The sequence below is a fragment of the Sciurus vulgaris genome (genome assembly GCF_902686455.1).
Source record: "Sciurus vulgaris genome assembly, chromosome: 11".
Lineage (NCBI taxonomy): Eukaryota > Metazoa > Chordata > Mammalia > Rodentia > Sciuridae > Sciurus > Sciurus vulgaris.
In genome coordinates, this window is record NC_136472.1 from 35,541,820 (window position 1) to 35,613,908 (window position 72,089).

The following is a 72,089-nucleotide window of genomic DNA, read 5'->3' on the forward strand; positions in this document are numbered from 1 at the left end:
ATAATTAACAAGAAAAGGACTTTTAACTTGCCAGGATATTTGGTTCTGCCTACAAGTGTGCATGTTCCTCACAGGAAAACAAAATAAAACAAAACCTTTGGTGGGAACAAGGCGGAGACCAGGAACCGTTTTTTCTAGATCTCTAAACTGTCTTCATAGACAGGTTAAATGATTTTATTTTTATTTTTAGACTTAAAAATCAGAAACCTTATACAGCATAATGATCCTTGTTGCCTAAGATCCTTAAGGTATCATTGCTATATCCACTGAGATTTGCCATGCCCCAGCTCCCCCAAATGACCTTGAATTATTCATTTCAGTGCATCATAATTTTATGAAGCCTAAGGACTTTTTTCTGTGTGCTAAAGTGGTGATGAAAACGGGTTTTTGTGTCACAAAGACTTGTGTTTCTATTATTTATAGAAGTTTGACCTTAGTCAAGTCACACGTTTCAATCTCTATTTCCTCACTGCTAAAATGTAGATAGTAGGGCCTGATTTCATGGCTGTTTCACAGTTAAATGAAGTGCTTAACAACTATTAGTTTCCTCCTCTTCTTCCTACCTTAGTATCTTCATCAAGGTTGTTTTATGTCATCACACAGAAACTCACTTCAGACAAGTTTAAACATAAAATGAAAGTTATTGGAAAGACATTGTACAAACTCAGAAATTCAAGTAAAGCTATCAGCCAAGTCTGAAGACAGTCAAGGAAGAGTCACAGCAAGCTATCAGGAACCCAAGTAAAGATTTTTAAACTCACTCTCTCTACTACCAAATAGGTTCCCCACACTTTTCTCTGTATACTGCATTTTTATCTGTAAATATGACTTATCTTTAATGCGTATGTCACTGGCTCAAAATTCGTAATTAATTTCATTATGAATCTATACATTGACTCCACTTTGTCAGGAAGAGAACCTGATTGGCTTTAGTTGGATCAATTGCCTGGCATTGAACCAGTTGGCCAACCGGGGGAATATAATTTCATTTGAAGCATTCGAAATGCTACAAGACTATCTATGTTTACCAATGCAAAATTGGTAAAATAGTTTAAAGCAGAAACCGTGTTTGATACTATGTTTTATAAATAAATGGTTACCATCTTTTATTTTTATATTCACTATTTCACTGATTACAGAACTAGATAGATAATGAACATATTCTAATTCTATTCGACAAAACTAGAAGTCAATGACTATTAATTGAGCACATATAATTCATGCACTGCCATTTAATCTGTAGAAAATGCTCATGTATTATGAACATTCTAATATTTTTGCATTTTTAAATATTGCAACACAGGATGACTAAGTGACTTACTCACAGCCAAGTTACTCCAAAAATAGGTATTAGAGAGTCCTCCTGTCTTACCTTCAAATACATGTAACCAGCTCAAACTATCACATTGCTTGTGCTGCTACTAACTCACGAACGGTCCTGGAAAAAGTAGGGATAGATTGAAGAAATCCTAGTTTCCTTTAGCTCTACGTTCAGTGTAGTAGCTAAGTATATAGAAACCACAGTAGTATGGACTATGTGATTTCAAACTGGTGACCTAACCTCTCTGTTTTTCAATTTCTTCATTTGAACAAATGAAATAATAATTTCTCTCTCATGAAATTGTGATGATCCAATGACATTATCAAGCAGATGACACAAGGCCAACAATCGGGGAACATTTGCTCTGTGATCGATATGGCTTAATTGTTCTATTGGCGAACACCAAATACTCACAATGAGTGTATGTCACCAGTTTTACATACACAAGAAAATAAAGCCATTCTCACTGAGCTAGAAAGTTAGGGGCCAGAACACAAACCTATAAAATCTTATTCTCCAAAACTGGAACTCTTAATTATAGCACTATACAGACAGTCAATAAACAGACAGCAGTAAGGCCTCAATAACATTAACGGGTCTGATTTGTTCCTTTCATTCACACCTTTAAGGATCTTTCACCAAATAATTCTGTAGTGTAGAAGATAGTATTACAATGTGAATTATTATTTTACAACTGTACTTTATAAAGTGTACCTTCACCTTTACTTTTTTTTTTTCCTTAGGGGAGTTACTGAGAATTGAAGCCAGCAGATACACTCTACCATCACTGAGCTACATCCCCAGTTCTTTTTATTTTTTATTTTGAGACAGGGTCTCACTAAGTTGCTGTGGCTGGCCTCGAACTTGCGATCCTCATGCCTCAGTCTTGCCAGTCATTGGGGTTATAGACATGCGTGAGTGTGCAGGGCTCTTTTCATTTGATTTTAATCACAGATGCCTATGCCAACTGAGTCTTGTGATTGTACAAGACTGATTGAGTGCAAACAGGCATGGTTTCTGGAAGCCCCATGGTCAACTTCATATTTAAGAACCCATTGTAGGTTCTTGTTCACTGTTCACGACAGAGGAGCCCACTTAACTGTCTCCATGGGACTCAACTTTAGTGCCTATCAATTGGAATGCCCAGGGGTAGGACCTAGAAAATTCAACAAATTCCCCAGAATAATTTGAGACTCATTATCCTGGAGTTAAGAATTATAAGATCAGAAAAATTTCCTCCCCAAGGAGGATACAACTTCACTCAAAGTTGTATTTCTGCCGCAGGAAAATCAGAGCAGAGATGCTGGTAAAGTTTCCCTCATTCACTTGCCACACCATGAGGTGGAGCTACCTGGACTTCCTATTACCCACATAGCAGGTCAGTCACTTGGTAACAGGCAGCTTAGATGAAAGACAGCCCAAGCACAATAATTATGCATTTGGATTGTCTTTCAGCATGACAGCCCATTCATTGTTTCCTCAATCGAATAATAGAAAACTTAGGCTAGGGAGTATTAACGAATGCTTCTAAGTCAGTCACAAGACTTGCAGATTTAATTTGATGTGATTTATAAATTGCTACTCTTATTGATTCCGTTGTTGCTGGTGAACCCTGCTGCTATCGAGAGCAGCTGCCTTCTGTAGTGGAGATGCGTCTGCATCCATTAATGGATGTCTTGGGCACTGACACAATTTCATAACAGATGTCATTTACCTAGACTGACACTGCATATGGAAATCCCTGCTGTTTCCCCTTTGCACACCGTGGAGAGGAAGCTGTTTCCTTTCTTCACTCAAAGTTGTATTTCTGTCAGGTAATGATTCAGAACGCAATAGCTACCTTTTTAAAAAATTCCACCAGGAGACATTTCTCAGTATGGCAAAAATAACCATCTTTGTATCACATTTCTTATGAAGCAAAGAAACTTGGTATACTAACACAAAGCAAAAGAGGGTTTGAACACAAATACTTATGAGTTTGAAGTCCTAATCCTGTATAGGTTTATCATTTCATGGGAATCATCGTGAGGAAAGATTTTCCACTTCTTTTAGTATTGTATTTATTTTAATTCATCTTTTTCTTAATTATAACACTAAAACTTTTAAGATATGCCAGACATCCATAGCACTTTTCTGACATCATTTTTAAGTGAAGAAAGGTATATCATATTTATACATGATAATAAAGTACTTGTAAAAGAGATAGGTATAAAATGTTAAAATTAAAAAGCGTCTTTAATCAACCAAATACAATACACAGTATGATATTCTTCAGGCTTTTTTTTTACAAACTCTGTCCTCAGGTGCCAAGAATTGATTTATGATGCTGTTAATTCACCTGGGAATAATTCCTCCAATCAAATATGAAATTTGATTTACATGGGCTCCAACTTGACATGCTGTGTGCAGTGTGTGCTATTATATTTTTCCTCTTTAAGAAAAAAATTCTTGTGAGAAAATAAGACAGCTTATTATCATCATTAATAGTTAACACTCACTCTGTGACGGGTGCTTTCTATGGAACAGATATTATCATTATCCCCTGAGGTAGTGATTAATGCTATTAACCAAATGTTACCTGTATCCACCTCCTGGGCAATTGGTATGATTAAACCCCCCAGATACAAGCCCCTTTGAAATTAGGTGTGTGTGTGTGTCAGTGGCTACAGTGAGCAGAGCTCCCTGGAGACCCACATTGGACCTGACGGACAACTTCTGCTTTGTTCAGCCCCTGAGATGTGGGCATTGTGTTACCGGCACATAACCTGCAAAGCCTCATGGATGTGTCACGATTTTCTATTAAGAGAGCAAAACTTTAGGAGAGTAAAAGTCTCTGAACCTGGAGTCTTTCCTCCAACTTTCATTACAGACCGCTATCTTCCATTTCCTTTAAGAACTCAGTTCCTGACCACCCTGTGTATTTAAAATATGTGAAAATTTCTACTCGCCTCCTTAATTTCATGGCATAATTTTCTCAACTCCTCTAAATACCTCCTTTGACTTAAGTCTTTCATGTTGCAGGGGAATTATCACCTTAAAATGGGGACAGGTTGGGAAGAAGGTAGAAGTTTCAAAGAAAATCTATTCTATTACCCATCTACTGAGAAATAAATTGCAGTGACCAATGACAGGACCTATCTTCAGTCTTGTGCAGCCTCTTCACTACCTGGCTTACGGAGATTGAGTAGGCTCACTGCCCTCAGATATTACAGACAATTTTTATTGTTTATTAAGTTTTTAACTTTAAGTAAAATCACTTTAAATGGCCCTAAAGGACTCCTTAACTAACATCTCAGTCATTATAGTCATCGGAGTTTAAGAGAGAACACAATAAATTGCCCCTAGCCTTTGGTTAGAATTAAAAATCTAAACATTGCCATTATTTCTGCTTCTTGATCTTGGGCAATTTAGATAATCACTGTGTATCAGATTCTTCATAGGCAAAGTGGGAATAATAATAAAGCACACGTTTTAAGATCATTTAAATATTCAATCATTTGATACCTCTAAACAGCTTAGGACAGTTAGTTCCTGAGAATATCCTAAAAGCACAATAAAAGTTATATGGCTAATTGCCCAACATGGAGTCGACTGGGCAGAAGCTCACAGAGCAGGAAAGAATAGCCTTTGCTCTCAGATACTCACAGAGGAGGAAGATGGTACAGAACATGGCAATTTGGTGTGCTAATTTTTATAACAGCTATGGATAGAAAGGCATGAGTATAAAGGAAGGATTATTTCATCTTGCCTAGGAAGAGACTAGAAAAATTAGAAAATTGAAGATTTAACAGGTGGACAAGGAAATTCCCATCAGGAGGAACAAGCCAAGACATGGAGATATGAGAATGGACTTCAAGGGTAAGGAAGGAAACAGGAGAAGCTGAGATATCAGCCACCAGGGGTCTGACTTGTGTTGGTGCAAATGTACACATGCGTGTGTGCATTTTGCTTCAGATACTTCAGAACTGTATATTTTGTTTTCATTAAAGAAGTCACTCCAAATTATTTTTGCAAGAATGTAAAGAATAAAACCAGATACTTTTAGACAATAATGTTTACTTGCCCAGCTAAGATGCTCAGAGATTAGTTGGCCCTGGCAAAGGGTGAAGGAATCAAGAAAAGAGGAAAAAGGAAGATTGGTCAAAACCTTAAGTTATGCCTTTCCCACTTTTTAACATTATCTTATTACACCTACATGTGTTTTACAATGTCTTTGTACTATTTGTACAAATATTACTTAAGCATTCCCTTCATCCTTTTTAAATCATATTTTCTCCCTTCTTAAGTAATAATATCAGTGCATTTGAAAAGCATACAGTGGTTATAATTTTCTAATTATATTAAAACAAATACAAAAATGAATTTAAGAAATAATCCATTGCCACTAAAATTACATGTGCCACATTTCAAAGAAAATTTTCTTAACTCATCATGTGTGAAGATCCTGGCTAGAAGACAATGATGTGTCCACCAGTCTAGCTCTTTCTGTTTACAATGCTTTTCAGAACCAGTGGTTTTTTTCTTGTTTTGTTGTTTTGCCATCTGGGTGCCAGGGATTGAACCCAGGGCCCTGAGCATGCTAAGCAAGCACTCCACCACTGAGCCACATCCCCAGTCCCAGATTCAATAAATAGATTTTTAAACACAGCTAAGCATATTGAGGAAATTGTGACAAAGGGAGAAAGGAATAAATGATAATAAAAGGGAAAGAACAACTGGCCTTGTACTTTGTCTAAACCTGTATTTACCAAGGAACTGGGAGATTTACCTACAATATGGTGGAAGGAGAAGGGGAAGTGAGTGGGCACAAGTGAGTGGGCACCAGTGAATGAGCACCTGCGCTGGAGAGTCAGGGCACTTGCTTTAGCAGAAGTTCAGAGAGTGCTGTACTGGATAAAAAGGGGAGAAAATCATACTTTGTTGGGGACATCAGAGAACAAGTGCCTTAGGGCACTGCCATTTCAGTTGGATGTTAAAGGGCAGTTGGATTTTACATGAATAAAATAAGGAAAAAATTAGGAAGACTCCATGTATCACCACAGGAAGTTGAATATCTGTTTGTATATGCAAGAAATGTCTTTGGTATTAGGAAAACCCAGCTTTCAGAGACATTAGATATCTTCTATTTGCACTTTCAGATCCATGTTCTCTCTTTCTATGCCCACTGTGCTCAGAATCCATATTCTGTGCCCACCAATCCATATGGCTGCCAAATGGGCTGTCTTGGTCTTTGATATCCATTTGGGCTTGGCCATTGGTAGTGACTGTTAAGTGATTAGAAAATGGGAAGACGCTAATTCCTGATTCCTACCCCGTCCTTCTGCATTCCTCTGCAGAGGTCTGAACTCATGAGAGGCAGCTTTCTTCATATGATTACCCTCTCCTGAGAACTGCTTTTCCATTTTCTGGATCCTTCAGAAAGATGTGGTAGCTACTGATAGCCTCAAGATTTCTCTAATCTCCTCTAGTTCATTTGCAAACTCTCCTCATTGACCCTGTTGAAGAACACAACTCTTTTCTTCTGGGACTGTGACCAACATAATGAACACCCCCAAATGTGATATTCTAAATTTATATAAAGTATCATGTGCCCAGAAAGAAGTACATTATTTGAGTGACATCTTAAAGGGATTAAAGGAGGGGAGAAAATACTTGTTTGATTTTGTCCCCTTGGAGCATCTGAGACCATGAGAGGGAGCTGATCTATCTCAAATCTTCTACACACCTGAGAGGCACAATGATGGAGTTTAAAACAATAACCTCTTATGACCACTGCCTACATTTAAATTCTTTCTCTTCTACTTGCTAACTCTATGCTTTGGAGAGAATTTCTTAAATTCCTTGTGCCTCTGTTTTGCCATTTTTAAAATGAGGCCAATTATAAGTTCCACAGGGTTTTTGAGAGGATGAAATGAGTTGATAATTGTGAAGTGTCAGAAATAATACCAAATAAATGCATAAACATTAGCCAACATTATTAGTATTAGATAGAATATAGTACCTTAACAAATTTTTAAATTAGGGGATGTTTTAATTTTTTTTTTTTAACTACCCAATTCAATAAAATAAAACAAGTGTGCAGTTTGGTCTATGCGCGAATGTATCCCAAACTGTGCTGCAATGCAAAGGGTTCAGGAAGGTGGAAGGAAAACTCCATCCTCTGAAATCCTCTTCTTCCCACATTGATTGCCTCCATGTCCCACACCAGGACACCTACACATGGATGATGCTAGACGGTCTATGTCCTGTGGTATCAGTGCTGCATTTCATCACTTCCTTATTTCATAGTAATATTCCATCTGCAGGAAATTTTCTCTTCACCTTTGGGTTGTCTCAAACTTAACTTTAAGTACTACTTTAATTCTTTTCTTTCAGACGTCTACAATCTTTTCTCGGCCTCTCTCATTTTGTGATTAAGAATCAGTACCTTTAATTTATCTGGACTTAAAAGTTCCAGACAATATTTACACTTTGCCTCAGGCCCCCCTTTTCCACCACAATCAGTATTTTTGATTCTTGACATTTTAATATGTACCTTTTCTCGCAGCACATTCATCTGATTTGAGGGAATCAACTCCCCGATGTGAAACACCACCAACAAAAGATATTCAAATTGAAGAAAATCATAGAAGCCATTACAAGGCCCAAGGTGGATAACCCATGTATGCTTTAGCTTCCACCTAGGAATTTCTACCTGTCCCTTTTATGTCCTAGATGATGGCACTAAGAGAACTTTCCACTTTAAACTTATTTTTCCATCATATGAAATGTGGCTGGAAATGATCAAAGAGCCTGGTCCACTGTTTAAATGGAAGATCACCACCCAGGATGACCAGGAAAATGTCTTAGAGAATTGCAGATTGTATGTTTTCCACCTGAGTCATGCTGGAATATCTGGGTCACCCCAGAGCTCATATGCTAAGCTCCTAATCTCCTTCACGATGTGTTATATCAGGACATGGGACTTTGAGAGGTGATGAGGTCATGGAGCTACAACCCTCAAAAATGGCATCAGTTATTAATTATTAAAGTGGCCCAAGAAAGACCCTTCATTCCTGCATTCGCATGTGTGAATACAGTTAAAAAAGGTCCTTGGGACCAGAAAACAGACTCGCCAGACACTGATCTGCCAGCACTTTCATCTTGGACTGCCAGGGTTCCAGAATCGTGAGAAAGAAATGTCTGTTGTTCATAGCTGCTCAGTTTAGGGAATGTTCTATTGCTGCCTAAATGGACTAAATGGCTGGGAACCTAATAAGCCAGTGACCATTCTGAAAATGGAGTGCAGTCCTTTATAGATGCAAGGATGGCACTTTAATAAGTAGTGGGAGAATGTCAAGGAAACCAATCAATCCAAGGTGACAGGGCCAACATGGAATTCTTGGTTAATACAGATAAAATCTAGAGTTAAGAACAATTTTACCAAACTCAGAAGGATTATATAGTAAAATGAATCACAAATCTTCATTCCAGGAAATGTGAATTATCCAATTATCCACTTTTAACTTCCTGTTGTGTTTTTCCCAGGGTCAGTTCTCAGGTTTCTTTTTGGCATTAATTTTTCTATCTTCAGATTCTGAGAGACAGAATTAAAACCTCCTACCAAATAGGAGAAATCATTTTTTTCCCAAATCCAACAAGAATATGTTTCCCATTAAAGGGATAAATAAATTACACATTACTTCCTAAGGAAAGACCTAGAGAAATGTCACCACATCTTTCCAAAACTAACGTGTTCTACCATACTGTTGCTTTTTATAAACTCAAGGAGAAATTTCACACTGTACATCTAATAGAGAGCACATCCTTCTCAATTTTTTCAACTCTGTTGCTGTCATTTCCTAGGACTCACATCAAAACAGCTCTATTTTCCATATCTGCTTTCTGGCTTTTCTCGTCTTTACTCTGCTGTAGACTCTAGTCACCGACAATTTTGATGAGGGTTCTTACTGCACAGAAATGTCTTTGTATCATTGTTTTCAAAGGCTTTTATAACTGAAACCATCTGCTCTTTTCCCTCCCTCTTCCTGTTGTGTAAAACAATTTTGAAATACAGTGAAGGAAAGAAATGCAATCCTAAACTGCTGTCCTGTGTCGTGCCACGCATTAATTTTCAAGCTGTTTTGCTAGGCAGCATCCATTTCTCCAGCAAAATGGCAAAGTGTTGGTGCCTTTAGGGCCTGACTTTGCTTTTTTCTTAATCATAAGTAATTAGAGAAACTGCCACATGTTGTTTTGGATACTGTTTAAGTTCAGAAATGCTTTGAAAGGGTATATATACAGCCAGATTAAAGATATCCAAAGGCAAATTAGTATCTTCAAAAGCTCAAATGGGTTGATTTGTTACTTCAATCCACTTTACAACACCTGGCTCTGCATAAAATTGAAGACTCAGCCTAAGAAAAAAATACCTAATGAGGTACCAAAAAGGAAATCGTGGTTCAGTCTCATTCTCTGCTGTGCAATTAACCTTCTACACAGGGAGAGGGCTGCCTGTGGAATGAGGTACACCATCAAGGCCTCTTGGGAAAATCTCCCGTCCCCCTCCACCGTACCCAAAGTGCCCCTGTAGAAATTATTCCTCAGGGTCTTGGAAACTTTGCAGTCCCTGATGCTCCACTTTTAAATTATAAATATCTTTCAGAGATGATACTTTTTCAGGGTTAACTTACATTTAATTGTCTAAACATGCCTGCTAGCCAAGAGGGAATCTGTGCTGAAAAATAGACTAAACAGGTTTCTAGGCTGAAGGATCAGGGACAGGCAGGTAAAGGAAAGCAGAAGGAGCTGCAGGGCTTATTGTGAGTCACCAAAAACCTAAGGTAGAGGCTTAGGAGCTCAGTGAGGGATGGGAATTAAGAATGACCTAATAGCCACCTGCATTCTTTATCTAGGTACCTCTTCACTTATGTTTCCCAAATACAATTAACTGTGGTGATTCTATTGACAGTAACTTTTTTTTCTCCCTCCCAGCACAAATCACTATTAAATTCCATGAACCTAATGAGAGGAGCCTTTTAGGATTTTCCAAGATTAAAGGATGCCTTTGCTGCCCTCCCAAGTGAGCACTAGACCACTTGCCCAGGGGTTCCAATCACCATCCCACCTGGGCAAAATGGCTAGAGGGAGGGGAACCAGAGTGGAAAGGCAGATGAGGTAATCGTTGGAAAACTGGGAGTATCCCTGGCTATTCCAGTCCTTGCCAAATGTCCCTGACCTAGAGGCAGGATCCTGCAGCAGCACTGCCGGGACTACAGAAGCTGTGACTTTGTGGATTTGTTAATGAAGGAAACCATTTGCCTTTGGTTTTGAAGAAGAGAATTCAGCACGTCTACAAAGCTACAATGTGATGTGATTTGTCATTCATCTCGGAAATCAGCAGGATAATACCGTGGACTTCATCCTAAAAAGAGTTGTTAAGAACCAAGTGTTTCCTCAACTATACGATTCCAAAAGAATCAAATGCCAAGACACTTTGTGATTCTAATATTGCACAGAACCTCCATGATCCTGGTGGCAGTGCATGTGATAACGATCCAGGATATATGTATGCCACAACAGAAAACCTGCTAGTGTCCCTGCCCGTGAATTCTGAGCTTCCTGAGAAACCAGTAATGCCATGAAAAACCAAGAATATTTCCAGAAAGAGCAGATCACTAACATGTGAAGTAAACCAGAGAAAATGTCTTGGAGCCACTTCCAGCCACCAACCTATAGCTCAGGGGTCATGGAGCAAAAAGACCAGGAAGGGATTATTGTACAATCTTTCTAAAGTTATTCATGAACTTCAACCTTCACTTCCTTCAGTTGTGAAATGTGAGTGATGGGCGCCACAAAGTGCTTTCAATCCTGTCTGTGACTCTTCTGGTTTCTGTAAAGTCACTCCAAAAATCACAGCAGGGTGGTGAGGAGACAGCAATAGGTGAGGAGGCAGTGTCACATGCCATGGCCCCATGGCTGCTTCTGTTCCACTGACCTCCCAGGGAAAGGCCCCTCCGGTGACTGAGACACAGCACTCACTGCCAGTGTCCTTCCCAAATTGGACCTTCACTGTCCTTATAACAAAGGGCACTTTAAGCCAATAGTATTGTGGCCCTGATTTCTTTTCCAAAATATTTTCACATTTTTAAGGTCCTGTCTTTGCTCATAGTATTCTCATGCCAAGAATGACTTCTTCTGAAATTTTTGATTTGAAGTATTTTCCCTATCCATATTTCCCTGCCCTTTCCCACACTTTTCCCTCTACTCATTATATCCTCCCTTGTCTACTTTTAAATTCATGGAGTGTCATGGGGTGTGTGTGGACAGAGGGAGGGAGAGGGAGAAAGAGTGAGAGAGAGAGAGAAAGAGAGAGAGAGAGAGGAGAGAGAGAGAGAAAGAAACTTGATTTTAAAGTCATTTCTGAGACAAACACTTTATCTTATTCTTGTCTATATTTACACATGCATATATGCTTGAATAAATATATATTGCATAGAAAAGCACTTTTACAAAATGTTTAAAAGCCAAAAATCTGTGTGAAAATCACCTCGATTGGTTTATCTGAAGGTTCTTTCTCTCTGTTAGTTTTTAGAGTGCATGTGAAAGTTAGTTCCCTATGAACTTGTACATTTATGAAGATGTGCCTTAATGATCCACCAGAATGAGTCTCCTTGAAGAGACTGTCTGACATGGCACTTGTTGGTGATGATTTTTGATGATGGTCCCGGGGTAAAACAAGCCACAGAAAATGTGTTCTCATCCCTGGAGGTGACTTCTAAGGATTCATGTAGCTAGAAGGTCCTCAGAAATTTATCCTGGCTCTACTCAGGCCCACATCTTCTCACCTGAAATGGCTGACTGCAAAACCATTCCCTGCTCTCAATTATCACCCAGAGTCCCCAGGGGATGTTGCAGATGTGGTCATGAGGAATCTGTGCCGTCTGGGCACTGTGCTGCTGTGCTAGATCCACTGGAAGTCTGCTGTGTGCACCAGGCACCTTGGCGCTCACTGAAAGCTGTGGCTTTCTTGTTGGCTCTGCTGAGTCTGCCACAGAAATTAATTGCCTGGGAAAGCAGGGTTGTGTCTGGGGGATGGGGGAGGGGGCCCTGGTGCTTCCTCAGGTACTAAATAGCACTCCGTTTCTTTCAGTTCTCACAAAATCCTTTATTACACCAATTTCTTTGGTTTCTGCTTTATTTTTTCTTGGAAGGACTGAACAAATTAATTCTTAGGCTCTTAATCTCTAAAAATAAACAAAAACAAAAACAAAAAAATCTTGCACAAGAACATCTTTCCTTAAATGAATAAAAAATTAAAAATTAAATAACTACACAATACAAAAAAAAAATCATGGTTACTTATCCATGCTCTTAGATAGACGCTCAGAAGATCAACAATTTATCAGGAAACCCAAATTCTGAATTCCAGGTTTCACAAGTAGGGACTCCTATCTACACATACTACCTCCATTTCTATGTATTACACACATTCTTAACCATTTTTATTTGTTCTAATTAGTTATACATGACAGTAGAATGCATTTTGACACATTGTACATAAATGGAGTGTAACTTCTCATTTTTCTGGTTGTACATGATGTATCACATTGGTCATGTAATCATGTATGCACGTCGGGTAATAAAATTCTACTATCCTCCCTACTCCCAAACCCCTCCCCTCCCTTCACTCCCCTCTGCCTAATACAAAGTACCTCTATTCCTCCCTAGCCCTTCCCCCTATTATGAATTAGCATCTGCATAGCAAAGAAAACATTTAGCCTTTAATTTTTTGGGATTGGCTTATTTCGCTTAGCATGATATTCTCCAGCTCCATCCATTTACCAGCAAATGCCATAATTTCATTTTTCTTTAAGGTTGAGTAGTAGTCCATTGTGTGTGTGTGTGATATATATATATATATATATATATCACATTTTCTTTATCCATTCATCTGTTGAAGGGCATCTAGGTTGGTTCCATAAGTTTGGCTATTGTGCATTGTGGTGCTATTAACAATGATTTGGCTGTGTCACTGAAGTATGCTGATTTTAAGTCCTTCACATTCTCAATCTTTGTGGTTGGATTTCTTTTACTTCTTCTTGTTGAAAAATCATTTTAGTCCAGATAGCTTCATGTAACACCCAAAACAATCCTGTAAGGTTGGTAATATTTTCCTGATACATTTTTCTTTTAAAATTGACTCTGAGAGTAAACTTAGCATGATTTTGCATATTTCAGTTGTAAACAAAAAGCAGATCTCTCCCATGTGCACGCAGGGGAGTCTGATACTTCCACAGAAGTAAATTCTCATGTGCCTTTACATCGTCACTGCACTGTAACTTCCAAATTCAAAATTAGAAGGAAGAGAACTTAAGCTGTGAATTTTTCCCACTCTTTTCATGTTGCTCAACTTGACCTGATTTTTGACTCTGGAAGAGGAAGGGGAAAATGTGTTATTTGTGTGTGTGATGAATAATGTAAGTGACAAGGACAGAATTAGAAACAGAGTGACTGATGAAACTATTGATTACCTCCTCTACTTAAACTAACACGTGAGACAGTTGAAACCACAGATACCACATTCAGATAATTAAGTCAAGAGTCTGATCTACACCCAGAGGGATATAAATGTCTAAACAAAGTGCTGGAATCCACTGCAGTGGCCTGCACAGGGAAGGTTATTGAATCTGATGAAATTCTCCTAGGAGGCAGCTGAAGAATTGGGCACAGATGAGGCCAAGTGCATTCACATTATGAGCATCTTTTTTTTTTTTTTTCTGAATTAGTTCCTGAGTTCATGTAAGTATGTTTTATTAGAATAAATTATGGGGAGAGACAAATTTTATTAAACCAGCTCAGAAACTCCACTCACCAAATAAATCTAGGTCAGATAAGAAAAGATTAAAAAAAAAAAAAAAAAAAAAAAAAAAAACTGATTCCATCCAAAGGAGCAATGAAAAAAAAAAAAAAGTACCTGCAGAAGACAGAAGACAGGAGTACTGGCTGACTAGCCAGGATGATAAATGAAGCAGGGCTAGCTCCAGAGCAGGGTAGAGCTCCAGAGAAGGAAAGAGACTGGACCAGACTGGCTGGAATGTAGCTGCCAAGGTGAGCAGTGTTCTCCAGACACTGGGAGGAAGGAACCCTGGTATGCTCACTGGAGGTCTCCTGCATTACTTCTGCCCTGTTCTCCTTCCCACGTTCTCTGCACTCATCACACTGTCAGTAAGTTCATCTCTTCAAAACAACAACAACTCTAACTTTCTCCCCATGCCTCTGAAATTCACCTTCTCACTTCCTCTCACCTGTGAGTTCTCTGTTGGTAAATTCCCCGTTCAGAGTTAAATGTCAGATCAAGTAGTTGGTGAGCGCTCTTGCTCTTTCTTGACTCTAACCCCAACTGACACCCCCATCACCGTTGAGATAACCCCCCCTCTTGTATCATGATGGAAATAAATCTCTACCTTATTCCCTATTGATCAATGAAGCAGGGTACTTTTTCCTTGCTGATTAAATTTGTTCCAATCTCTCTAGCTTAAAAGTAACAGAAAAAGACAACTGTTAGCTCTGGTTTCTTCTCCATGCTAGACAATTTCTCCTCATGTTAACTCCAATTTATGACAAAAAGAGAAAATGTAATAAATTCCATCTTTCCCCAGAGATCTCCATTCCTTATGGTGCATCTTATTTATCATAAATTCTGCTGAAGCATCCCATCCTTTTACATTCAATGACAAAAATTAAACTTCATTGCAAAACATTAGATACACAAAACACCTAGTATTGCCATGATTGAGTAGCATTCATTCATTTTAGCAAATATTATAGAACACAGTGTCAGGTACTCTTTTACAGTGCCCAAAACAAAGAGATTTCCCTCTAGGAGTTTAAATTTTTCTGTAATCCCCAACTGAAGTAATTAAAGAATGTGTTCCAGAGAAGTGAAATTTCGAAAATAAATAGCAAACTTCTGCTGAAGTTTGAAATAAATAGCAAAACAAGTTTGCATACTCCTGATGTCTTCATTTACTTATATCTCTCTGATTTTTTTCTTCTGCAAATGTTTTTTTTAAGAGTTGGCAAACATATTAATGCATTTAATTTAAAAATGCTACCTTTGTCTATACACCTGAAAGATCCCGAATATTCAAGGCAGACTGTAGTCCCACTAATGGTGATTGCCATGATGGCAATGCCACTTATCCTGTCTCTATTTGCTAAGTTCTGAAAGTTTGTACCCGCTAATATTTACGGGTTAAAATCTAATCTCCAAGTAATAGTTGGAGAAGTGATTAATTTAAGAGGGTAGAGTCCTCATGAATGAGATTAGTGCCCTTAAAAAGAGACCTGAGGTGGAGGTGGCTTGAGCAGCCCTTCCACTATGTGAGGGTGTAGGAAGATGGCATCATCTAGGAACCAGACAGGGAGCCCTGAAGAGACACCTGCCAGCCCCGATCTTGGACTGCCCAGCCACCAGAACCATGAGATATAGAGTTCTGTTATTTTCAAACCACCCAGTGGATGGTATTGTGTGATACTATCCTCAGTGGACTAAAGATATTATTCCAGTCATGCACTGAAACTTATTTTCTGGATAATGAAGTTAAATTGAATCAAGCAACTAGTAAGAGTGCTTGTCATCCTGGATTATGTTTTTAGGCAGTTTACTGTGAAAAGTGGTTTTAAGGTAATCACTGACAATGGGGACGAGGAATTGTGGAGCTCTGATGAGGACACACTTGCACACTGTCACTTGGCCCATGCGTCCTACTCTGTCATCAGTATCACCCACAGAAAAATCAAGTGCACAATTCACTCTGCCCTGTCCTCCCCACCCCGTGCTGCCTTGTCATAGACAGCAGGAAGGAGGTCCCCTCAGATATGTAAAAGGGACACTGACTTTTAGATCTCTACAACATTCACTATTGGGCTCCTTCTGCTCCTCTATGTCTACTTCTTGTCGATCCTCAGTTCCAGGTCCTCTTTTCTACGGCTTCTGCGAAATGCTGCTGGGATTTATACTGTCTTTCCACCACCACCTCTGTGACTCAAGTTTTCCCAATTTCTCTGTTCAATTATTATACGTGTTTCCCAAATAGTCTCTCTCCGTGTCCCCATTCATCACCTGCCCTGGAACTAAAATGATACCTTTTAAATTGCAAAGTAAGTTTTATCACTCCCTGCTTGAAACGTTGAAGTCCACATGATGAAGTGGAAGACCTTCCAGTAACATATAAAACTGACCAGGGTATGGTCCTGACCCACCTCTTAAAGCACATTCTTTTTCATATCTACATAAAGTCAGCTAGAGATGGGTCAAAGCACTTGCAAGTCCTCAGAATCACTCTTTTCTGCTTGCCTTCAGATCTCTGCAGAGTTGAGCTCTCTACCTGGAACTTCACCTGTTCTTTCACTCACCCTAGGTCTATATGGTGAACATATACACACCTCATCTCTTCTAAAGGGGAACTCTACTATTGAAGAAACTCTACCTTTTAAATTGGTGCCTTATAATTATGCATAACAGTGGGGTTCATTGTGACACATTCATATGTACAAGTAACACAATTTGCTCTAATCCATTCCCCATTATTTCCCCTTTCCCTCCTCTCCTCCTTCCCTTTTTTACCTTCATCTCCTCTTCTGTTCTTTCTTCTACTTATTTACCTATATTTTTTCATTGTTACATTTTATAATTATTCATAAAAGTGGGATTCATTGTGGTTTTTTCATACATACATGCATAGAGCATAATTGCCCAGTTGTTTCCTTTTCCCCCTCCCCCATTTACCCCCTAAATCTCCTTTCTGATCTCCTTCTATGTTCATGAGCTCTCCCCCTTTTTGATTCTTTCTTTTCCCTCTGTGGCTTCCACATATGAGAGAAAACCTTTGAGCCTCAACTTTCTGAGTCTGGCTTATTTCACTTAGCATGATGTTCTTCAGTTCCATCCTTTCCCTCCTCTCCTTTTTGACTTAGTAGAACTCCATTATGTATACATATCATTGCTGAAGCTTCTTGTATCCTCTTAGGCTGTGCATTCCTCCGGTATCAAATGACATTAAGTCACAGGCACTCAATACAAAACTATTTTGTACTCATGTCTGGGTCTATCACAGATCAATCATGGGTGAGCTGTAGCTCAAATTCTGTGTCTAAAGCCAATACTAAAGGAGCACCCCTTGTTTTGTTTATGCTAATCACATGGAAGAGTGAGCATAGATATAGTGGGATATGATGGCTTGAAAGGCTTCTGCTGAGAAGTGGAACACACCACCGCCACTCTTGATTTTTAGTCCAAAGCCAATCACATGGCAAAGTAGGACAGAGTGGGAAGTATGATTCTTCTTCTGGGAAGGCTGGTAGGGAAGAACTAGGCAAGAAAAAAGCAAATATTCAGACAATTATCTGCCATACCTCTCTATGGAATAGTGCATTTCTCTAACTTGTGTTTCATTCAGTATTTTATATATATACAAAAAATTTGCACATTGGAATTGTGTAAGTGTGTGTGTGTGTATACATATATATATATGCACAATGACTATCGTATCACCATATATTTACTTATCAGTTCTAGAGACTAGAGATAGTGATATATATATAAATATATATGTATATATATGCATATACATAGAGAGAAAGAATCTTCTAGAATATATGTTGTACATTTGAAATTGCCATTTTTATTGAGCAGGTTTTCAATAAGTGTTCCTTGAATTGATCTAAAGCTAAAGAACCTTAGATTTAGAGATATTTATTAGCTTGCCTAAGGGCATGGGATTGCCTGCATCTGGGCCAAGGATTATAATTCATATAACTACCATATAGTTCATTGCTCTGTGTGTGGGATAGAAAACATGATTTTTAAAAAATTTTACAAAAGCTCATACCACATCAAATAATGACATTATAACATTAAAAATTTGAATGGTTATCAGTGCCTTATTACTACATAATAGCAAAATTACATAATTTAAAATAGTAAAATTATCATTTATATAATAAAAATAGAAAAACAAATATAAAATTCCATATATCTGAGAAATAACTTGCATTAACCAAGTCTTTGTATCCAGTATGCCTTCTTGATTTTATTAGCAGAAAGTAAAACATAATCTGCATAGAAAGATGGAATTTTTCCTTCATGCATATACAGTGCTGAGAGTAGATGTTAAATAAATACTGTTCATTAAGTGAGTGAATCAATTAGGCAGGGCAGTGGTTTGTGATACCACTGTAATATACCTCACTTAGTTCCAGAAGGGAGTGATATAGGATTCTTGCTAGTGAAATCATATAAACTATTATATCTTAGAGTACTTAATGGGATTCCATAAATAGCTTTATGAAAGCATGTTATATATTCAAACAAGTTTGGAGAATAGTACATAAATCATACCTTTTACAAACTTTGCAATGCAAATTTGAATTTTAAAGGATTTTTTAAAACAGCTTCTTACAATGGAGAAGGCTATCTACATACCTGTGCAACAGCAGTTCTCAAGTTTATATAACCATGGAATCCCTCACTGGTGCCTTGCAATAGCTCCTGCAAACATTTTCAAATACTGGGAAATACTGACGATCCAAAGCTAGTTTGTTCAAAGGAGGATTTATTTATTTTTTCCTTTTAGTGTCTTCCATGCTTCCAGAACTCTCCACAAGACTGTGTTTTTGTGTCTACTAATTTGGATTTCTAGGTAACATTAGTGAGAAAGAGACCATTCCTCTTCTCCAGAGGTCTTTCTGCTTCTTCCACCTGCCAATATCTGTATGGTCATTGGTAGACCCAGAAAGGAATCTTAAACTAATCACAGCACCATATTTTTTTGTATCTGTATCTTATTAATTTAATAAATAACAAAAATGCACTGCATGTGAAGCATTGTTTTTGATGCTTGGGGATATAATAACCAAAGAGAAAAAGGACAGGGATACCTGACTTATGAATTACAAATTTTAAAAAAAGGAAGACCAATTTTTTTTAAATAATTTTGTCAGATAGTAAACTGGAAAAATGAAATAAGGAAAATAAAATAGAAAGGGGGTAGAAAATGGCATGGTAATGCAATTGCAATTGCAATTTTAAATAATGCATTGGGGAAGAACTTCGATTGTGAAGGTATCTAAGCAAAAAACCTGAAGAGGGTAAGAAATAACAGTTCTGAGACCATGTGGGGAAAATTTTTTTCAAATTCAGAGAACAACACTGCAAACCCACTTGCCCACTTGAAGAACACTGGGTATGCCTGTGTGGCTGGAGTGGACCATCCAGTAGGAACATGGAACCAGGTGAGGACAGAGAGGTGCAGGTCATGCAGTCTCTGCAGGTCAGGGAAGAATTATTCATTGTTTGACAAAAGAAACCAAGAGAGGGTTTTGAGCACAGAGACAAATGAACTGACTTGAATTTTAAAAATATCATCCTGAGTGCTGTGTTGAATGCAAAATGCAAATGGCAGAATTAGGAAAACCAGTTGTTCCTATTATATTAAACCATCTGAGAGATGGCAGTAATGAAGGCAGGAATTTTAGTGGTTAAGAAGGTGAGGAAGGTGCTTTCATTGTGGATATTGAGGTGGGCCCAGAGGATTGATTTTTAGACTTATTAAAGGTTACAAGAGAAAGATATTTTAACTAGTGCTGCAAAGATTTTGGCCTGAGCAACTAGACAGTTGCTATTTCCTGACATGAGTGGGCCATCAGGAACTTGGTTTTGAACATATTAAGTATGAGATGGCAATTAGATACTAAATGGAGCCATTGAGTGGAAATCTAATTACTATGAAAATCTGGAGTTTAATTTAGGTGTTCAACCGAAAATACCGATTTCAGAAGTGAAAGCAAACAGATGCTATTTAAAGCTATAATACCGTGGGAAATGGAGAGCCCAGAATCACAACGAAGATCTGGCAATAGATACAAGAAGCAGGAGTGGGGCGGAAGAAGGAAAGGGGAATTGGGGCAGCCCTGACCCAGGGGAAGGAGGTACACGAGGAGAAGAGGGACGGATGGACCTGGTGGAATGCTGCTAAGAGACGTGGAAACTGTTTGTCAGATGGGTAACTGAGAATCCGCTGGTTCTATGGACAAGAGGAGTTGCGATGAAATGCTAGGGGTTCAAACTTGATGGGAGTAAATTCGAGAAAGGAGAAAAGAGTAGGCATTGGAAACATTGACTGTGCTCAATTCCACAGTGTTGTGTTCTAAAGGACAGCAGGTAAGTGGAGCCTTAGCTGGAAGGCTTTGTATACTAAGGTAATTTAGTTTGTATTTTAGGACATAAAGAGATATAGATAGAGAAGAGGAGAAAGCATGAAATCGTTCTAAGAGGCTATTTCTTCTCAGTACCACAAATGTAAAAGGAAACCTGACAATGTATTTCCAAGGTTTCCCTCTGTGAGGAGCTGCTTCTTGAATACAGGTGCAGGTGAGTAGGACTTCCGTTAGAGCTGGAATCTCCAGGTAAGCCTGAAAAAAGATGTGAGTGACAGGGTGTGATGGTGAGGATTAACCATGGAGTGTCAGCTGGTTTAAAAATAAGCATGTTTGGGGGCAGGGAAAGTGAAAAGTTGATAGCAATAATGGATTGTAAATCCTCGCTTAAAGACATTTGGAATTAAGGCTCTTGAGGGAGTGGAGAGACAGGAAATGGTGGTCAGATGTGGTTTTTCCTTTGGGGAGGGTTTTGGGGATTGAATTCAGGGGCACCTGACCACTGAGCCACATTCCCCTGCTCTATTTTATATTTTTTATTTAGAGACAGGGTCTCATTGAGTTGCTTAGTGACTTTGAAGTCGTGATCCTCCTGCCTCAGCCTCCTAAGACGCTGGGATCACAAGCCTGGCCTGATATGTTTGCGGTATGTTTGAAAATAAAATTATAAGGGAAGTGAAGTTTTGTCCAGGATAAATGAATGGATATAGTGGGGTAGCACAAGATAATAATAGGAAAGAATAAAAGAACTGATGAGCCACAGCATGGAAAGATCATCTATCAGGCTATTGAAATAATGTGAATTAATACTGAAACACTGTTGAAGAGAATAACAGCAAGCCTGGAATAAAGTTCTTTAGGGAATGAAGATGAGTTATCCACGATCTAGAGATGATTGCAGTAAACAAAGTCCTGTTAGCAATATTTAAGGACATAAGACTATGAGATTCGAAATATGTAGGGGATTCAAGGAGAAGGAAGAGTGACAGATCTTACAGAGGCAATGAAGACCCAAGGGCCACACATCCTGACTACAGATATGGGGACTGTGTCAGACTAACCATCATATCATGAAAGAGCTACAAGGGAAACTGTGTCTAGGACAGACAGATTCCAATAGGAGCAAAAAAATCACAGGATGCAGTCACAAGAGAATTCAATGATAGGAAAGGGGTAGCTTCCAGGGAATGAAATTTACCAAATTGCTCTGTCCATATATTAATGTTGCCCAATGAATCCCACTTATATGTAAATCATTCTAATGCATTATATGAGATATTAATCATAAAAATACTTAGGAGGGATATGAGTAGAATAGACAAAGTGAATCCAGAGGAGGGAAGAGCAAAGAGAAATGAAAGGTATTGAAGAATGAGATTGATCAAATTACATAATGTGCATGTACGGATATGGCATAAGGAAGGAATCCCACTACAATGTATAATAACTGTTAGGATTGGATTTTAAGTGTCCCCCAAAAGCTTAAGTGTGAAGCAATGCAGGAAGGTTGGGAGGTAAAATGATTGGGTTATGAGAGTCTTAATCTAATCAATGCATTGATCACCCGATAAGGATTAGCTGGGTGGTAAATGTGAGCAGGTAGGGTATGACAGGAGGAAGTGGGTCACTGGGGGGGGGTGCCTTTGGGATGTATAGTTTGCCAGTGATAAGGGGTCTCTCTCTGCTTCCTGGTGCCATGTTCCCAGCTGCTTTCCTCTGACATATACTTCTGCCGTGATGTTCTGCTTCATCTCATCCTCTGAGGAATGGAGTCAGCTATCTATGGACTGAGATCTCTGAAATCATAAGCCCCCAAAATAAACTTTTCCTCCTCTAAAAGTGTTCTTGTCAGGTCTTTCGGTTGCAGCGGCGAACAAGCTAACTAAAACAATCATAATGCCCATTGACTTACCCTCGGGCGTCATGCAACATGTGCAAAATTTTATTGAAATGTATTGTTCTTTTAACATTACACCTTTACAAATTAATACCTATGCAGTAGCATTGAGATTGAATTTCTGAAGTCACAGCTAAAGTAAAATGGAATGTCCTGGGTGATGAATTTAAAAGAAGAGGAACAGTTCCACCAATCAAAAGCAAAAGCTCATCTAGGTAACTCTGTTCTTCCCTAATGCCCCTGCCCTCCCACCTTATTGTGAACTAGAATTGGCATATCAGAGAAAACATTCAGCCTTTGCTTTTTTGGAATTGGCTTATTTTGCTTAGCATGATTTTCTCCAGCTCCATCCATTTACCAGTAAATGCCATGATTTCATTCTTCTTTAAGTCTGAGTAATATTCCATTGTGTATATATACCACAATCTCTTTATTCATTCATCTGTTGAAGGGCATCTAGATTAGTTCCATAGTTTAGCTACTGTGAGTTGAGCTGTTATAAATATTGATGTGGCTGTGTCACTGTAGTGTGCTGATTTTAAGTCCTTTAGTTATAAACTGAGGGGTGGGATAGCTGGGTCAAATGGTGGTTCCATTCCAAGTCTTCTGAAGAATCTGCATATTGCTTTCCATAATGGTTGCACCAATTTGCAGTCCCACCAGCAATGTATGAGGGTACCAATTTTTCCATGAGGGAGTGAAGGGAGGGGAGGGGTATGGAGGTAGGAAGGATAGTAAAATGAATCTGACCTTATTATCTCATGTACATATATGATTACCTGACCAGTGTGATTCTACACATCACATACAACCAGAAGAATGAGAAATCATACTCCATGTATGTGCGATGTGTCAAAATGCATTCTAATGTCATGTGTAACTAATTAGAACGAATTTTAAAAATCCCTAACCAAAAACAAGAAAGTTCATCTAGGATTTACAGATACATTTTCTAGAAATAGACAAAAAATACAACAACAACAAAAAAATCTGCGTTTGCACATCCCCCCTTTCGTTTAGGACTCTGAACCTTTCTTCTTTACCTTCACCCTTAACTTCTCATCTCCGGGCCAACTTGGTTTCCACCTCTACGCTAGTGTGTCTTCGTACATCGTGCTGCTGTCATGAGACCCATTGTATTAAGTGATGCAAAGGTCTGGTCTTTGGTGAAATGTTAATTAGCTGAAACCCTCCATCAGGACTCCAAAGGCAGATAGAAACCTTCCACGTGAAAATGATCTCATTGAATATGCTTTTTAATTAATGTTCCATTAACTGGCTGACAATAACTCGGCAAGCTAAGTGAACGGATCTAAATGTAATTAAACATTTATTAAGTGGCCTGCATCCCTATTACAATGATGGCCTATCTCCCCTTCACAATGATTGAGGCAGAAAAGGGAGAAGGAAAAAGAACACAAAGCTACAGTCGCCTCCGCCATCCACCTCTCATCTCCCTCAAATGGCGTTTCTTTAATTAACAGTGTTAAAATAGTGCAAGGTCAGTTTATTGGATTTTTAAAGCACAGAGCCTGGAGAATGCTTGTTCATTATAATGGCACTTATTAAACTGCCTTAACTACTTTCACTTTGGTAGCAAAGACTCAGCAGGAGTCTGACTCAGGCACAGCCCTGGTGAGCCCAGGAGCACCTCAGCATTTCCAAAATGGAGAATCAGCTCAGGACATCAACCTGGTAGCAGTTTCTTATTAAGATGATGCAGCTTCTTCTCATGATATAGTTTAAAACAACAGAATAGCTGTTCAGTTTTTACTTTACGGATCCTGACTTCCTGGATGGTAGCACTACCTTGTGACGTAAACACAGAGGGGTCTGGGGTTTGAAGCGTGGCACTATTTCAGGATATTTTGAGGGTCAGAATGAGAGTCACTGTCCTCAACTGCATGGTCCCAGATGCATTTCACCCCACAGATAATAGCTTTTCTTTCTATATTGGTTCAAACTTTCATTTTCTGATTATTCATTCTCTCTTTTTTTTTTTCTTTTGGAGAGGGCAGCAGCAAGTGTCAGATATACTTACATGCAACTATGGAGCTCCACATTATTTTGGCTCATACACTGAGAATATGACTATACTCATAACTATGGATGTGAAATCATACATTCCAAAATTGCTCTATTTCTAGGGTTATAAGCATATTCTACTTCTTAAACACTGCTGTGAAAATTGACCTGCCATCTGATTCAATGAATTTTGGCAGTTTTTACTAATGAAGATCAGAATAGAAAGAGAAGCAAAATTATATATTTTATTTTGAGTTATCTCAGAGAATAAGTTCTTTTATTTGCTTTCACAATTTAAGTCACTGATTATTAAACATATAGCTATTCACTTTTTTTAAGGTCGATATATTCTTTATTCTTAGAGTTCTACACAAAGTTATTGAACCCTTTCCTTTGGATAAGAACTTGAGACATGGGAGTCAGAAGGTTTCAAGCACATAGGAATGCTTATAATTAGAAGAGAAGGCTCTATTGTTTTTTCCTTAAAGAAGATATTAGTATAAATACATAATTTTTGTCCCTTTTTTTTCTTTTTATGGACCGCATTTTGATTGATTGTACACAAATTGGGTACAACATTTCGTTTCTACGGTTGTGCACAATGTAGATTCATACCCTTTGGGTAACATACATGTACATAGGGTAATGATGTCTGTCTCATTCCACCATTTTTCATACCCCTCCTCCCTCTCATTTCCCTTATATAGCTATTTATATTTGCAATGGATCTGTCACTGTCAAAGCTTTAAATTGTGAAAGGAGAGTTGACATAAACCTTGACTTTCTATTTAAAAGGAAAAAAAATGCATGTAAAATGAAAACTCAGGTGCTGTTAGAAGAATCCTAAGAAATGAGACAAGAAGGCTCAGCCTCACATTACTTTGGCAACCCCTTGCTCTATCCCATATCTCTCTCTTAATGACAACTCAATCAGTGTTCTCTGGATTTAGTTATGAGCTGCTCTTGGTTCTTTTCCACTTAAGTGTCAGCAATTGGCTGAGGAAAAGAAAACTCAGGAATTGTGGGAAATGGAAGAAGTGGTTGCATTGTGAGACCTGTACACCAGAGGTTGGAAGCTCAGTGGCTAGATCGACATTCGTAAGCTTGGTACTGAGTGTGAAAGCTTAACAGATTAGAGCAGAAAGTACCAGTCGAAGAGATGACTTGCTATTTACAGGCTCCCAACTCCCAACATTCTCTCCAGTTCAGGTTTTTCTACTGAATTTCTCATGTAGTTAACAATCTGCTTGTTCCACTCATGTGTCTCACAAATACTTTACCTTTACATGTACAGGAGTAAAGTGAATTCTAAACCCCTGAAACTTAAAGTTTATCTTCCAGTTTCTCCTACTTGAATGAATGAAGAATCTCCTCAATTGCTCATATCAGAAGACTGGGAGATTTTCTTTTTTTTAAACTCCTAGGTAACTTACTACCCATATTCAATCATAAAGTTTTGTAAAATTGATGCAAATATGTATCAAACTGATGTGGTTCTCCCCACAGCCGCCTCTGTGATTAAGCCATCTTCATCTCTCCTCTGGACCACGGCTTCAGTTCTAAGTCATGGACTGACATTTGGATAGGAACTATAATAGTACACTGTCAGACACACTGCTCTTCCAAACAGATAAATAAATAAATAACAGGCAAATGACTTTAAAAGACGTGTGTAGACGAAAACACGACAACATTTACATGGATTATGTGGATCAACAGAAATACCAAGTGTGAGCCAGGCATAAGCCATGTACATGCTGGCCTCTGCACTCAAAATCAGGCAGAAGCACCTGGGAGTTCAGGTTCATAAGACAGAGAATATTGAGCACTCCATATGAGATAGTGAATCTGTTCAATATATACAAATACCTATAACGGTCATCACATGAAAGGACAGAACACTGCCTTCCTCATAGACAATGATGTTTACTAACAACACGTTAATTTCAGCTTTAGCAGTGACATTAAAAAAGCAAAGACAAAAAATAAAAGACATGGAGATTAGAAAAGAGAACTAAAGCTTCTACCAGTTGTCATAGATGACATGAATATGTGCATAGAAAAAGAAAATGCAAATTATTTAGAGAAAAAAATATGGGAATTGAAAATAAATTAAGCAAGATTATTAAATCTAATAAGGTCAATATGTAAATTTTAATTTTGTTCCCATATACTAATGACAAATCATTAGAAAACTTAAACTGACATATGAGATGACTAAAACAACACAAATAACATAAACTCCATAGGAATAAACTGAATCAAAAGTGACCAAACATCATCACAAAACAATAAAACATTGCTAAAACCAACTTAAAAGATCTAAATAAATGGACATATGTACAATATCCATGAACTACAGTACTAAACATGTTAAAGTTACCAACTTCCAAAATCAATTTATGGGATACAAGCAATTCGATTCAAAATACAGCCAAATTTCTATTGAAAATGTTGAGCTGATTCTAAAACTTATTTGGAGATGAAAAGCTTCATGAACAGTCAAGATATTATAGATGTAGAAGGACAAATTAGAGATCATGCATTGCCAGATATCAATTATCCTGCAAATTAAAATAAAAACAGTATGATATTTATGCAAAGATAGATGAAGAAACAAATTAGACATTTCAGAAACAGACCTATAGATCTATAAGAAAATGTAATGAAAAAGATCTTATACATGGGTGGGAATACTGCTAATCAATGAAAATATATAAACAACTATATATAAAATATTGATCAAAAGAATCAGTACACAAAAAGAGTATATAAGTGTGAAACAAATAAAATTTTAAACACTAGGTGATGGTGTGTAAATACGTTATAAAAATAGAAAGAAAAAGAGACATTTAATTACCTCTAGGAAGGATTAAGAGGGTTTTGCTCAAGGAAAGATCTTACGTTTTGAAAAGGACACAAAATGTTGAACACAAAGGGAAGGAAAAATATATTTGCTTTAAAATATTTTTATATTAAAAATAAAAGATAATTCATTCAGTGGTACATGTAAGAAAATAATTTGTATACAAAGAATATAAAGTACTCCCACAAATCAATTACAAAATGACAGAAAACTCAAAAGAGTTGAGCAGGAATTTGATGAAAGGATTCTCAAATACCTTAAAGACACAGAAAATTATGCTCAGCCTTATTAGTCATCAGTGAAGGCAAACTAAATCCAAAATGAGATTCATGTATACATTGATTAGACAACCGAACAATAGAAACTAAGATGATTCTATCAGAATGCTGGTGTGCAGGACCCTCATATACTCTTCATGGCCACAGAAGTTGAAACGACTGCTTGGAACACTTTATTTTCTACTTGGATTCCACATGACCAAAACTTTTGTGTTTTGATGTGTGATTAATTACACATCTAGGTAGATTCACTTCAGAAATGTACACACACACACACATACATACACTGAAAGTCATGTAGCATAATGCTCACAAAAATCTTCATCATAGTAGTCCCCAAACCAGCAACAATATAAATGTTCTTTGACTAGTGAGAGAAAAGTAAACCATGGGTATCGTCACAGGACAGGGTAGAATACCACAACAACACTGAATGAATGACAGTTACAAGCATGTCCATGTGTAATTCCTCATAATGACAAAGGGCCTTGAGATGGTCAGTTATAGGCAATCCAGTCCATTTATGGATTACAAACATGATTTTTTTAAATGCAAAATAAAACAGGATGCAATGCACGAAAGGAAGGTGAGTCTATTCCCGAGCTGTTTTAATTCTACATGTGTACTTATGTACACATATGCATGTGCAGAGCAATGGAATTCTGTACTTTTCAACATGCATGGGGAAGAAATAAATACTGTTATACTGGGTGAGAGGAGCACTACCAAGTGAGTTCATATTCTTATTGAATAGCACCTTTAATTCATTTTCCAAAGAAATAGGAAATGTAAACCATTCTGAAGTTATCTTGCCTACATATGTAAATATAATTATACACTTAAAATACAGATGTATGTTAAAATAACATACTGACTATTTGAATTATTTTAATAATATAAAACATAGGAAAGGAGAAAAATAAGTATAACCTAGAGGAAAACATGAAACTTGCAAGATAAATGCTTATGATTATCTTTTATATCCTTTATGTCTAAGCTTGAAATTTTTCAAAAAAATGGGTGTTGACAACTTTGTAACAAGCAAAGGTGAGCAGGAGACTTAAGGATGGTACAGAAATAGTATTTCTGCCAATTGATTTGAAAATAGCAACAGCTTGAAAATGAGTTCACAGGTTATCAGAAGTTATCACTTCTATCAAGAATTCTGAGCTCAAGGTTTCAGTGAGCTTTCAAACATTCTCTATGAAACTGAATGCTGGAGTTAAGTTGAGAAAATAAAGTGAGTTAGGCAATTCATTTCACTGGTAATGATAATCTTGGGGTAAAACAATGGTTTATGAAGTTATAGACCATGAACAATCCATTTAGTGTTTTTACTAGCTGGAAATCAAGCCAGCATCTGCAAGGGAAATATAAGTGGAGGCTGGAAATTTTTTCTTACCAGTAGTTCATTTGGATAGTGAATATTTGTCTTAGAAATTAAACTACCTTTCCACTACCTTTCCTTTTATACAGAAAGGAACTTCCCAGTTCTCAGATTTGTAGGAAATGATACTTGGTCTGTCCGTTTCACTTGAGAATGTTCCCCAAATGACTCAATCCCAATCAGGAGATTGAAAGACCATCAGGAAGAGGACAGATCAAAGTCTGCCCAACATTCATTAGTGGATGTCTGAAGTGATTTGTTCGATGACATGGATTAAAGACCAGGCTCTGTCATTCATCAGCTGTGTGTGGTGGTACAGGAGTCCACCTAAGCTCACTGAGCCTTAACAAATCTGGCACACAGAAATGAGACATAATGCACATGATGAGGTCTTATTAAGCTATGCCAAACTCTTTAAAGGATCATATTTTGTTCTTCTTTTCCCCTTCCTTTTAAAAAAATTGTGCTACATAGGAACATTGTGCTGAAATATGTAATCAATTATTTATAATTATCAAACACTTTCAGATACATGGTATCTTTGCATTTATTCTCAAACAATGTAGGCATGAAAGTAAGAGAAGTATGCTTTAAATGCATTGTACATAAGAGAAAACAGTAAATTTTACAATGCAAAGTGATATATTTAAAAAAAAAAAAAAAAAAGAAACCTCGGGCTTCTACCATGGAGTAGATTAAGAGTATATTTTGCTTCTATTCCTGCTAAATACTCACAAATGAAGATAAAGAGTGCTAACAACAGATCATGAATTACTCAATCTATAGCAATATTAGGAATGAGAGAGGGAAGTTTATCCGGCCAAGGATTAGAGACTGTTCCTGGAAGACCTGGAACACGTGGTGGAGAAGTTTCAGCCTACAGCAAAAGAAAACTTTGCACTAAACTTAGGAATCATTCATTCTATTGTCAGAAAAGGGAGTCCCTAAACTCACAGTTATAGTGTTACAGAATGTGAATAGGGGTTGTGTTGAAATCAAGAGGAGGAACTGATTCATTTTCTTTTTTACCAGAAAGATGCTTAAATTACTGTCGCATCTCTTCTGAATTTTGAGGGTAGCAAAATGTTTATCCCCAGGCTAAAACTTGAGAACTGTTCGCTAAAGAAATGGAAAAAAAAAAAATCTGCCTTGGAAGAACTAGAGCTACTGGTGTGGATATTGTCATAAAATAATGCTCTCCTTAATTACGTGTGAATTTTCATTTAAATGTAGTCTTATTTCCAAGTTCTCCCTAATAGGCCATCTGAGAAATGCAGCAATCACACTAAAAAAGCCCACTGCTGAAGTAGGTCTAAACCAGCCACCACCCAACAGCCGCCAACATTGACTATACAGTATTGTTTTAAAGTCCAAACCTGATTCTTGAAAATAAAAGTGAACCAAAAGAAGACAAGGATTTTAAAAAAAAGAACAATTATGCATAAAAATTATGATAATTTGGAGATCATAAGGGTACATAAAATTAGTATTTTAAGAAAGAATTTCAATAAGAGTGCATACATTTTTTATGTAAATAAGTAGCTTATACAATTCTACTTGGGAAAGTGGGGACTTGACTTTTCACCAAAAATGACTAGAAGCTAAATAACATATCTGAAATGGCACTTTTCAGATTTTTGAATATCATGCACAGCAAAACAGTGATCCCTGTAAGAAGGAAAATAAATGGAGACTTAATCTTTCCTGAGTGTTGTAGCTGGAGATAAATTTTGACCAAGTCACAGGTAGGTTGCACAGGCAGAGTATGGTGAGCTCCCTGAGAAGAGGTCCTGACAGAGGTTCTCACAGGGTGGATCAGATGGCTAGAGTTTAAAGAAAGAAGCTGCGGAGAAAAATAGAAATACGATGATAATGAACTCCATAAATCTGCATAGGAATCACATTGAACCTTTATCTGAATGCTTAGCTGTGGATTTATAGGAAGAAACTCTATCCGGCAAAGGCAAGAGTTGTAAATTGAACAAATTTCATACAGGTCTAGGAGATAGAATCTTAACAAAAGATATTAATAATTAAAATCTATTAAAATATTAACACTAAAAGGGATTTTGGAGACCCCAGAAGTATGAGGGTTGGATGTGTCCTACAGTAAAGACCACACTCAACTTGCCCTAGCAAGTTTTATAACCATGCTTTGCATAAACAACCTGGTCTACCAACTATACTATGACTGTCACACACTTCTTTTAAAAGAAGAAAAGGGAGTCCAAACATTCAAAAACGAAACTGTCTAAACATTCCCTACACAACCAAAATTCACTATGTCTGAAATTCATAAGCAACGAAAAAAATAAGTGAACATAAAAAGAACCATCAACGACAGATAAAGTAAAAATATTTGACAATCACTTTGAGATCACTACAATATGCTGTAGTGATCACTACATATGCTGAAGGATTTCAATAAATACATGAAGATAAAAGCATAGACATGGACGATAAAATGAAGTAACAAATGAAATTTATATAGCTGAAAAATTTAGTATCTGAAGTGAAAAATACAATGAATGTAATAGAAAAGCAGATTAGACATCATCAAGAAAAATATTATTAAGATTTTAAATGGCAATAGGAATCCAAGATGAAACACAAAAGCAAAGTGTTTAAATATTAACAGAGAATCGGTCGATTATATTACAATGTAGTGTGATTAATATAGGGGGGCAGGAAATTATTTGAAGAAATATGGCCCATCTTGTTCCAAATGTTCCTAAACAATAAATTCCATTATGTGAAAACAATAACAAAGACTCCAAAAAAAAGCCAAATTAAATTGTTGAAACAAATAATTTTTAAAAGACCAAAGTAAACAACAAAAAAAGAAAGATAGACATTACAAAGTCAATAAGAGAAAAGAGCAATGAAAACAGACTTGTCATCATTAAAAAAAACATTAGCCAGAAGGCATCAGAACAAAACCTTTACCCAGTGAAAATATCTTTCAAGAAAGAGGTCAAGGAAAACATTCAGAAAAATAATCTAAAAAGATGTATCACCAGCAGACCTGGTGATTCATCTTGGATTTGTAAGGGAAAACTTTCAAGCATAAGAAAACTGATACCAGATGGAAAAAAGCATCTGTAGAAAGGAATGAACAATGCCATAAATGATAAATATGTAGGTAAATATTAAAGACCATCTCATTTAAAAATTTTTTTTTAAAAAGTGAAGTGTTGACAGTGAACACAATAACACCGTAATTATATGTTTAACACATTTTTAGACATAAAATTCATAACATGAAAAGATGAAAGGTGGGAGGAAGGATGTTAAAAAAAAGTGACAGAGTTCTTATTTACACAGGAAGTGCTATTAACTGTAATTAGATAAAGTTAAAAATGCACATACAATTCGAAATCCTTGACAATATAGATAAAGAAGACTGCTAAAAGTGAGAAGGTGGCACACCAGTTTTTAATAGGGAGTAACATGGCACTGAGTCCCTGGGTTTTCGTTTTTGCCTTCTTTAAGGAAGTGTTCTAAAAACCCTTTGAGTGACCTCAGATAAGGCTGAGTGGGAAGCTAGAATGTTCAACCTTGCAGGGTGGACGAGGTCTCCAGGGGCGTCTGCCTCTCCACTGCCACCCAGTGGCAACGAGGAGTACATCTCTAATGTTATTTACCTTTTCGTCATGTGGTACACATTCAAAAGTATCTATTATATTGCCTCCTGTATAAATCTAATTACAATCTACAGCATTATATCTTAAAAACATTATGTAACCAAATACATAAATAATTTTTAATTTTTGTAATCAAATTTTCTTTTTGATTGATATATTTGTGCTTCTGATACATATATAGATGACTAAATGTATTAATGACTAAATCAAAGTAAATAGCACTTCTGTGTCCCCCAATACTAGTATATCTGTGTACTGGGAACTTTTCACATTCTGTAGTTATTTTGAAACATAATTAGTTGCTGTAGACCTGAGTTCACCTATTATGCTATGGAACATAAGTACTGTGCTTTGGTATCTATTATTTACCATCTTAATTTTGTTCTCCACTAGCTTCTTACCCTATAGAGACCCCAATTCAAATCTCTGTTACTGTGATCATTTTTCCTAGCTTCCACAAATTATTGAGAACATGCAATATGTGTCTCTGTGCCTGGCTACTTTCATTTAGCACAAAGTCCTACAGTGTTGTTCATGTTGCTACAAATGGCAGGATGCCATCATTTTATGTGGTTGAATAATATTCCATTTTGTATGTATACATTTTTATCCATTCATTAATTGACAGACATCTCAGCTGGTTCCAAATCATCCCTGTTTTAACTAGTGCTGCAAGAAACATAGACATGCATGTATCTCTTTGATATGATGATTTAATTTCAGGTATTAAGAGATCTCTGACTTCATTCATTTTGCTCAGGATTTCTTTGTTTTTTCTGGGTCTTTGGTGATTCATAAGAATTTTGTGATTTTTTTTATAGTTCTTTGAAGAATGTCATTGATATTTTGATGAGGATTACATTAGATGCAGCATAAAATACTCTTTTTGTTTATATTTCATAAGGTTAACATTTTAAATTTTGACAAATTGTGAAAGTTGAAGATACAATGGTAGAAGATGGAGAAAGAAAAGTGGAAGAAAATTGGTGGACCAAGCAAGAATAAATCTTTCTCTGTTAAAATTGTTAAGGTATCTGATAAAACAAAACTAAATGAAAGAGAAATAACTATATGGATATTTGGCAAAGAAAGAACAAGAGAAAAGAGATAAGGAAGTTTACACTAACTTATCTTTCTCTTGAATAAGTCAAATAAATAAATAAACAGGTATAAATGTATTACCTAAAGTTGGAAAAGTACCAACAGAACAAATAATTGCTTAAAATTACCTCTGGAAACACATCCTGGATGTGAGGTTGAGAAAATAAAAAGTTTTCTTTCTTTCTATTATGCTTCTATGCTATGAGCGGTAATCTCCCCATCCATCTGTGGAAGATCACAACTTGGCATTTAGTAAAGACTACTCCTTAGATGAAGATAAGGTTTTTCCTTAAAAAGGCCCTGGTTCCTAAAAGAAAGGAATATGTTTTTCCAGTATCTAATAGTAGCAAGGCAAGATAAAATCAAAACTTGCAACTGGATAGGCATCTCTAGAACTTTTCTTTAAGTTTTATATTCTAGCTGATTTTCTCCGTATTTGATTGACAGACTATGAGACTGAATTTTATTTGGGAAATCAATTGTAACTTACTACTTTCAAATGACAGGTAAATGAATGGAAAGCCCTATGAAATTCACATTCATGTGTCAAAAGAAGCAACCTTCACATTGCAAACTATTTCTACATAGAGATGTGTATATGTGTCTACAGGAATGTGTATTTACATAGTTCTAGAAGCATTCTGGTTATACATTTAGAAACTTGAAGTTTAAATTTACTTTTAAGGGTTTGATTCAATTATAAGTAAGCCAATTTAATTTTATAAAGAGTGAAATATGTAATAAATACTATCAAATACCTAAATGCTGGGTGTTGCACAGAAAAAAAAAAACAATATTCATATGGTTCAGGGAATACTTTATTTTTCTGGCAGTTGGTTTTCAACTATATAACCAAAGTTTTGCATATAGACTTGGTAGTCAATGAAACTCAGAAATACTCCAGTAGGGCTTGCTTTGTGTCAATACAATTAATTTCTTTTTTTCTTTTCTGTTTCATAACTGGGCATTTTTTCCTTGAGCCAAATCGCCATCATCAAGTGTCCATGAGGTTTTCATTATATCGACATAAAAAAGAGAAATTGAGCAGAAGAGTGGGAAGCAAGAACACAGAAGCTGTTATTTAACTCTTCCATTGTTCAATTTAAAGGCAGCATTTTCTGAGTAAATAGCATGTTGTCTTTTGCTTCCATTACTGTACATTTGAGAGTGACAGATGACTTAACAAGCTGGTTTGTGTTCAACAGCTCACAGAGTGAAATGCACTGTATTTTGCAGTGATTTGGTTTAAGGGTGTAGAATTCATCTCACTTGAAAATAGTTTGTGACCAGTTGTCCAGTTAGTTTTCTTTGAGGCACTTTTTGTCGAACTAATCTTCTATATTTTGTTCACACCATGCATAATCAGTCATGCTGGTTCCTAAGGCTGCTGTAACAAAATTCCACTAACTTGGAAGCTTAAAATGACAGGAACCTATTAATCTATTCTTTCACAGTTCTGGAGGCTAGAAATCAAAACAGGGTTTCATCAGGGACCTGTTCTCCCTGCAGGGTCTGGGGGAATCTGCAGCATGTATCTCCCTTGGGTTTGATATTTGCAAAAATCCTTGAAAATCCTTGGTTTTCAACTGCCTCATTCTAATTTCTGCCTCTGTCTTAAATGACCATCTTCTCTCTCTAGGTTTCTGTCTTTGTGTATCTTCTATTCTTATAAAGGGCACTGGTTCCTACTGGATTAAGAATCTACTCTATTCCTGAATGATTTAAATTTAATTATATCTACATTAATCCTACTATAAATAAGGTCACATTCTGAGATACTGAGAGCTGACTTTAATATGTCTTTTTGAGGAAAAAAATTCAGCCAATAACACACACCCAGGAGGAGTATATCTGAAAATATCTCGCCAAGGCCCCCATAAAATAATTCCAGCTTGTCTATGTTTTCTTCAAAAGTCATCCAGATTAGCTATATTTTACAAATCCATGAGATGATTTAAAAAACACATATATGTGTGGAGATGTGAATACACATATACCATCAGTGTTTGAGAATTTTGACTGATATTTCTTTATATTTGTTGTTCTACATGTGACTTAGATTTGATTTAGTTACTCTTGGTGTCAGGTCTCCTTTGCATAAACTAGGTAACTATGGGTCACACTCTTTGGTGGTTGTGAGGTTAGAGATATTATTTCCTAGACCCTGATTTATTGCTTTTTCCATCTTTCCTATCTCATGTTCCCTACCACCAACATCTCTCCATTTATAAGAGGTCCTCGGGGGAGTTAAATCATACTGAGTGGCCCCTTCAAGGTCAGCCACATGCAAGCTATGTGGGGAGAAGCCCTTTCCCTTCGTCGCTGCCAGTGACTTTGGTGAGGCTGTTGCTCTTCTCTGTGTGGCCATCACTCTTAAGGCACTGACTGGCACAGCACATCTGCAAAACTGGTTCGATTGAGGCTTCTGGATGAAACATGGCGGAGTGAGAAGTTCACACTCCTCCTCTCACGACTACTGCGTAACCTGTGACCCCCACATAAACACCTTCGATAGCTCTGCTCAGTCCACAATGATTCTCCTTCCTTTGTGAATGCCCTCTTATTAGGCAGAAGAAAAGAGAGAAAGAATGAAAAAGAGTATAAACAAACTACAGTGCTTAGGATGCACCATCAAACAGCCCTGTATATACAATGTAGAAGTCCCAGCAGGAGAAAAGAGAGAAAACAGAGTTTAAAAGTTTATTGGGAATTAGCATCCACATGTCAGAGGGTAGGGGTGCTGGGGAAGACTAGAGTTACTTTACATTAGGTAGAGGGGATTGAAGGAATGATAATAGAGTGAAACAGACATTATTACCTCATGCACATGTATGAATGCATGACCAATGTGATCCTGCAATATGTACGATCAGAAAAGTGACAAATTATACTCCATTTATGTATGATTAATCAAAATGTATAAATGTGTTCTATTGTCATGTACAACTAATTAGAACAAAAAATATTTTAAAGTTTATTGAAAGAATGAAAAATTAATGAAATTAATGAAAGTTTCTTAAGTAAGAAAGAAGGCATACAGGTCCAAGAAGCTCAATGAAAGATTCCATTTGACAGCAAAAAGGCACATTCTTCTCCAGCATGTGCAGAATATTCTCTGAGAGATTTTGATAGGTTATGAAATAAGTCTTAAATTTTAAGACGAATGAAGACATACCGTGCATTTTTATAGGCCACAATTAAAGAAAACTGGAGGGCAATAATAAAACTGAAAATTCACAAATATTTGGAAAATTAAACAGCACACTCTTTAACAACTAATGTATCTAACAAGAAATCAAGAGGAAAACTGGAGAATACCTTAAGACAAAATAAAAAGAGTGCACTAAAACATAAGGGACGCAGAAAATGGGGGGGGGGGGCGTGTTTAGAGCAGGAAGTTTTTCCATTAGAAGAGAGAGAAAGAGAGATTTTCAATCAGCAACACACTTTTTTACCTCAAGGAACTAGAAAAATGACAAGCTAAGGCCAAAGATAGCAGAAAGAAATACTAAATATCAGTGCAGAAATAAATGAAATAGAAAACTGAAAAACAATAGAAAAAAATCAATGAAACTCAGAGGTGGTTTTCTGAAACATCAACAAAACAGCAAAATTTGAAAAAACTGAAAAAGAGAGAGAGAGAGATAATCCAAATAAAACAGAAATGAAAGAGGAGATATTTTTAAAAAGAAGCCACAGAAATAAAAGCTCTAAGAGTTCATTATGAAAAATTATACTCCAATAAGATATATAACCCAGAAGATGTTGATATGTTCCTAGAATGACACTTATCAGGTCTGAATCATGAAAAAAGATAAACAAATAAACTTAAAACTAGTGAAATGATTATACAAAGAATCAAAAATTCCCAGAAAATTTTATGACCATATGCTTTCAATGGTGCACTCTACCAAACATTGGAAGTACTAACACTAATCCTTAAGCTCTTCCAAAGAACTAAAGAGGAGGGTGTATTTATACACTTGTTTTGAATCAGCATTACCCTGATGTCCAAGCCAGACAAAGACATCACAAGTAAAGTCACTGTTGGATGAAATCAGTGATAAATAATCATGCAAAAAAAATGTTAACAAAATATTAGCAAACCAAACTCAACAGGACATTGAAAAGATCCTATATTCTTTCAATCATGACAAAATGAAATTTATCCCTGGTATGTAAGGATGATTTTATATACAAAAATCAATCCATATCAATATCCTCATGTGATGTTTAATTTTGTGTGTCTATTTGATTGGGCTAACGAACGTCCAGATAGCTAATGAAACATCATTCCTGGGTGTATCTGTGCAGGTGTTTCTGGAAGAGATTGGCATTTCAATTGATAGACTGAATAAGGAGTTTACCTTCACCAATTCAGGTGAGCATCATCCAATCTATTGAGGATCTTAATAGAACAAAAAAATTAAAGGATAAATTTGCTTCCCTTATTTCGATCTTTCTATGCCACTCTTCCTCCCTTTTGGAGTGGGAATGATTACTGTGTGCCATTGGACGTTGGAAGTTTGTAACCTTTTTTTTTTTTTTTTTTTTCACTTTGGCAGGATCTCGTAGCCAAGAGCTTGCCTTCCAACTCAGAGGAGTATTTAGATTTGAACTTTTTAAAAATGCTGGAACTGTTAAGACACGGGGACTCTTAGGACAGAATACGTTGTGCATTGTGAGATGGACATGAAACTTTCTTGGGGGTCAGGGGTTGAACAATATGGTCTGGGTACGAAGTATTCACCAAAGACTTGTGTGCTGAAGACTTGTTCCCCAATGCAACAATGCTCAGAGGTGTGGCTTTTAGGAAGTGACTGGATCATGAGGCCGGGATGTCATCAGTGGATCAATCCACTGACAGCTGAATGGATGGATGACTGGGAGGTAATGGAAACTATGGGCCCATGTGGGATTGTAGGAGGAGGTAAGTCACTGAGGGTGTGACGTTGATGTTAGGGACTAGAGTTTATCCCTCGACCCTTCTTTATTTTCTCTCTCTCTCTCTCTCTCTCTCTCTCTCTCTCTCTCTCTCTCTCTCTCTCTCTCTCTCTCTCTCTCTCTCTCTTTTCTCTATCTCTCTTTCTCTTCCTCTGTCCCTTCTTCTCAACCGCCTTTTCCTCCTCTCCTCCTCCTTCCCCTTCCCCTGTTCTTCTTCTCCTTCTCCTTTTCTTTTTCCTCTCTGCTTCTGAGCTGCCATGAGGTGTCACCCTTCCTGTGCTGATCCTTCTGAGATGATGCTCTGCCTCTCACCTCAGGCCCAAAGCAATGGAGTCAGCACACCTTGGACTGAAATTTCCAAAAACATTCAACCAAAATAAACCTTTCCTCCTTTAAGGTGTTTGTGTTGAATAATTTGATCAGCGCAATGAAAAAAAAAAAAAAACATGAGTATAACACAAAGCCACAATAATCAAAACAGTTGGTTCCAAGAATAAAGACAAACATATAAACCAATGCAACACTAAGAGAGCCCAGCAATAAACCAGTAAGTATAAAGTCAAATGGACTTTGATAAGGAGCCCTGACTACATAATTGGAAAAGAACTGTCTCTTCAAAAAATAGCATTAGGAAAACTGTGTATCCACTAGCAAGGATAAGTGCACCCTTGTCTTACACCATATGCAAAATTCAAAACAAGATGGATTAAAGATGTAAATGTGAGACCTGAAATTGTGAAACCTCTAGAAAATTTAGAAGGAAAGTTTTATACTGTTTCTCATGGTAATGATTTCTTGGGTATAAAAACACAGGTCACCAAAGCAAAAATAGGAAAATGGGGCTACATCAAACTAAAAAGCTATTGCAATAGCAAAGGAAGAAATCAAAGGAGTGAAATGTAACCTGTAGAATGATCAAAAATATGCGCAACACATGTCTGAGTATAATGTCCAAAATATGGAAGAAACTGCAACTCAAAAGCAAATCTGTAAATAACCTGATTTTTTAAGTGGGCAAAACACTTAAACAGATATTTTTCCAAGAAATAGATATTTCTACAATTGGCCAACAGTATATGAAAATATATTCAACATCATTGATTATCAGGGAAAAGCAAATCAAAACCACATGATGGATCTCTTTAAGACTGTTAGGATGTCACTACCAAAAAAAGTACACCAAATGTTGGATAGAATACGGAAAAATTCAAATCCTTATTCATTGTTGGTGGGAATGCGATATAATATAGCCATTCTTAAAAACAATATGAAGATTTCTCAAAAAATTGCAAGTCCAAGTCTGCAAGTCCACTTCAGAGTACTTATCAAAAAGTATTCAAAACAGAACTATGGAGAGATGTTTTTGCTCCCATATTCATTGCAGCATTATTCATAATAGCCAAGAGGTAGAAACAACCAAAAGTGTCCATTGATATAAGCAATACAGAAAATGTGTACCTCGAATGGAATATTATTTAGCCTTGAAAAAGAAGAACAACATGTCATATGCTACAGCAGATGAGCCTGGAGGACATTACGCTAAGTGAAATATGCAGACAGAGAACAAACACTGCCTGATTCCACCTGTAAGAGGCATTTAAAATTGTCACACTCATAGTAGCAGAAAGCAGGATGGTGATTGCCAAAGACTGGGGGAAGGAAGAAAATGGGGAGTTGCTTAGAATGGGTATAGAGTCTCCATCACATAAAATGAAAATATCAAGAGACCTCTTCAATTTCATATAATTAACAGTTCAATATCTGTTAAGAGAATAGAGTTCATATTGGATTTACTGCCAAAATAAAAACAAATACACTTCACCTTAGTATCACTAGTGCCACACACAAATCTCCAACCTCAATCAACATACCCTGAACACTTAAAATTCTGTTTGTACTCTTGTTACTTTGACATTTGATACTTGGCTCTAACTCAAGAATTCTGACTCAAGTCTTCTACTTACAATATCAGTTTGTAATCACCCAGAATCCCACAATTTCTCAACAGACCCCAGCCATATTTACCTTCAGAGGAATATTCCATTACCACTTTGATGCCTTCATGCTTAAGTGTATATTTATTGAATCACTAATGCTGACCAAATAACACACCAGTCAAGGGAGATAAAAGAATGCAAATATGCATCCTTTCCAAAGGTAATTTGCCCTCTAGTGAAACTTGACATCAATTCCTAGCCTTAGAAAATAACAGGCTTAGAAGACAGCAAAGAGAGAGAGGACGGAGGAATGAGCAGTCGCAACAGGAGGACATTTGACTTCAAGTAACAAAATTTCATTAAACTGCCCTCAAAACAGTTTTATTATAGATATTATGAAGTTCTAGATGAAGCTGAGCTGATAGGCTTGAGAAAAAGCAAGAAGTAGGGTGGTCCCAGAGTTTAAGCAGAAGTTTCCAGACCTGTGTGACTTAAGAATTTGTCAAAAATATGCCGCAGCTCCATGCTTCTGGGCTTAGTTCTACCCACTTTTCTTGGTGCTCTTGTTGCAAAACTTGGAAGTATGAATATATTGGCTCAGTTTGAGTTCTGTGTCTGTCCTTAGGCCAGATAATTTGTGACCTCAGCTGAGAGATGAAGCCCAATACAACACTGGCTTTGAGGGTTCGCAGTGCAGGGAGATTCGTCAGAGTACAGTTTAGAGACTAGAAGGAAACCTCGCCCACTACCTACCCGAGTCATTTCTCCACCACCACTGTGAAGCTTGAATACTGTGTCTCTGTTTGCATGACTTCTCATCTATTTATTCAGTCAAGCATTGACCTCGGCACCTCCTTCATGCTCATCATTGAACTTGTCCTAGAACTGATTATTTCCACCAACTAACAAGCAATAATAAAATGGAAATTACAATATTAAAAAAAATCACCGTGCACAAAACTCAACTCAAAATGGATCAAAGACATAGGAATTAGACCAGAGACCTTGCACCTAATAGAAGACAAAGTAGGCCGAAATCTTCATCATGTTGACTTAGGATCAGACTTCCTCAACAAGATTCCCAAAGCACAAGAAATCAAATCAAGAATCAATAAATGGGATGGACTCAAACTAAAAAGCTTTTTCTCAGCAAAGGATACAATCAAGAATGTGAAGAGAGAGCCTACAGAGTGGGAGAAAACCTTTTCCACACGCACTTCAGATAGAGCTCTTATCTCCAAAATTTATAAAGAACTTAACAAAACTTTACAACAAAAATACAAAGAACCCAATCAATAAATGGGCCAAGGAACTAGACAGACACTTTACAGAAGAAGACACACAGGCAATTAATATATGAAAAAGTGTTCAACATCTCTAGTAATTAGAGAAATGCAAATTAAAACAACTCCAAGATTTCATCTTACTCCAATTAGAATGGCTATTATCAAGAACACAAACAATAATAGATGTTGGCGTGGATATGGGGAAAAAGGCACACTTTTACATTGCTGGTGGAGTTGCAAATTGGTGCAGCCACTCTGGAAAGCCGTAAGGAGAATCCTCAGTAAACTTGGAATAGACCCACCTTTTGACCCAGTTATCCCACTCCTTGGTTTATACCCAAAGGACCTAAAATCAGCAAACTACAGTAACACAGCCACATCAATGTTTATAGCAGCTCAGTTCACAATAGCTAGATTGTGGAACCAACCTAGATGCCCTTCAACAGATGAATGGATAAAGAAACTCTGGTATATATACACACAGTGGAATACTATCCATCCACAAAGAAGAATAATATTATGGCATTTGGAAATAAATGGATGGAATTGGAGAATATCATGTTAAGTGAAATAAGTCAAGCCCAAACACCAAAGGCCTAATGTTTTCCCTGATAAGTGGAGAATGATATATAATGGGAGTGGGGGGGGGGGTAAGGGAAAAATGGGGGAACTTTGGATTATGTACAGGGAAATGAGAGGGAGGGGGGTATGAAAAATGGTGGAATGAGACAGACATCATTACCCTGTGTACATACATGATTATGCGAATGGTATGAATCTACATGGTGCACAACCATAGAAACGAAATGATGCACCCCATTTGTGTACAATGAATCAAAATGCAGTCTGTAAAAAATTAAAAGATAAATTTTAAAAAAATGTACATTTAGTGAAGGGCACAGACTTTTTTAAAGCAAAGCTAAACATGGAAGTTTTAAAATAATGTGGTCTAGCAATACAAGAAGAGGGTGGAGGAAGACACCAGGGAAAATCGTATTTAAACTGAATTATGAAATCAGATAAAGATGTCCTGAAGCACACAGGGAGAAGGCAGGAAGGGCATTGGAAGCCGTCAAGGAGAGTGAGCAAACTGCAAAGGCTGGAAGGCGGGCAGCGGGCGGAGTTAACTTTGAGAAGTCTTTGCTAGAAGACCGTTGGGCCAATGACGCTAAAAGACAGGCTGGAGCCAAAGAACCTGAATTTTACACCAGGAAAATGAAAATAAGGATCGAGGATGTACCAAAGAGACTGTCTGGCAGAAAACTCCCCTGATTTAATCTGGAGACAATTTCATGTAAGAAGAAATTAAAAAAAAAAAAAAAAAAAAAAATCTGAGTGTGAATGCCCAAAGGAATCCGAGAAATGGAAGAACCCTCTTTCGTTTATGTTAGGTCCTTCATTTCTGTAGATAAATATTTCAAAGTTCTAAAAGGATGAGGTCTTACCCAATTGCCCACAAATAGTAAACAGTAGATCTGGATGGAGACCAGGTATCTAAATTCTCTAATTCCAAGCTTCATAAAAAACTTAAGCCCATATGTCCAAACTGCAATGTAATTCGTTATTCTTTGCAGTCTTTCTCTCTGCCAGTATTTTTTTGTTTGTTTTTATTTTGTGGGTGCTCTGATGGAACCCAGGACCTGACACGAAGGTGTGTGTTCCACGACTGAGCCCCACGCCTTGCCTCATCTCCTGCCTTCTTCTTCTTGTGTTCTATGGTCTCTCCAGGCGGAACACTTAGCTCACCCCTATGCGTGCTGTGACTCCTGGCCTTCTCATCTATGTATATGGTACTTGAATCAGTTGCTCTGTGCCTTTTCCATTCCTGCTTATCCATGGTATTTTCCATCCCTTAAAGCCCACCCCAAGTGCTGCCTTTTCTAAGAATCCACCTAAAATTTCCCTACTGCTCTACCCCAGTTAGAAGTCATCTCTGAGTAGCCCGTGGATGCTATGACTCCCTTGATCTCTGTTATGTTACATATTATGTTGAAGTTACACAAGTGTGTAATATCACGTAATGATCCAAGATCCTCTCAAGTACACAGGCAGAGGATATTCATATTCAGTATTTCCCACAGCATCAGCTCCGAACTTGTCAAGATTTAGATGCTAAATAAATATTTCACAGGTGCCTAAGTAAACACTTTCCCGTAAAATGGTCGGGTGCGGGGGGCAGTGGGAGAACTGTCTTTGCTTTTGTTTGGGCATAATTAACATTTAAATAACTCAATTTTCTCTACTGTGCTAGTTTGATCAGAGAGGGAGCTTTCATATCTAGCATAACCATCCTTTTTGGGATGCAACTTCTCATTTCAGAAAGACATTGCAAAGGTAGATTTATCTTAAAAGGTTTACTACATCTGTCTTCATCCTTTTCAATTTTTTATCGCTAAGCAATTTCTTTTCTTGACATGCCTACAGAAGAAAGGATAATATATCTCCCAGGCAACCAGTCATTTACATAGCTCAGATTATTAAAATAAACCTAGGGTTTATCCTGTGTATAAAAAAGTAGGTTTAAATTGCCCTACAGATCGATATAAACTCATGGATAGTGGCTGGGTTTTTATTCTGACAATGATTTTACTTATTTGCTTGTTCTGGCTTCAAATTCTTGGGGTTGGGCACCCATTTGGCAGCTAGAAATGAGGAGAAAAATGCTTTTGCTACTCATCTTGCTGACATTAATGAGAATGAACCGAGAATTTATCTTAGGTATTTAAAAATAGATCTAAACTGTCCTTTGACACATCTACAGTCACACGTAACAGGTGGGCTTCTATTCCTATGATCTTACCTCTGAGCTTACTCTTGCTCAAAATCTCTTTGGGTGGAAATAGAGGTGAAGACTTCAATTACACCATCACCAATGTGGCTGATAATGTTTCATTCACTTAAATTCACACTGTGGGGGAAGTGATTGGTTTTAGTTCATTTCTAGTAGCAGACTTTGAAAGAGTAAAGGGCCTGGGTAAAGTAGAAGAAGAAAAGCAGTTACTATAAATGAGGATAAGGAGGATACCCTGAGTTGTTCATACTTTAATAAAAAAAAAATTGCTGGAGACAGAATTAATGATTTTTCCCTTAAAATGTTTTCCATTTCTATTCAATATTTTCAGGAATGGTATCTTTAGAATAGTACCATCTGTTGCACAAGCCAGAAATCTGGGTGGTGTTCTTAACAGGACACTTCCTTGCTACCTACATTCAACTGACTACCGAAGGTTATCTATGAGGTTACAAACACCTCTGAGCACTCTAATACCATGTCCACCACCTCCCTGGTCTAAGCTGCAATCAATTACTTCCCATCTAAGTTAAAACATACTGGAATCCAGGAGAATGAATGGTCCAGGGAGAGGAAAGAGGAAATACAGAGATGCTTGTTTTGTTCAGGAGCAAGTAAGTTGTGTGCCTAGAATTTCCCAAGTGAGATGGAGAGTGATGTCATCAAGGCAGAGGTGAAGAACATTATAGGCCAAGATAAGGCCTTTGGAATTCATTTTGAATAAGAATCCACTAAAGGAATTTGATGACAAAATTTACTGACCTTCTATACATGTCAGGAAGACCACCCTGTCTGCTAGGTAGGGTTCAGTAGGAGAGATTAAGGGTGATAGAAGAAAGACCAGTTATGAGTCCATCAAGGTATTTCAGGCAGAAGATGAGTATGACTTGGACTATCGCAGTCACAGTGGAGAGATCAAAGAGCTCAGACTTGGGATCTATCTTGAAGGTGCAGTAGACAGGATAGCTGATCTATGGCATCCACACTGTGAGGGAAAACTAGTGAGCAGACATGACCATGAGTATTCAACTTTGGAAACTGGGAGGACGTCATTATCAGTCACTGGGACTGTAAGCAATTAGGGAAGCATCAGAGTTGGGTTTTGGGCACCGTGACGATCATTGCTTATATTTGGGACAATGGGGTGCGGAGGGAATCTAAAGATTTGTTTTGATTTATGTCAAGTTTTGAGTCCTAACTAATGTGTTTTGAATGATGTTCTGTTAAGAAGAATTGAATGTGGCTAATAAAATAGAGAAGTCTGGAGTTTGGAGAAGTCTATGGAAGTGAAGATATAGACATTATCAGTTCACAGATCATATTTATCATGAGGACATTGGAGAAGATACCCTTAAGGATTAGTATATACACAGAAGAATAGAGCTATGAAATCTGAGCTTCAGAGCAACACAATATTTGAATGTCAGGGCAATGTGAAGGAACTAGCAAAGAGGATTCAGGAGGAAGAGTTAATGAAGTAAAAGGAAAATCAAGAGTGATGCTCTCTAGTGAGTTGAAATGTGACCACAACAACAACGCCCCATAGTGCTCCTCAGTTTCAATGTTTCAGTCTCCTTTTCATATCACCAGGGCTAAAATCCTCCAATCCGCACACCAGACGCCAGGCCATCTGAATTCTTGTGGCATACTTACAATGGGAGACACGAAAAGGAGAATAGAGGGTGAAAAGAAATGGAGGGGACACATTATTCTGAGTGTGGAATCCATTTGAGCAGGAGTTGCCTTATCAGCAGGGAAACTATGTACAAGGTCACCTGAGAGCCAACGGGGGCTGTGTTGGGGCAAGTTTCAGAAGTTCAGCAGTAGGAGAGTCATTACATGCTGGTGCCTGAGACATAGTAGTTATAAATATGCATTTTAAAAATAAGCAAATGTACGAAGAAGAAAAGATCACATCTTTCTTAGACCCACTTTCTTAGACCACTGCTTCTTAGACTCAATGAAGGATCATCAGGCTCCATCAGTCTGACATGTTACTTCTCTCACATCTGGCCTCTCCCATTGTCCCCATCTTCACCCAGGTTCTTAGAGCCCACATCATTGCAGGGCCCTAAAGGTTCACTGCTGCATGTAATTCACGGCGTATCCTACCTACAGCGATCTCCTCATCGCAGCTTCTACTCGAGGACCTCCGCGAATGAATGAAAATTAGCAAAAGATCATGTTTTATTATCAAAAATCATCTTCCCATTTTAGATTTTAATTGACTAATCATTATGGCCAATATTTTGATTTTGGAACTCCACAGAGCTACGCTTCACAACAGCAGATGATCTTAAGCCCACGGAATTAGAATCTTGAACAACATCCACCAGACCCTACCTGACATTCATGAAGCATCTGCATTTTCAGTTCCCCGCCCAGAAAGCAGTCCTTCTTCTCCTGTGGCAGGGATGAAAGACGGCTCGAAATTTCCCTAAGGTGGATTCACCTAAAGCAATCCAGAACAAACTTTTTCTTCGTGAGGATTTACATTACTTCTTAATCACTTGATTCCATTGAGATGCTGCTGATTTTTCTCTCCCAAACAAATAGCTCTGTTTAGTTAGCCTCTGAGGTATGTGTGACCGACTTGAATGCCAAAGACAGAAGAGGCTGAAAGTCCGACTGAGAGCATGCAGATTGCCTACCAGGATTCCCTAAAGCAGGGAAATGATTTCTTTGCTTTGTTAGTTATGCCAGTAGAGTGCATCTCTAATGCCTCTTCTCTTCATTCATGAGTGTTTAAACATTTTAATGAATATGTTATTTACTGTAATAAAGTCAGAGTCTGCTATTAAATTAATAGAGCAGTGTAACCAAGAATCCCATAACACCAATTTATCCATGCTCTGTATTGCTGAGTTTCAAACACAAGATCCCTGGCCATTTGAATTCTCTACTACTCTGAAGATGGTGCATAATTTCTCTTTAGCTGCATATCAGCATAAAATTCAAGTTAATATGTATATATGTGTTTGCATGTTTGCATGTATTTTGCTTCAGCACGGTGATTCAAATAAATGAGTCTTGGAGACAAGAAATTTCAAATCCTGGCTCCACTAGCTTAGGCAAGTTATACTCTCTTTAAGTTATAGTTTTCACCTCTGTAGCATGAGGGTAACAATAGTGCCCCCCTTATTCAGATGTTCAACACAAAGCATGGGGATATTATATACAAAATATAATTGCATAAAAGCATTGAAGTCTGCAACTATTAGCTATGACCATTATCAAATGTAAGAGCTGACCTTGGTCTTCACTAGCCAATAAGGAGCCTTTTGAAATATAGAAAAAGGCACCTTTTCCTGCAGGGGAAGCAATTCTGTGGCAGGAGTAGAATGTGAACTGGATTTTGTTCCACAATCACCCTCTTAGGTGAGCATGTCTGTACAGAACAAAACATGCAGAGCCAAATGTACCGACTCTGAAGTTGATATTTTCTTCCTCAATTTCAATCATCCATGTTCCTTATTGCTCCCCTTTCTTCACCATTTTAATGATTTAGGGGATGAATTGGGATTCAAATGGCCAATGGACAATGATCTCAAGAAGAGAAGGGTTTCTAGTTCAAGGAGGAGTTCTCCCAAAGTCAGGACTTTTCTTTTTTACAACGTCTAATTCCTGAACACCTGGTCCTGGATCCACCCTACAAAGCAACTCAAAAAACAAAAAATGGTCATTTAGTGAATGAAAAAATTAATTGATTAAAGAAAGCATATGCTACTTTTTTGATTTAAAATTCAAGAGAGGCTAGAAGTGATAAAACCTGTCAGCGAGAACTTTAAACATTTCTTAATACCATGGCAACACAGATATCTAAAATAGATCCACAGAATCATGCTGTATCATAAAAGTCATCATCTCATAAGCACATGCAATTGGGGAGGAGGAGCCAAATCATATGGAAGATTAAGTTCTTAACCAGACATTGACCTCAACACAGGAATTGATCCTAACTTAGGGAACAATTTCTAGATTAAAATTTTTTTCAGAGCAGGCTTGCTGTTTCTTAACTGAGTCTGATTTCATAACTACATGGCAAATTTAGGATAATCAAAGATATAAAAAAATGTCCCAAAATTTGACATCTTCCTGCTGCTTTTTCACAAAATTAGCCACTGGTTTGAAACGTAATTGTCTGGGTACTCGGGTATCCCACTGAGTAAATAAACAAACATCTTTCATACTATGCCTTTAAACCAGATATTTCTAAGCCTCTCACAAGAAGTGTAGCAAGAACCCAGACATAAATGCAGAACCCTAGTGCAGACAGAGTCAACAAAACAGAGCCTAGAGGAGGTTTAGTGTCAGGAAAACTTTGTTCAGTTACACATAGTCACACTAACACACAGTCTTGATGTGAAGGCTCAGTGGGTCTCATAAGGGTGGCAAACTGCATGTCCTTTGGCTTGTATCACAGCCTGCAGAATACCCCAGTATCCAAGCAAAGCCATCTTTATAAAACACATTCTAATCAACCCTGACTGTTCTATTGGGAATTGCAAACTATCTCCACATCCCACCCCCGGCATTCCTGACCTTCCTTATCTGGTCTACATGTTGTTTTGTCAAAATATTCCATTACGTTCTGTCACATGATTAAATTCAATGCTTATTATGCCACCTCTCAGTTATGTGTCCCCACCTCCTACACAAACAGGGGTAGAAGCGCAACACAGGGATAGAACACGTGTATTTTGTTTCACTAATACGCGCCAAGGACTTAGAACAGTTCCAGAGGCATATGAAGACTCTAGATAAATATGAATGAATTTATTAATATATCTCTTCAATTAAATATTTTATTGACCTCCATGGCATGCAAATAACAGTCTCTAGCCTTGACCAAGTTCTGCAATAGCAGCGGGTACACTCCCTCTTCCCCTCTCTCCATTTGATTTTGTAGCTCTCTCTTCTCATCTGCTTTACTGTACATCCGATGGGTTCCTTTCATGTGATGACTCTGCAGAGTTCTTTCCTGTATCAGGACCTTCTTACGAGTGGCTCCCTCTGCCTGCAACACCCTCCTCCCACCTCCTCCTCCTCCTCTCTTCAGTTCCTGGTCTTTCATTGGCCAACTTCTTAAAGTATCTGTTGAAAGGTACAATAAGCTCTAACCTTTAGAGTGGGGGAGAAGGTGAAGACATCTGGTCCCGTACACCTCATAACACCCCACTGGGGCATTCCCCACATCAGTTTATGTAGGCATCTCCTCTCGTTGCACAGGTTTCATTTTTTCTCCATCCTAGTACCGAACACAGTCAGTGAGTAAACATTAGTTTACAGGTATTTTTCTCTCTTCTTTCCTGAGATTTTTGTGTCCTGTGATGCTAAGAACATATTTCACTAGTGTTTTTCTCAACTCAATTCTCATACAACATACCTCTTAATTCCTATTTGCAAAGGATCTCTTCAAACAATTGACAATAAATATCCCTCATCAGCTTTGCTTTCCCTTTGTAGGATTTAGACTTCTAATTCAAAATCAGAATGAATTAAGTCATATGTTCATTCTTTGTTAAATTGAGCATGGCCATATGATGCTACACCTGCAGGTGTTCAGGAGTGGCCAGATGTCTGGTGTCGTGACAGAAACTGAGGAGATGTTTGGGTATGTTTTGAATATACTCTTTGTCAAGATGTGTTCTGTGAGAAAAGACTCATTGAAAATGATTTACATCAGTTAATGACTCATGTGTCCACACACACATTTTTCTAGCATCTGAATCAATATGCAATTCAGATTGGCCCTAAATCCTCTCTGCTTTTATTTCATATAAATTTATTACTCCTCACTCAGTGCTATAAAGTTTAATTAAAGTCAGTGGCTGCATTTTGATTCCTGTAATTACTTGACACACAGCTTGAGAGCACTCACAATACTAAATAATAAGCAGAAATCAGTTTCTCGTATTTGATGCCGTTATTTTTTCCGATCATCAGTCATAGAAAAGACGTTCTGTTGTACACAGGAGAGTGAGTGTGTGACCTACTATCATTGTATTTGGTTAGTGTTGTAATGGGATATCCCAAACCCTTAATTTAGTTGCTATGCTTGCTATTGCTGCAGTTTTGTTGTTGTTGGTTTGGGTACCAGGGATTGAATCCAGGGATGCTTAACCACTGGTCCAAGCCCCAACCTTTTTAATTTTTTATTTTGGGACAGGATCTCACTAAGTTGCTGGGGCTGGCTTTGAACTTTCAATCCTCCTGTCTCAGCCTTCCCAGTTGCTGGGATGACAGGCATGCACCATAATACCAGGTGCTATTTTGTTTCTTTGCCTGTCTCTTTGTTTCGAGGAACTTAGAGTACCCCCACCAACATTTATTTATCATTGAAGGTACACAGTAAGACTGTGCTTACAGTGCCCTCAGGAGATACTCATGTAACCTGCTAACCTTGACTATCCATCTATGCTGTCTCCTCTTAAAGACCTGTCTTAAGTCTTACCTCTCCCTCAAGGTGACATTGATTACCACAAATTCCTTATATTTCGACTTTCCTTATGTTCCTTAGATTTCATCTCTTGTTCATGTAGGCATCACCTAACATTGCTTTTGCCAGTTTCAGTGATGAGCATCTGGTTTTCATAAGTCTTCATGACATCCACACAGAAAGGGCTGTTTACAATATCTTCCCCACGGTTTCAGTGCTATAGTGCTAAAAATTTGTTTATATTTGAAAATAATGGAAATAACAAGACTAAGATCAACTATAAGTTTATTTATTTAAAATAAAATACTACAGTTGCTTTTAATCTCATTCCCATCCCTGCCATCACCTTTAACTTCAGAATAACTATTATGAAGCATTTAGTGCCAGGACTTCTTCACTATTTTCCCCTGCTCTGAACTAAGTCCTTCAACACTACACTCAACTCTCCTCGGTCAAAGTGAAGAATTAAGATGCATATCAAGAAATCCACTCGTGATTCCTTCGGTGATTTCAGAGGGACAGTATTGTCCTCAACTTGGGATCCATTAGTGTGACCACCAGCCTCTGCATCATATTCATCTACCATGAACAATCTCAAGTATAGACTGTTAGATTTGTTGTGTCTGTTCTATCACCTCTTATGTGTATGTGGGTGTGTGTCCAAGAAATCACCGAAATACAGTCACAAAGACAAAAACAAACAGAAAGGAGAGGGGAAGCTACAGAACAGGAGAGGAATCCTGAGATTTCTTTATTACTGGAAGGGCCCTCTTAAAATGAAATGAGGCCCTTAACTTCATTGTCTTCATAAGTTTTCCTGCCAAATCTTTAACTGTAGAGAAAGGTTAAAGAATTAAAATGACAATAAAATCCTTACCTGAAGTTCAGGCTGCTAAAGTTTACCCATCTTGTATGTTAAATGTTTTAAGTTCCATTTTTTATGTCCATAATTTTCCATTTTCCCAGTAAGAACTACTTTATAAGAAGTTTCTAGTAGTTGGTTCTTTGGAAATTTTCTTAAGAGGGTTTTTCTTATTACATTTCACCAAGAGAAGAGAGCACGTTAGACAATTTTGTGAGTCTCCTCCAGACACAAGGGTATGGCCTGAGGAAAGAATTGTGAGGAACTGCATCATTTACACTGTGAATACACTGGAGAAATTCTTCCAAGGGGTCTCAAGGAATCAGGGTTGAAAGGCATATGGAGTAATTATATTCAACTTTTATCCCTCTGGGTTCAGTGTGGTTTGGGTGTTCTGCAAATGTCCGTTGTAACTGGAGTCTTGGTTCCCAGAGTGGCACAACTGAGAGGTGCTAAGGGAGCTTTAAGAGGCATGTCTAGTGGGGGCCCTCAGGTCATGAGGAGCATACAAGAGGCAGCTCTCCTGGGACTCCTTGGTAGTTCTCAACCAAGAATTATTATATATAACCACATTTTCTTCATCCATTCATTCGTTGATAAATGCCTAAGCTGGTTCCATAGTTGGCTATTATAAATGGCACTGCTATAAACATGGGTATGCATGTAGCACTGTAGTAAGGTAACTTTAATTTTTCAGGATAAATACTGAGAAGTGGTATAGCTGGGTCATATGGCAGTTCCATGCTTAGTCTTTTGAAAAACTTCCATAATGATTGTACTAATTTCAATCACCAGCAGTGTAAAAATGTTCCTTTTTCTCCACACAGAGGATTATTATGGAAGCCTGTACCTGGCTCCATACAATGCCTCTCAGATTAGAGATAAATCACTTGCATGCTTCCACACTAATACGCAGTCCTACCCGTTCTATCTGCCATGATGTGAACCACCTGAGAACTGAGTGGATGCAAGCACCATGCTCTTGAACCTTGATAACTTCAAGATAAATTAACCTTTTCTTCTTTGTTAAGTATTCTCTGCCTCCTGAACCAATGTTAAACAGACACTGAAGATCACTTTCTAAAAGGACAGAATGGCGTGAAAAGAAAGAAGATAATATCAATCAAACATGGAAGCTGGAAAGTGAATGAATAGGTGGCAAATAATTTTGCAGGCTGATAACAAAACTCCAGATCTTTGGTATGGAAAGTTGAGAAGCCCACTAATTTTTATAAAATAATTCTCAAAAGCCATAAGCACTGTCAGCCCTAGGAATTCCAGAAATTGCACTGAAGCAGGTGGGGGAATAATACAAAGAGCAGGAAATGGATGCTCTTCTGGAGACAGTTACTGGGTTCTCCATCACTCCACACATTTGGGAGGTGGCCTCTATCCCTACACTGGATTCCCAGCCTAACAGGTAAGAAACTTTTAAGTCCCTATCTCATCCTAAAAAGTAAAACCCTAAACAACACCAACAGTTCTAAGATCTGAAGGAGAACTGAGGTCACAGGGCAAACTCCTGCCCCTAAAATTGGAGAGATAATCAAGGTAATAATAATATATACTTGCAGAAATCCATAAGCAGAAACCTCTACTGGAAAAATCCTGGGTTAGGAAATACTAAATTGAAACAAATGAATTCCTGGAAGTTCAGTATAAATGAATCTGAGAGTTAAAAATCTCTGGGGACCACATAAATGTGGGCTTCCCACACTTTTTGAGTTTTATGTCTAGGTACTCAACCAGATTCTCACAGGGAATAGTAGAGAAAAATTCTCTTGTCCTTCCAGAAGGAGAGGGGAAAGTAAACAATTTGAAATAGGCCAGGACATTCCTTTCTTCAGAAGCCCTGCCCTCAAGATAAAAATGTTTTATCAGAGCCTATACTAATGGAATTATTCAGACTTTGACTTTGGGAGAAAAATAAAAATACCCCGTTCCAGCCCACTGTGGGCATCCTATTCTGCATTAGAATGGCAAAAGGTGTTTGAGAAGCCATAGCAATGCCCACAGCCCAGAGGCACAGGCTCACTAAGAGAGTCAGACACAATCATGGGACCACAGGACACTTTTCCTTCCCTCCCACCTCACCACCACCTCTGTAAATGGCAGTTCCTGTAAACCACTACTTTGTGTCTGTTTATCAGGAAAAAGTTACAAGGCAGTGCTGGACAAAGCACAGTTTGAAGGGAGGAAGCATTAGAACCTAACTCAGATATAAAAAGAATGTTGGAATTATCGGACTGGAAAACAAGTGTGATCAATAAGCTAAGGGATCTAACTGACAAAGGAGAAAGCATGTGAGAACCCATGGACCCTGTCAGCAGAAAGAAGTAAATGCTAACACAGAATAAAAAGAAACACTAGAACTCAAAAACATTGTAACCGAAATTAAGAATCCCATGACAGGCTCAGGGGTCAAGTGGACATGGCTACAAGGAGTGAGTCACCAAGCTTGAGGATAACCCCATAAAAATTTCCCAAACTGACAAGCAGAATAAAAATGACTGAAAAGAGCAAAACAGAATATTCAAATACTGTGGAACAAATACTATAACATACATATAATAAGAGTACAATAAGGAGAAGAAACAAAGGGCTCCAAGTAATAATTGGAGAAATAATGACTACTACCTTTCTCAAGATTAATTAGGACATGGAACCATAGAAATAGGTCACTGAGAGAACAGAAAGGAGGATAAATGAAAATAAAAATAAACAACGAAAGCCACACCTAGACCATCATATTCAAAGGACAGAAAATGAAAAAAATAAATCCTCAAAGAAGGCAGAGGAAAAAACACCTCATCTCTAACAGGGGAGTAAAGGTGAAAGTTACATTTAATTTCTCCTCAGAACCCATGCAGGCAAGAGGAAAGTAAAATGAAATATTCAGTGCTGAGAGAAAAGAACACCAACCTAGAATGTTGTGCCCTATGGGAGTATCCTTCACAAAAGAGAAGGAGAAATAAAGACTTTACTGAGACAAACAAATTGAAGCAGTTTGTTGCCAGTAAACCTGCCTTGTCAGAAGTGCTAAAAGAAGTTCTTTGGTGATAAGACAAATGGTATAAGTTAGAAACTCAGACTACATATAAAAAAGGAAGAGTATTAAAGAAGGAAATAGGATAAAATGAAAACACTTTTTCTCAATTTATTTAACCAATAATAGTTTGATCAGAATAATATCAACAGCATATTTGATCATGTATGCATATGTTTATCTACATATTAATCTGTATGAGTTTTTACATGTGCTTAGATATAAGTGAAATCAAGGCCAGCAATGATATAGGGAAAAGAAGGAATGAATTAGAATTATTTCTTATCATGTGATACTTGTGTTACCTGTGATGTGGGATGGTGTTTTCGCAAATTGACTTGGATTAGTTATGAATGCATATAGTAAACTCTAGGGCAACCATGAAAAAAAAGAAGTATAGCAGAAATACTTAGAAATGAGGGGTAATGGAATCACATAAAATGCTTAATTAAAACCACAAATAGAAAAGTTGTGGGAAACAAAAATAAAAACAAAGACAATGAGTCGAAAACAGTAACAATCTCAGAGATGGAAGAAAACCATGCTATTTTTCCTACTTTCATGCACTCTCCACAGAAAGTTTCAATTCTGGTCACAAAAACATGTGGGGATTCTCCACCATCAACAATCAATTCTCCAGCAGACATCGGCTGGGTGTCCTCTAATTCCGTTCACTCTGACCACTCTCTCTAGGAAGACAGTGCCAAACCCCACAGATCAAGGGTCAGTCTCACAAGACATCCCCCTTTTCAGATGACAACTGCAAACCCCAAGTTGTTACTTCTGACCCATAGGCTGAATGTACACTGGTGTTCCCACAATTCCCCTTTGACTTTGATTAATTTGCTAGAGCAGCTCACAGAACTCAAGAAAACCCTTACTTAGGTTTTACCCAATTATTAAAAAGATATTATGAAAGAACAGCTAGGCTAAAGAGATTCATAGACAGGCTGTGGGAGGAAAGGCACCTGGTGTTTCCGTGCCCATCTGGGCAGACCACCCTCCAGGTATCTTCCTGTGGTCAGCAATCCAGAAGTTCTTCAAACCCTGTCCTTCTGGATTTTATGGAGGCTTTATTATATAGGAATAATTGATTAAACATTGGTCATGGGTGATCAATTCAATCTTCAGCCCCTCTCCCCTCCCTGGAAGTTGGGAGGTGGGACAGAAAGTTCCTATACTCTGTCACCACATGACTGGTCCTCTTGGCAGCCAGCCCCACCTTCTGAGGCTGTCCAGGAGCCCCTTGTCTTTTGTCATTCACTAGCATACCAAAAGACACTTCTCACTTAAGAGATTCGAAAAACTTTAGAAGTTGTGTGCCAAGAAACAAGGACAAAGTCCAACTATATATTTCACATTATTGAAGGAAATATTAATCCAACTCTATCAATAACTACTTTAAATGTCAATTTAAATATGTAATAAAATACATAGAAGTATACAATAAGAAGAGATCATCAGAGTTGATCAAAAAGCAAGGCCCAAATATATGTTGTCTATAAGAAAAAAAACTTTAAATATAAAGACATATATAGCTTGAAAGTAAAGGGATGGGGAAGGAGATGCCAGGCCAGAACTAATAAAAAAGGGAGAAGAGATTGCATTAATTTCAACCTATATTAATTAATTTGCTTCAGAGCAAGCAAAGTTATTAGCAATAAAGAGAGGCATTATGCAATGATAAAAGGGGTCAATTTTCAAAGATAAAACAATCTTTAATGTGTGTATGCCTAAAAACAGGGTCAAAATAAATGAGGCAAAGTCTGATAGAAATGTAAGGAGAACTATAAGAATCCACTAAGATAATTGGAGATTGTCAACATCCTTCTATCAGAAATGGACCAATACATCAGACAGAAAATAAGTAAGGACATAGTTTAACTCAACAGCACCCTCAATCCACTAACAATACTTGGCTTCTATTGAGTATTTCATCAAACACCAGCAGAATAACCACGACTCAAGTTCCCAAGATACATATGCAAGCCAGTCAACAATCTAGGATACAAATACTGCTTAACAAATTCAAAAGAATAAAAATCATACAATAGCTCCCCTCAGATCACAATGGAATTGACTACAAATAAGTAATAGAAAGATAGCTGGAAAATGCCCAAAATAATTAGAGATAAAATGTTTTTAAGAAAACATAGGACAGAAGGAATCTCAATAAAAATTTACAAATATTTCGAGCTACATGAAAATGACAACACAGCTAAGATTTTCAGAAACAGCAAAAGCAATGCTTCAGAAGATACCTGTAACTTTGAATACATGCTTTAGAAAAGAAAGACCTAAAAATTAAAAATCTAAGACTCCACATTTTTAAAATTGAAATGAAGAGAAAATCACATTCACAGTGAAATGTAAAAAAGAAATAACAAAAATTAGAACAGAAGAAACTAAAATTGGAAACAGGAAGCCAGAAGTAAAAACCAATGGAATCAAAAGCTGATTCTTTAAAAAGATCAATAAAATTGATAAACCTCTAGCCAGGCTAATAGGAAGAGACAGAGAGGCAGAGAGACATAGGACACAAAGAAAGAAGACGAATTACTGATATCACAAATGAAAGGGAGAGCATTACTACTGATCCCATCAACACTAACAGGATAATAAAAGAATATTATGAAAAACTCTGCCCCCCAAAAATGATAAACTAGATGAAATGGACCAAATCCTTGGAAGACAAAATCTGCCAAACCTCACACAAGGAACAGACAATCTGAGTGTGTCATATCTTTAAAAGAGATAATTAATAAGCCAGGCACAGCAGCACATGTGTGGAATCCCAGATGCCTGAGAGTTAGAGACAAGAGGATCACAAGATCTAGGTCAGCCTGGGCAATCTAGCAAGACCCTGTTTCAAAACAAAATAAAAAGGGTCAGGATTGTATCCCAGTGGGTAGACACCCCTGAGTCTCCAGTACAGTAAAACAAACAGACAAACAATCTTTCAAAGCAGAAACCACGAGACCCAATAGGGTTCACTGGTGAACGCTACAAAGCAGTTAAGGGAGAAATCATACTAATTCTCACTACCTCTTTGTTTTACTCAGCTTTTTTGCAGATGTGGCAAAAAGACCTGGCAAGAATAATTAGAAGAGGAAAAGTTAACTTTGGAGCTCACAGTCTCAGAGGTCTCAGTTCACAGAGAGCCAGGCTCTATTCCTCAGGGCCTGGGATGAGGCAGAAAATCCTGGCAGAAGTATGTGGTAGAGGAAAGCATAAATGAAAAATCTTCAACAAGATGTGAGACACCAAACTGCACAATGGAAAAAAGAAAAGGAAAAAGAACTCTGTAACACAAGCCAAGTTGGACTTATTCTAGGTTTACAAAAATTTCAAAATCAATTATTACAACTGATCATATCAACAAGTTAAAGAAAAGGATAACAACCATATTTATAGATGCAGGAAGAAATTGGAAAAAAATCAAACATCCATTCATGATTTTAAAACAACAACTTCACAAACCTCCTCAACCTGATGACATTCTACATTCAGTAAATTTCTGGTTGGATCACTGTAGTGGATGCTCTGATCTCTACCCAATTCCATTCTTTGATACCAGAGAAGTCATTCCACCAATACCTGGGCTATTGGCACTCAAAGCTGAGTGTCTTTTTTAGGATTCGCCCTCAGAGAAAAGAGCTATCTCGCCTAAGTTTTCACACACACTCACACACACACACACACACACACCCATGGGAAGCTCATATCGAATGCTGGTCCATGTGAGATCATGAACACCATTCCCCTCTTCTCAGTTGAGGTCAACTTTGAAAGACAGTCTCAGTTCTAGCACTTCCACAGGGGTGAAGCACAGGCACCTGTATCTTGCTTCAAACTTTTTGTCTTGTCCACTTCATCTTTCATAGGTATTACTCCTGAAGGCTCGTCTCAATAAACTTCCATTTGAGACACTATTTTCTGAGAAAACAGGCCTATGGAACAGTTTTAACTGGATGTATTCTTCTGGACTTGAAGAATTTATTAGTTAAGGAATCCCCACCAGATAGTTTATCACAGTGAGGATGACTATGATAGCAATGATAATTACAGATACCATTTCTTTACCATTTGCTCTAAATCTATGCCATGTCATGTAATCTATGCCATGTCTTCAACTCTGCAAAATATGTTAGACATTGTTATTATTCCCATTTTTCGAATGAAGAAGCTAAGGGTAAAAGAGTTTCAATAAGGAACTATAACCAGAAGGTGGCTAAGAGTAAGATGTAAACCCATAATTCACAATGTGAATGATTTCACTTGTTTAAAATATTTCACAGCTCTTGGGGAGATCGTCATTTTGAACATGCTGACAACTGAAAGAAACAGACTGCCAGATGCAGTGGTGCACACCTGTTAACCCAGCAACTGGAGAGAATGGGGAAGAAGAATCACAAGTTCAAGGCCAGCTTCAGCAACTCGGCAAGACACTGTTGCAAAATGATTTAAAAAAAAAAAAAAAAAAAAAGAAAGAAAGAAAGAAAAAAAAAAATGACTGGGGATATAGCTTAGACCCAGAAAGCTCTTTGGTTATATTCCAATACTGAATAAGAAGGAAGGTGGGAAGGAAGGAAGGAAGGAAGGAAGGAAGGAAGGAAGGAAGGAAGGAAGGAAGGAAGGAAGGAAGGAAGGAAGGAAGGAAGGAAGGAAGGAAGGAAAGAAAGAAGGGAGGGAGGGAGGGAGGAGGAAGGAAGGAAAACAGAGACTGCAGTAGGAAACCTCCTTTGGAGAGAATCACATCTTATGGGAAAAGGCACCAGAGAAAAGTTGAATCCTCACAGTAGTGCTGATAATACCCACTGACACAAGATAACTTCAGGTACATTTCTTTGTTTTCCCAGGTTTTCTTTGCAAAAGGCTCACATCACAGGGTCATGATCATCAGGTAAAGAAAAGTCAGCTAAGCACAACTGCAGACTCCTGGTAGCATGTTATTCACCAATCACATCAAGATGCAAAGACAAAAGCCTTAGCATTTCTGAAGCATACAAGTTCTTTTTGAGGAATTATTATTTATTTCTTCAATGGGGATGAGTGAGGGCAAAAGTAAGGATAAGAGAAAACAATAGGAACAAGAGGTAAAAAGTGAGTAGAATTACTCGGGGATGTTTAAGTAGCAAGTAGTATTCCTACTTCAAAAATTATATCTGCATAAATAATAATTATAAACTCAATAACTGATTGACATTTAATACATCTATAATGTTTTTACTTGTGGAGTTTGATATGAATTTTTTTATACTGGTCTAATAGAAGCCATTATTAATCAAGATGAGAAAAAAAACTTTGCCTTGTTTGACTTTTAATTTTTCCCTCACATTTAGTATTCTGGAAGAAACTGTTTTAAAGGAGTGAGGAAATATGTCAAAATGTTCCTGGAGCCTAATCTGAAAAAATAGAATCAACAAGAAGATCTTCTAAACATTCCTGAATCAGGCCTATAGAACAGTTTTAACTGGTTGCTGAAATGGCTGTTACCAAAAAGACAAAAGAAAACTGATGAGAAGGTGAAGGAAAGGAAACCCTCTTACACTGTAGGTGAGAATACAAATTAGTACAGCCACTATGGAAACTGTATGGAGAGTCCTCAAAAAGCTAAAAATAGAATTGCTATCTGATCCATCAATCCTATCTCTGGGCATTTACCAGAAAGATTGAGATCAGTATGTTTAAGAGATACCTGCGTCTTTGTTCGTTGCAGCACTATGCACAATCAACTTCAGTATCTATCAGTGATGATTGAATTAAGAAAATATGGTGTGCATGTACAATGTAATATTTAGAAAAAGAAAATTTGTCATTTGGGACAACATAGATGGGACTGGAGAAAATTAGGCTAAGTGAAATGCATCAAGCACAGAAAGAACAATAACACAGTTCTCATGTATAAGTGGCATTTAAAACAAATAAAGTTATAGAAGCAAAGAGTGGAATCATGGTTACCAGAGGCTAGGGAATGGGAGATGATAATTGAAGGGCACAAAGACTCAGTTACATAGAAAGAATAAGTTTCATTTCTGTTTGTGCTTTTTGTGTTAGATCAAATTTGCAGCCTGGTGAACTTAGCTAATAGTTGAATACTATGTATTTCAATATCCTGGGAGGATGGATTGTAAATATTCTTCTCTCAGATGATGTCAGATATTTGAGGTAATGGATGGATTGATTGGCTTGATTTGGTCATTCTATATTGTATTAAGAATCATTATATCACCTTGTACCCATAATAACATACAGCTAAAATTTGTCAATATGTATTTTTAAAAACTGAATAGGTGAATGAGATCTCTCCTTCATATCATAATTCAGAGAACTACACTCATTATGTAGCCTACATTTGACTACATATGTGATTTTCAGAACACTGGAAAACCTCTTTATATCTTTGATTTTGAAAATACAGTGAAAAGAAAAGATGGTGATTCTTAAGAATCTTCAAGTCTGGATTTCAAGCCTTTGTCTACATAGTAATTGAAGAGATACTAAAGGAAAGCTGACTAGTATCCATGCAAATAAAATTCCAACATTTTAGAGTTGGAAATATCTTTACAAAAACTTTTTAAGAAACCCAGTCATTCTTGTACCCTCATTGAAAGGTAAGTGTAAAATATTTTGCTTATCTATTAGTCTTTTCTTCAGTCATTGTCATATGTCTAAAGGAAAGAAGGTTCATGCTGTGATACAAAGCATAAGTTAGGATATTAATAATGCAGCAAACCCTGGCTTCTCATTCAATAAACAAACCAATCACATCAGAAATTTATGAGAAGAAAGTGAAATGCTCTAACTTCTAATGGCCCCCTGCCTGACTAATTACCACTTGCTTATAGATTCTGAAAATTAGCACAGACATAGGTCATACCTCAAAGCAGAAATATTACACTCCATCAAATATTCTTCATGCAGAAGTAAATATCAAAGTGAATTCACCATGCTGGGCTGTCTTTAAGCCTTGAAAATTAAATAAAGAGTCTTAAACCTTATGTATGCCACAAAGCATAGTTTATTCCATCAACTGATTGTTTCTTTGACATGGGTTAGAGACATTTGTCCCAATTCACTAATTAATGAAACATATCAAATGTTTCAAAGCACTGTACTAGGTTTTATGAAGTATGCAAAAATTCATAAACTTTCATTCTGTGCTTAATAAGAGTGTAGTTCAGTGTGCTATCATATTTACTCAAGAGGGTTCTAAAGTTTTTACTAAAAAGAGAGAATCTTCTGGATTCTTACAGTAGGGGAACAAGCTGAAGGAGCTCATGTTTTCATGAATTAGCCTCCTTTTATCTATATCCATATTTCCTTTTACAACTGTTTAAAAGTTTCTGAGAAATTTTTATGTCTGATCAAAACTTTTGGAGGTTTTATTTTTCTTTTTTCTTTAAAATGTTTTAAAATCGTTAGATAATTTAGAAAGAACTTGGGAGAATTTCTATAGTTTATTCCTTTATTCAATTGTCAACAAATATTTATTGAGTTCCTCCTGATCCTACAAGCATTTAAAAAAGAAAAAAGAGACAATGCTACAAGCAATCACACAACCAGAGGCCAACAAACTTGAACACTTACATGAAGATGTAGAAAACCCTTAGAATACACAGTTACCAAAGCTGACACAAGAAGAAATAGAAAATCTAAATGTCCCTATACTTATTAAAGAAATTGGATTGTTAAATTTTCACTCACAAAAAATATTTAGGCTTGAATATCTTTAATAATGAGTTGTATTGAATGGTTAGGGAAAAAATAATACCCATCAAGTAAAAAACTCAGAAAATAGTCTTGCTCCCTGAATCTGCCTGAATCTTGTATTAAAATATGGCAAATACAAGCATATAAGTATCCCTCATGAACAGAAACATAAAATTCTTAACAAAATTCCTGGCTTAGCAAGTGAGCCAGTAATTTGTACCAAGTAAACAATATCATGACCACATAGCACTCATTTCGGCAGTACAATGTTTATCTATTAATTGAAAATCAATTCTCATTTCCATGTTAACAGAATAAGGCAGAAAAGCCAAATGATGACCTAAGTAGATATAGTAAAAGCTTTGAAATGTATAATTCTCTTCATGAAAGCAATTCTGAGCAAACTCAGTGATAGAAAGAAATGTCCTTAAGTAGACAAAGTCACCTGTGAAAATCCTAAGGCTAACACTATTCCTAAGAGTAAACTACGGAAAGTCTGGAAACAAGGCAAATATTCTTCTTTCACTTGTCAACAATGTAGTAGGTAATGGGAAAAGACTCAAAAAATACAGAAAACACTCTCCTTTCAAAAATTTATATGCTGCAATAAGTATAAAAATTATATTGAGTAAAAGTTCTACAACATGTCTAGACATTTTAATGCAGGCATTGCTATGGTCTAAATATTTGTGCCCTCCTAAAATTGACATGTTAAAATCTTAATTCAAAACCTGATGGTAATAGGAGGTGGGCCCTCTGGGACTTGAGTAGGTTGTGAGGGCAGAATTCAAGTTGGGGCCACTGTCCTTACAAAAGTGCTTCAAGAGAGAACCAGCACCCCTTCCACCACGTGAACACACAGCAAAAAGGTACCATTTATGAACCACAAAGTTGGTCCTTACCATTCATGGAGTCTATGATACCTTGATCTTTGAATTACCAGCTTCCAGAATTGTGAGAAATAAATATCTGCTGCTCAAAAGATGCCTCATTTTAAGTATTTTTATATAGTCCCATATAGACAAAAGACAGACACAACTTAGTTTATTACCATTTGCCCCAAACTAATATAACATAGCTAATTTCCTGGTCACATCTTTACAAATGGGTACTAAAAATATTCAACAGCTATAATGTGGAACATGATCATAGCCTTGTAGGTCACCAATTTTTTTCTCCATATGCTATTGAATATTATTAATAAAAATAATATCACCCTCTCTCAACCTACAGCTCTTTGAAAGCATATATTTCATATCTGAGAATAATCAAGTTCATGAAGTGCACTATTTCTGAAAATGCAAGCTTTTTAGAAAATACTCATATCCATGACAAGGCCGTGTGAGATGCAAAGCTCCAATTACCATATAGAACAATCAAGCCCATGTTTAATTCCTTTATACCTCTCCAAGGCTGCACATGAAGCATTTTTGGAACCTAATTGACATGGAAGGGAGAATAAACTATGCACAACAAATTGGGTGTGAAATAATGTTCATTTGGATTATCCTCATTCCACAAAAGTGCTGCTTGGAAGTTTTTTGAAAACACCAAGGGGTTGAGAGCATTTCTTTAACTGACTGTGGTACAGGATCTTGGCTGCCTTCTCTGGGAGTTGTTTGGTTATATTGTGATGTTTTTTGCCTTAAATGTTACTCTTTGAATATGTCTCTCTTATATCCTAGGGGCATGGCAGTACAATCATGGCTGCAAAAGAAGATGACAAATTTGTCTTTTGCAAACTGAGAACATTCAAATAAGATCATCTCATGAAGCCTCAATAGAAATCATAATGGGGGATCAGCCCAAGCTTTGAAGCAAAATCTAGATTAGCTATGTTCTGTATGTCCAAAAACAATGCAGGAAGAAACCCGGTTTGACAAATGATCAATAGTAATTCCCACCTAGTGTTAAAATATTATTGTTTAAAAAGTAATGTCCCCTAAGGAAATAATTCTGTGGTCCCCGTATTCTGAATGAACTTATTCTTCCTTCTCTTACTCTCAGAGCACTAATTACTTATTTCAATTACTTATTTCCATTTTTTTGCTTGAATATTAAAGAGACTTCATAGTTATTCTTTCATAAACTCATCCTCAGCACAAGTCCTTCCTCATGTATGCATTTTATAATGCATTTATAACTTTTATAATTTATAACTTTTATTATAAAAGGGAGAGGGTAGAATGAAAGGAGAGAGGAAGGCAGGCAGGTTGAAAAAGGAAAAATTAAGCTTTTGAGCAGCCTGATTTGATAATAAAAAATATTTAATTCATAAAAGTTTAATACATTTTTTCTAAACTTCCCTCTTCATGGCAATCACTTTGGGATGCTTATTAAAATAATCAATAATTTTCATCACTAAAATATAATTTCCATCAGTATGTAAACATGTTGTTATATTTAAAAAAGGATGAAGAAAACTCTCTACTTCTCCCTCTCCTCTACATTATAGTGTCAAATGGTCACATGCTTTTCACAAAGTCACATGCACAAGAAACAAAATGAAGGCCAAACACTAAAATTGAAGTTCCTTCATTACTCTAAATGCAGATAGAACCACACAATAAGACCACCTCTGGCACTCACCCTCATTCCTTGCAAAACTTGCTCTGAGCTCCCTTCCTGCCCAGACTATAAATGACAAAGTACTCTGTTTTCCAGTTTTCTTCCTTCACTCCTGGATTCCATGCAATCAACTTTCCTGATTCAATTAATAACTTCCATGAAGGAAGAGATCAGCCTTTCTCTATGCCTGGATGTCAGTAAGCAGATTTGGAGGCAAAGGACTTGACTCATCCGCTGCAGGACAGAGCACATGTCTTGAGCTTGGCCGTTGCTCACTCACCCTGATCAGGTCCCAGGCTCAGCATTCCTTTCTTCAGCTCTCAAACCAATGCTTTGTGCATGCCCTTCCTTGCACAGATGACAGCCTCATAGACTTGTCTCCTGACACACTCTCCTCTACTCTGAACTCAGTCCTCATTACCCCAACACTGACATGTATCCAGGGTATTCTTCAGCTTTTATAGGAATCTAAGGTATGCCCATGCTTTCATAACTTTCCATCCTTCCCCTCCTAGAAACTCAGAGAAACTGCACAAAGTAACCTCAGTGGTCTTGACATACCTCTACCTCAGCTTCTGCATAAGGGAAGGGTACTTTGGGAGGAATGGGGGTCTCCTCAGGTTCTCTCTATGTTCTAGAAGATATCTGGCACTGGGGCCTTCACTTAATTCATTATTATTCATCCATAGTTTTGCCAAATAGTTGCCAAACGCATCCCAGGTCCTTTATAAGCCTTCTTCTAACACTGTCAACTCACGGCCTTATTTTTCTTCCTCTTGTTTGCAGTCAACATTTTCAAATGAATTGACTGCCTGCCTGCCTTTCTTTCTTTCTTCTTCTTGCCATCTCCCTCCCCATCTCTCTCGAGACAGAAATTAATAGGTAGACCTAGATTAGATATACAGATGATAGTTGAGCCAATATTTTAAAATGATAAAAAATTTTTTAAGTTTCAATGATGAATTATCAGATAATCTTTCTAGAAATCTCAAGTTCCAATATGAAATGGTAGATTACCAAAGAGGTCATGTTCTGAGGGGAAATTTGGCTCTTTCTCATATGCATGTAGGTTTATTTCTCTATTTAAGTAGATGAAATATATGAAATGCTAAATTTGTAGCTAATGTTTCCTTCTTTTTTTTTTATCCTTTGTTTTGCTTGGTGATGTTTTGTTTTCAGGGAATCATCTAGCTTGAATTACTGGTAAAAAAATAAAGATTCTACAATAAATTGGCACATTGAATTAGTAGAAACTTAAAATATAGAGATCCATTAAGATATTGCATAGTGTTATAGAAAAAAATAGCATGATATATTCGAATAATACCCAGTTTTGATAAATAAGCTGGAAAACTAGGTAGTTGATTGTTTTGTGTTTCGAGTAACAACTGATGACTCATAAACCCTCCTAGATGTCTCTGTCTGACTTTTTCAGTAGTAGGCTCACTTATGGAAATCACCTACAGTCAGCTTTTCCAACTTTTCATCTAATCTCTCATTTTTCTCAACATGTGCTGTGGTTTCTACATGTGTTCCCCAAAGACCCATGCATTAAAGGCTGGGTTCCCAGCCCACAGTGGTGTTGGAAGTCTTCTAGTCACAAGGTGATATGCCCTTGAAGAGAACAATGGAGCCCTGCTCCTTTCACTTTCTCTCTTTGCTTCTGTGCACCATGAGGTGAGTAACTTGTTCCACCACACACTCCCCACTCTGACGTGCTGCCTCATCACAGGCACAGAAGCAACCAGGACAACTGACCATAAATGAAACCTTCAAATCTATGAGCCAAAATAAACCTTTCCTGATTTTAAATTGATTACTTTGGATATTTGTTACAGTAATGGAAAACTGACTAACAGAACAAGGTTTACAACAGTTGCAACCCTGGCCCTTTGAAACCACCACTAGTGACCACTATTCACTAAGCAGTAAGAGTTAGGGATGGGCTGAGGTGGATGTGTGTCCAATTACTTGCATAGATTATTGTAACTTTTATTATTGATTATTGTAAATGACAAGTGGAAGAAACCAAAAATACACCTAGCTAGCTGTGAAGTCAACTTCTTTAATCTTGCTTTGCTCAAACTAATGCAAGGCAAATCCTCCATGTAGGATGTTAGGAACAATGTGAAATATGTTATGTGCACCTGATCCACAGAGTATACCCAATAAATGTAAAAAGGGTAGATATCAGGATTATTCACTTCTTCATCTCTTGCATACCTCCACTAGTACAACAAGAACACTTTCCTTTCAAATACTTGATAAGCCCTAGACCATAATACTACTTGTTAGAAACACTTTTCTTTCATTGGCTCTTTCCTAACAACTGTGGAATTTATGCTTACCATTTGCTATAAGTTGTTAAAATATTTTACTTTCTTGGAGTTACCAAAAACTAACACAGATTTTAAGTTCCATCAGTAGCAATTATGTAACTCCTGGGCTTACTACAATGTCTTCTGTACTTACACTGTAATGTTAACAATATTTTTGTTGCTTATTTTAGCCAACCACTTCAAACTCATTTTGGAAGTGTTAGGATGTGACAAATGACTAAAATACATATGGTACCCCCACAAAAGGCAGGATACTACTTTAAATCCAAATGGATAACATAGTTTTGGTTTGTATGAAGTTTATCTTTGTACCCTCCTTAACCAAGTCTTTCACTAAGCAGAATAAAAGGGCAATGTTATGGTTTGGATGTGAGTTATCCCCCAAATGCTCACATGAGACAATGCAAGAAGGTTCAAAGGAGAAATGATTGGGTTATGAGAGTCTTAACACTATCAGTAAATTAATCCCCTGATAGGGATTAACTGAGCGGTGACTGAAGTGGTAGGATGTGACTGGAGGAAGTGGGAATTGGGGGCATGACTATGGGGTATGGATAAGTATCTGGAGAATGGAGTCTTTCTCTCTGCTTCCGGATCACCATGTGAGCTGCTTCCCTCCACCACACTCTTCCAACAAGATGTTCTGCCTCACCTGGAGCCCTGAGGAATGGACTGGGCTGTCGATGGATTGAGAGCTCTGAAACTGTGAGCCTTAGATAAAATTTTTCTCCTCTACAGTTGTGTGGTTGGGTCTTTTAGTCACAGCAACAAAAGAGTTGACTAAAACAGGCAGATATGGTTATGAGACAGATTCTGCATTTTACTAACCTTAGTGCCCTTTCTAAGTATTTCATATGTGAGCTACAAATGCTTCATGACTGAAGTGGGTTCTCTGAAAGACACAGGATTGGTAATATTTTGTTAGCTATTTTGAGCTACAGTGGTACTAGGAGTACTAAGAGATTGTTTTCTTAAAAATGTCATACAAATTATTCACAAATGTATGAAAATTAAGGAGATATTATTAGATCAGATATAATAGATGAATTAAGAGGATTATTAAAATATATTCCTTCAGGGAAATGCTAGCTCTGCATAATATGAAATACTATCCTCACAGTTTCATCTAATAGCAGTTTAGGTTGTGTATCACTTAATAATAGCCCAAGGACTTATTCTCCTGTCAGGTGAAAACTAAATTCCCTTCATCCATCATTAAGTATTGTTTATCAAGATACTGCCAATGAATTAGTAAAAGCCTTATTATCCAATGTAGCACAGTTGGGCAACTTAGCTGGAATGAGTTCTTGAAATTAAGAAGCTTAGTGATAAAAAAAGAAATAAATGTTTATTCTTTTTTCCCCCAGATTCCAGAAGGAAAAAAAAAGAAAAAAGAAAATTTACCAAACAAAATAAAATCTTAAGAGACAAACATCAAGGAAGGGAATAATTACGCTTCAATCAGCACTACATTTGTCAACTGTGGGAGCAATAATTATCAGACATGACCCTAAAAAGCATGTCTTACTTTTCTTATGTCTCAGCATACACAGAGATGGCATGAATTCATTTCTCCTTCTTTAATTATTTGGATTGGTTGATGTGATTAGTTCTGAGAGTTGGTAGTCCTGAAGACCTGAAGATAAGTTGGCAAAGAAATCTCTTTTGGTATGTGTGGTTGCAGTATTAGACTACTACAAAATATACAAAGTAGAAAACTTGATTTTCCATGGTCTCAAGCTAGAACCTATTTAGAGAGATAGAGGAATAAGCATCCCATAAAGCTTATCTGATGTCAAAAGGCATTGATCATAGACTTGTCTATAGATCAATACCCCATCTGTGTGCTAGGAGATAACTCCCTGACTTTATTAAAATTAGGATACATACTTACATTTACATGTAAATGAAGGAATTTCAGGACATAAATGGATGTCTGTGAGTCATTATTTTTTGAGCACAGAGTAAGAACCAGGGGCTAATAATCATATCATATATTTAATTCTGTCAAGAAAAGAGTTAAAAAAAATTACCCATTGCTTTGCTGTTCTTCTCTTTACCAGAACAATAACTGAGTCCCTTCTGATGCCCTGAGTTTGCTTCTTTGATTCTGACATATATATACTGGCTGATATAGTTCATAGTAACATAGTCAATCAATCCTAGCTCATTTCTTTTTTCATAAAGAAAGAAAGTTCCAAAATGCAATATAATATAGGAAGGTATGGAATTCTGCAGTTTTATCATAATTATTTGTTTATAATTATACTGCATTCTCAATTGAATCTACAAAGAAATATCCCAATTAAAAATACTATAAACACTTCTCCTAAAATATGCATCATAAATACACCTTCCCTGGAATAGGCTAATTAATTCATTCAACTTCATACTTAGTTCAGAACTTCTTGACAAATGAGGCCTTTCTTTGATCAAATTCTTATTGTCCAGTAAAATGGCTTATTTATATTAGTCTGGTCCTAAAACTTAGGGTAACTTTATTAAATAAGTATTTCCTTACATGAGATGTTTTTGATAACACAATGGGTAATCTACTCATTGATTTGTGACAGTACAAGTTCTGATATCTTGATTTAAGTGTGAACTCAACACAATCCTGGCTCTCAAGAACTAGGAATCCAAGGTAGAAGACAAAGAGAACACATTACAAGAAATCACAATGACAGAGGGATGCAAGATGCAGAGAACATTAAGAGGATGGAAGTGGGGGGTCATGACATTGACCCTGAGTTTAAAAAAGAAAAAACAAAAAGGAGTAGTTAGAGAGAGAGGGAGGGTTGGATGCAGATTTTGGGACAAAGGACAAGAAGAGCACAGGGAGATTCCTTGACCAGGGAAGAGGCTACATGAGGAAAGGGAGCACGTTGGGATGACCATCTATATTTCCTCACCCAGGAGGGATTGACATGTCATCTTTCCTGGTCATTTTTCTACCGATTTTTTGTCTTAATTTATATTGAATTGGAGGATTTTTTTCCCCCAGAAATTGAAATACTCCATCTGGCTATGCATGTTGTAAAATAACTTTTTCATTCACGTTTTTCATTTTGATACATCAAATTTTTTCAATAGGGCTTTCTTCTTATTCGAAATAATTTTTCTCCCAAATAACAAACATATGCCATAATCATGTTTCATATTTTTGTTTTTATTTTAAATCATTTATCAATGTTTTGATACAGAATGGGAAAATCGTAAGGATATTGTAATGAATTGATTTTTTTTGGGGGGGGGGTACTAGGGATTGAGCCCAAGGACACTTTACCACAGAGCCACATCCCTAGCCCGACTTTTTATTCATCTTTCTGCCATTTGTCCATAGTTTTGGGTTTTTTAATTAATTTCTTGTGGATGTACACGATGGGGAGATTCACTGCAGTATGTACATATATGTACATAGGAAAGTCATGTCAGATTTATTCCACTGCCTTTCCTTTTCCCATCCCTCTGCCCTTCTCTTCATCCCTTTTCGTGTTCTCCACTAAACTTCTTTTCTCCCCACCCACCATTATTGTGGATTAGCTTCCACATAACAGAGAAATATTCGACCTTTGGTTTTTTAGGACTGATTAATTTCACTTAGCATGATAGTCTCCAGATCCATCCATTTACCAGCAAATGCCTTCAAATCATCCCTCTTTGTGGCCGTGTAAAACTCCATTGTGTATAAATGCCACTTTTTTTTATCTATTCATCTGCTGAAGGGCTCCATAGATTGGCTATTGTGAGTTGCACTGCTATAAATATTGATATGGTTGCACCTCTGAAGAATGCTGATTATAAATCCTTTGGCTATATTCCTAGGAGTGGGAAAACTGGATCAAAGGGTGGTTCCATTCCTAGTCTTTTTGAGAAATCTCCAACCTTCCCAGTCCTTTTTATTTTTCATTTTGAGACAGGGTCTCGCTAAGTTGCTCAGGGCCTCACTAAATTGCCCGGCTGGCTTTGAACTCTTGATCCTCCTGCCTCGGACTCCCAAGTTGTTGGATTACAGGTGGGTACCACCACAGCCGGCTATGAACTGAATTTTGTTCCTCAAGAAAAGATAAGCTGAAATCCTAAACCCCTCATACCTCGGAATGTGAACTTACATAGAAATGGGATCTTTGCCGATATAATTAGTTCAACATAAGATGAAGTGGTTCTAGAGGAGGGAGGCCCCTCATCCAGTATGACTGGTATCTTAAAAAACAATGACACCTGAAGGGACACAAGCACAGAGGATGAAAGTCAGGTGAGGACGGGGGTTAGAGCGATGCCTCCTCAAACCAGGACCCCATTTCCCAGTCCTCATGGTGGTAAGCTACGTTACCACCTCCCTGCGCAGCCACGCTGGGAACCTGGGCAGCATTCTCGTATGCTACCTTTCTTTCCATTTATCGCCTACATAAACTCAATCACTGTCCCACCCCTTCTGTCTCCTG